At 42.0% G+C, this 72,089-nt stretch overlaps 1 pseudogene; it reads right to left on the bottom strand.

The window, feature by feature from the left end:
* Window positions 1-38,878: 38,878 nt before the first annotated feature.
* Window positions 38,879-51,181, bottom strand: LOC123624865 (annotated as a pseudogene).
* Between the last annotated feature and the right edge of the window lie 20,908 nt (window positions 51,182-72,089).

Below are 72,089 nucleotides of genomic sequence, written 5' to 3'. Positions count from 1 at the left end.
AACAGCAAGATAAAATAATGACCTTTTTTTGGTGTGTGTAGGCTCATGAAAATCCCAAGAAATGTTTGAAAATATATTTTAAGGAATAGTATCATCTTGAAATAGACGACTATTGTAAAGAAAAATAGTCATTGGGTGTATAAAAGTAAGATTTAAAAGAAATAACGTATTTCTTTTTATTCACATCTGTCATAAGAAGAAAAACCCCAGGTCTTGGTGTCCGGCTCCTGATTGCATGCTAAAGAATACAAGGTAAAAATAAATGAAAATAACTACCTCAAAATGCTAAATTGAACTCTGTGGCTTGGCATCACACTTTGAGCTTATGTTTAAAAACTTATTTTTAAAAGAAAAGTAATTCAGAGGCGGGAGAAACCACTGAAGGCAGCAGGGCTTCTGCCAAGTTTGGTTCCTGACCGTCTCACTGCCTGGCAACCAGACGTCCCCGAACTGCAAGTGCCAAGCAGCAGCCCTGGGCGGCCTGTGAGCATGCGCACAGCAGACACGCGTGCTCCGAGTGTTACTCCTTGCGCGCAGGGGACAGGTTGTTTGTGTACGTGCTGTAAATTAGGCTTCTGAGCCCCAGACGCGGCAGGCGGAGGGTCCCGCAGCCATGCAGCTCAGGGACAGGGCTGCTCTTGCTGCAGCAGGTCCCTTGCAGGAGCCGGGGACTCAAGCGCACAGCGGGGCTCAGGCAGCCCCAGGAGCAGAAGCAGCTGAGGACGCACTCAGTGTCCGCTCCCAAATGTGCAGCTCAGATAAGCCGCCCGCTTTCCCGGCCCGGGTTGGTGAGGTGGGAAGGTCGGGGGTGCCGGAGCAGAGGACGGAGGAGCGGAGGGAGGCCCGAACGCTAACTCCGCCTGCCCTCGTTGACGTCTCTGCCAGCCTCGAACAACACGCCAGGCACAGAGCAGGTGTCAATAGATGTCAGTTATCACAGTGTTATCTTGAAGCCCCTGTTCCTTCCTTTGCAAAATGAGAGTTTCTTCAAGATCCCTCCCAGTTATGGAATTTGAAAACAACTTGCGTTCAACTGAAGCCCTGTATACAACAGGCTGGAGTTCGACTAACTTGAACCTTCCCCCATAAGCCGTCGACTGGCGGAAACACACACTGACGACCCCCCAGGGGCAGCAGGAGGGCCCTGGCCACTGAGAACAACGTGCATGTGTCTGTCCGGATGAGGTGCTCTGTGGATGTGGGAGTCAGGATGAATTGGGAGACAATCTTCAGTCTATTTAGAAATGGAATTAATTATTTAGACAGAGAATAGAGGAAAAAAACAGTGAATACAAGAGAAGAGGAGAGACAGCAAAAGAAGAATGCAGAACCCAAACGCCAGCAAGACTACATAAGAAACAGCACTTAATCTAATAGAAAGGCAGACTGGCATGAGAGTCTTCCATTCGTGATAAAATGCACCGATCATCTTGTTCAGGTCGAGCAATGTCAAAACTTAATACGCTCCCAGCACCAACTTACTGCCACTTCTTTAATGAGAATTTTTGAAAAAGAAATGTGCTTGAATGCTGCCAGCAAATGAGCACGACTGTACAGTGTTAACTACAAGTATAAAAATGCACCATTGGGCTCCTTGCTATAGAAGTTGATCTACACCTGTGGTTTGGAAGTGGGGGACATTTGGTGACGTCTGGAGATATTTTCAGTTGTCCCAGCTGGGGTTGGGATGCTGTTGGCGCCTAGTGGGCAGAGGCCAGGGATGTTGCCAAATAAACATTCTACAATGCACGGGACAGTTCCCGCCACCCTCGTCCTCCCCACCCCCAACCAACACACACAAAAGAATTATTCAGCCTCAAATGTCCATAGCACTGAGGCTGAGAAATCCTTGTCTAGACGAGGGCAGACAAATGAAAGATGCAGCATTGTAATCCTGGTGGGTTTTTTTTTTAGACTTTTCACTACTATCAGAAGCAAAATTTTTATGCTGCCAGAGGTCCTTGATGCCGAGAGCTCCCTGATAAATGTGTTTGCATGTCTGACCCCCACATACGCAGAGGTGGCCCTCTCGAATGTTGGCTGGCTCTCCCAAGGGGCAATAAAAAAAAACCACCAGGTAAACGTATCCCATGAGTGTACAAGCAGAAACAGTTCAGTCTCGGAGATACAGATACCTGATAATTGGTCTCTTTTAAAACCGTTTCCCTAGAGAAGGAGGAGACTAGAGATGTCTGGAATAAGGAAATCAGCAGTCATCCTGCTGTGCGGACAGACGCCCTGAGCCTGCCTGGCAAATGTGTGGGTCCCAGGCTGCACACAAGCCCCTGCTTACCGGAGAGCTGCAGAAGGCGCCATGTGCATACGGAGTTGCCCCCCACAAGAGACCAGGAGAACTGGTGACCCAGGGAGGCAAGGCTTAGATAAAAAAGATTAGTTAGCAGTGGGAGGATGGAAAGTTCTAGATAAACCTGATGTTATTTTCAGATGCCGCCCCCAGGAGTTTGAGGCACGTGGTTAGACTTTGGTTCAGAAAGAATCCACGGTCCCCAGAGATTCTGCCACTGCCCCAGGTTCTTTCTTGGAATGACCTGGTTCGCCAGGTGTTCTTGTGTTTCCTTTCTCTGCCTGCCTTCGCCACCTCAGGTGGCAGGGACACAGCAGTCCCCGCCAGCAGGTCAGAGGCTCCCAAATGCTCACCTGCTGCAGAGGTGGCGGCTGGATGTGGACCGAGTCTGGAACCTGAGCAGGAAGGCGCGCTCAGGAGCGCCACCTGCTGGATGGAGGGGAAAGGGCAGGAAAGCAGTCCCCCCCTGGTCCTTTCTCAGCTGCACCTTCTGCTCAGACTGTGTCCTAAGATGGATGTTTCACTGGGGCTGAGATTCAACAGGGCTGGTTCTACTTTGATTTTTAAGATTATTCTAGATCATCTGTAAAGAAAAGGTGGTCCAGAATGACCAGTGACCTAAAACAGGAATAGAAATGAGCACCTGTCTCTGAGGCCAGGCTAGCAGACTCGTGGGCTGCCTGGAGGCTGGAGGAGGGGACGTTCTGAGAATTCCCAGTGCATCCAGGAAGGCTGGTGGCGGAAGTGGCTGCCTGCCTGGAAGTGGGGCGCGGGGTGCGTGAGTTTCACTCTTCGGCCCCTGGGTTCCTGCCTGCCCCGTGTAATGCAAACCCAGCTAGGCTGTACCATATGTATTTTGTATCACAGACTTTCTGTCCAAAAAGATTGGAATCTATGATCAACATGAACCAATTTAGAGGTTGGAAGGTTAGGATTCTGTTCACCTATACTAAAGTTTCCCTGTTTGCAATCAAGACTCTAATTTAAAAATCCTACATTTAGCAAATTTGTAACCATGGCAGAGCTTGAAGCCTCGCCATTTGCAGGCCTAATTCCTACCCAGTGAAGAAAATAAAGTCATAAGTAGATGCTTGGCATTGAAGTCCCTATTTACATTTCCCCCCCTGGGGTAGAAGAGTCAGGCTTTCAGCTACTTCTATTAAATTAGCCATTATTAGAATCATTACCTAGTGAGTTCCCTGAGTACACACAAAGCACTCTGCTAGGCAAAGTACTTCCCAACAAAAGCCTCAGATGTCCCTCAATGCCCCTGAGGTAGGCATTGTGCCCATTTTGTTTTAGTTGAAGAGCCTGAGGAACATCACAGAAGCTAAATGACATTGTCAGCAAATGGTTGAGCTCTTTGTCACTGTAGTGTCTTGTCTGCCGGACACGGAGTCAGACTTCAGGACTAAAAAAGGAATTTCTGCAGGATCGACTTAACTCACTGCAGTCCTAAATGAGTCCTCGGTGGTGCCATTTGGTGGTGGACCAAGTTGGAATCTCCTTCTCAGAATTTCCTGAGCGCACTGTGCTAGAAATTCTCCCCTCGCAAGATGGCAGCCACGGGGACCAGGAGGGCGCCAGTGCACCCTGCACGCGGGCAGAGTGGAGAGGAGGGGACGAGAATGACAGGCTGAGGTCCGGGCATGGGTTTCTCTCTTCTGGCAATTGATGAGACTGTACGGGTGTTCTGGTTCATATATTCAACCCCTCGTTAATAAATATTAAGATAGTAAATGTCCCTTTAATAACTGTTAACAACTCATCAAGTTTGTAAATTAAATCTCATGCCTGTAACAAATTAAACTAAAATAATTAAGTGCAGTGAAGAGAACAGTAGATGGACGGGAAGTGTGTTCCAAAACCTAAGTTTTGGGGTTTTTTTTCCCCCAAAAGAGCATCCGGCCAGAATGAACTCCAAATATGAAGAAATACCACAAATAATGCATTTTCTGTTCTTACTTCCATGCCTTGTTGAAAACACCATTCACTGTTCTTCCAGTAAGTTCCTTCCTTCAACAATCAGGCCACTGTCCCAGAGACTTGGCAAGAGCTTTTGACATAAGCAATAGCAAAAGCAATGTTTTAACAGCTCTGTTAATACAGCAACAGAGGTTCATTGTTATCAAATAGACACGTATGGCAAAGCTATTGCCGCTTCCCCGGGCCCACCTGCTCCGCTTGGCCGGCCAGCAGGACCATGGCCCCGCGAGGCCAAGCCTCAGCCTTTCCTCCAGAGGGCAGGACCCCCAGAGCACAGAGACTGTGAGTCTGCCCTGTGTAATGGTCACGAGAAGCCGTGACTGGGGGCAACTGGCTTAATATTTTGAAAGCCTCATTGCTTAGCACTTTGCCTGGCACACACTCAATAAATAGCACTGTTGTTTTATCTTTAATTTTTTTTTACAATTTTAGTTATTATATGCACAATTTCATATATCTTAAATATATAGTTTGATAAATTTCAAATAGTTTGCAAATACCACCCAGCTCAAAATATAGACCATTTCTAACACCCTAGAGGGCTTCATCGTGCCCCTTCCTCATTATAACTGCCTTCCTCCCACGAAAACAATTTTCCCATGGCCACACATACATTTTGTCTATCATCATACATATATTTGACTATTCATGAACTTTCTGGAAATTTCGCTGTATAGTATATACTCTTTTTTGTCCGGCTTCTCTCACTGAGCAGCACGTCTTGGTAATGATGCATTGTGTTATCAGCAGATTGTTCTGTTTTCCTCGACAGCATTCTGTTGTGTGGCTACACCACAATTTATTTATCCTTCTCACTGTTAATGTACATTTGGGTTATTTCTATTCAAGGCCATCATGAACAAAGCTGCTAAGAACCTCCTTGTGCCTGTCTTTATTTTTTATAGAGTTGGAGTATGAAGCCTGTTTCCCTCATTACTGGTAGAACAACTGCTCCAAAACCATTTTTCTCTTCTGCGTTTCTCATCTCTCACATCAGTGACTGTATTCAAACACTGACTGTAGCAATGTCTAATTTGTTCCACTATTTCTGAATCTCTCCTTATATCACACTATTTAGCTTCTGAAGAGAGGAAGCACCATAGGAAGCTGGAGAACTCCATCAAGATATTTGTGATGAATTTTTTTTAAACTATAGATATGAAAATATTTATTTGACTTAAAAATTCCACAACAATGATCTGTTCTTTCTTTCAAAAATTTAATTCTTTAGACTAAAGCCTAAAGGAAAAAATGTATTCTGGGAGGAGAAGAAAGATTAGTCTGATACGAATCTTGCTCGCGAAAGCAAAGGTGTCCGTATTCAGTGATAACGTCACAGGAAAGAATGGGCCAACGGCAGTGGGAGTGCTTCGGACAGAAGCCCACAGAAGCCCACAGCACGGAGTCTCCTTTCGCAAATACATCCTCTTACTGCAGCACGAAACCCTCTCCAGATACCACATCACTAGCAACGAAGCAGTGTGGAATTCAAGCCCATTAAAACTTACTAAGAGCCTAGGAAGATACTATGTGCAAAGCAGTATGTTTCACCTTTTAAAGAACGCTAGGATGGAAAGTGCTCCCCAAATACAGGTTAATTCGATAAGGAGGAATCTCTTCCAGCTTCCAAATAAGGGTTTTCTATTTGTTTTGTCTTTCATGTCAGGTGAAAACCTCATTTACCTGAAGTCCTTTTGGAGGCTACAGAGGAAGGACATTTAGCTTTCTCTAAGTCACAGGGGAAACTGAGGCACAATGAAATTGAATGCATTTAATCTAAAAGCTTTAAATAAAGCACACGATTTGTTAAAAAACACATAAGGAAGCTCTACCAGAAGTTAAGAAAAGCTTAGCTGAAGTTGTCTCCTCTCATCTCAGACATAAGTGTTGCCTTAGCAACTGACGATGCCGCAGCACACGGGGCAGACAAAGTGAGAGCAGACACTCAGTCCCTGGTTATAGGATGCTTCATGAAACTTGTATGCTTCTGTATGTACATGCTCAGGTACTTTCCAGAGACTTTCTACTATAAAGGCAGGTGGCTTAGGTACAGTGCAGAAATGCCATCTGTGCTCGCTTCTCCACGCCCTTTACAAACCAGGCAGGGAGTGGACTTGATGGTAGCTGTCCCTTTGCCCGACATTCCAGAGGTCTGGAAATTGTGGAATAAATGTGTTCTGAAATATAAATATTTATGTTTCGAGTTTTGATATTTTTAACAAATTTACTGTAAGTATGAAAGTAAATAGTGAAAAAATATCCAGTCATTCTCACAAGTTAAACTGAAGAGTGTAATTCCAAAGACTCAGGCAATAAAATCCCTCTTTGTGGCCGGCTCTTTGCTGCACCCCGTGTTTCGGGGGCCCGTGCCTGTGCGGACCACCCCCCCTCACACTGTCCACGGGATTTCCACTGACCCCGAATAGCTCACTGAAGGATGCTTGTCACAAAAGGGAATCTGTCTTGAAAATCCCAGTGTGAGACAGCTCACATAGAGAAAGTTCTAGAAACCCAAATATTTGACCCTCTGCTGTAATTATTTCAGAGAATAGACCTTAATTAGGAAAGTCATTTGGCAATAGCATGTGTGAGTTTGTCTGGAGCCAAGCGACGTTTCACCAATAGAAATGCCTTTCACCTTGAGCTTTTGCAAATGAAGAGACTGTCACAGCGTGGGCATCGCTGCAAAGCTGTGCAAGGGTCCAGAAAGGCAGGAAGGTCCCGACGCACCTGGGCTCAGCCTGCCTTGTGTGTGGGGCGGGCTGTCTGTCCCTCGCGGCGTCCGCGCCCTGGCCCAGGCTGTGCAGTCTGCACGGGGCTGCGAGCACCTCCCTCACCATGGATGGGCCTGCAGCTCTCAAACAGCTTTTCACTGGGGGGTTCAGTTGTGGTCCCAGCGAAATGAAAGTGCCCCTCACAAAAGGGAAGCTTGAGCAGGTGGACCTGCTTCACTGGAACAGCTGGTTAAAAGTAGCTCTCAGGAGGAGGGAGGAAAAAGTGAAAGAATATTTAATAGTATGGAATGAAAAGAATAGTATAAAAAGAAGAGACTTAAACTAAAGGCCCCGTGTATTTGAAACTGGAGGAAGGGTGCTCGGGGTGAGTTTCTCCCCCTCACGACTTGGCTGAACATCAACCTCTCAGTGGTTTCAAAAAGGTTTACGACCTCCCAGCGCTTTGGGAGGCCGAGGCAGATGGATCACTTGAGGCCAGGAGTTCCAGACTAGCCTGGGCAACATCGTGAGACTCCATCTCTACAAAAATAGAAAAATGAGCTAGGTGTGGTGGCTCCAACCTGTTGTCCCTGCTACTCGGGAGGCTGAAGCAGGAGGATCGCTTGAGCCCAGGAGTTTGAGGTTGCTGTGGGCTCTAATGAGGCCACTGCACTCTAGCCCTGGTGACACGGAGAGACTGTCTCAAAAAAAAAGAAGAAATTTATGAGGCTGAGAGTCTCCTGTGCGCTGCGTGTGCTGTGACACCTGCCGCGCCAGAAGCAGTGTGACACATGGTCATGATCGCACTCGATCCACCCAACCATCCTGCCAGACGGATATTAATAGCCCGTTTTTTGGATTAGGACATTCGGCCTGATGGGACAGGCTGGTCCACCCAGTGTGGTGCTGGTGGCCGGTAGGTGGCACGTTCTCCCTCATCACAGCACAGCAACAACGGACACACCCGAAGGCCAGGGCCAGTCTGGTCCGTAGCGATGGCAAAAGTGACTCCAGGTAGGCATCCTCCAGCGTCAGCCACCGTCATCCCCCAGGAGGAGGTGACAAGGGAGGCTTGGTCCTCACCCCACTGTCATCAAGCTTTTGTGGTCCATGCGGAAGATAAAAGAGCAAGTTGCTGACATTGGATGCCCTGAAATTAACAGTGAAATAAAAGAGCTCCAAGCAGCTGCAGCCAAGCCTTCTCCTGGGCCCCTTCCTCCACACTGGCTATGCCCCTGGATGGAACCAAGGACTAAAGCCTGTGTCACCACACCCTCTGGGAAGGTCCCAACCCACCTGCCGAGGCAGGTCCCTCCCACTGTTCCCCATGGGAATAAGCGCATTCAGGGGGTGCAGTTTTAGACCCAGCACAGCCCCTGCCGCCTGCTCCAGCAGGCTGTTGATCAGCAGATCTACCTGAGTCACAAAACAGCTGGCGTTTGTGTCATACTTTAGTTTACAGAGGATTTTTATTCCTTACCCCATTATATCCTCAAAGCTGTTATGAGAATTAATATCCTGATTTTATAATTGAGAAAGCCAAGAGGTTAAATGACTAGCCTTGTAGAACCTACACAACAAACGTCAAGGTCAAGTCAGGAATCCAAGTATGTTGGGTTTGTTCAATTATTATTAAATTTTGCAAATATGAGAGTAGAGAGAATAGATCATCCTCTCTTGTGCCCATCACCCAGCTTTAATAATTGTTCATCTCTTTTCAGATTCGCTTCAGCTATTTTTGTGTTGCTGAAGTAGTTTTAGAGACATCCTATCATTCCAGCCCAAACTGCTTCGTGTGTATCTCTAAAAACATAAGGATACCTGTGTCTCCTGACTTCAGACCTGGCCCTCTGCTCACCGCTTCGTAACGTCCCCTGCAGCCCATTTGCCTCCTCTGCACCTTCTGGGCAGGGCGGAAGCTCTGGGCTAGATGAGTTCTAAGGCCCTTCCCATTCAGAAATTTCTGGGTTCTGGTTCTTGCAACCAAACCAACATTCACTACAATGGCTTTTGTGTAATGTCCTCTCCTCACCTTTTGAAGTTGTTCTCTCTCTTGCTCTTTTTGTTGTGTTGTGTTTTGTTTTGTTTTGTGACAGGGTCTCACTCCACCCAGGTGGAGTGCAATGGTGCAATCATAGCTCATTGCAGCCTCCAACTCCTAGACTCAAGTGATCCTCCTGCCTCAGCCTCCCAAAATGCTGGATTGCAGGCGTGAGCCACCACACCTGCCCTCTCTCCTGTTCTTGACTCTAAGACTTTATAGCTTATCAGCAGGTGAGCTGACAAAGCCAAGTTGGGGTTATGGACAAGATCATAGCTGGGCTGCCCCATATAAACAGACTGGGCACATCCTTCAGGTATCAGCAAACAGAGGCCGTAGAACAGCTTTGAAACGAATGGACGAGAAAAGTTACAAACACACCAGCAGAGTGGTTATCTAGAGAAGAAAAGAGCTTGATTAGTCTTTATTGCATTTACTGTATGGTTTATTTTGATGTTCTGGAAGCACTCTAAGTTTTGCAGTATTTACCTGCGGTCCCCCACCCTGGCCTGCAGACCATTGCCGCACAGCTCCACCCCCTACACCCCATCCGTGGAAAAATTGTCTTTCATGACACGTAGGGACCCGGGAGCCGCACAGCAGGAGGGGACAGGTGGGCGAGCGAGCGAAGTTTCCTCTGTGCTGACAGCCGCTCCCCATCGCTCGCATCACCGCCTGAGCTCCGCTGCTCCCACCCACACAAAGAACTGAGAATTAACTAAAGTTGCTGATTAGGAAAATGGAATTCCAGCAGTGTGGGCAGGCCAAATTAAAGACCCTAGGTCTGTAGAAATTGGGAGAGCAGATGGGATAAGTTTCGCTTCCACACAACTTGGCTGAACATCCACCCTGCAAGTGGCTCTCAAAAGGCTCACTAGGCGAAGACTTTTCCACATACTGTGACACCTACCATGTCATAAATAACGTGGTATGTTGTCATGACCACACTCAAGTCACCCAACCCTCCCAGGAGACAGCCCCTATTTTGTGGACGAGAACATTCAGCCCCAGAGGTCCAGGTGGGTGGCGTGCCAGGAGGCCCTGGGTACATCTCAGGGATGGGCAAACTCGAGCGTGGGTGCAGAGTGTTGTCACCACGTGCAAGAAGGTGGCCAAGCCTGACTCCAACCTCACAGTTCCCGAGGCAAGTCCCCTGTCTACAGGGCCACCTCCACGCCTCTGGCCATCCTCATTGCTTTTGGCAGCAGCGGCTGAGATGCCTCGTGCTGCGTGTGGGGGCGCACTGGGTGCTGCCCCTGGGGTGCTGCCCTTGGGGACTCTGATTGGGAGTCCACACTCTGGGGCAGGGGCGGGTCACCGAGAGCCTGGCCAAGCACCTTGGCCAGCTGGGATGGAAATCCTGAGCCTGGTCCAGCCGACCCACTTCACACCACACTGAGAATCTGCACCAGACGCGGTCTTGGAGAACCCATCCCGGGAGCAGTTTATTGATCTGGCAGATGATTAAAAGACAGCAGAGATGAGCTCCAGTGTTGCTTTGGTTTTTCCAGCCTGAGAGTGGATCTGACATCTCCCTGGGGGCTCATTTGGCCGTCTGCTGCTGCCGAAGAAGCAGATGACTTCTCGGTGCAGTCAGAGGTCACAGGAACGTCCTGGTCCACATCTTCTGGCTCGAGTCTGTTCTCAGCAAGACACCCTGGGGAGTGACACGTTCACCCTGGATCTGCGGTGCCAGCGCCTTGTTCCAGGTCATGCTTTCGCCAACAGGAGCCCACAGCATCCACCCCACAGGCCCCGCCTTTATGGGATGAGGGGAACGACCATGGCAAAGATCGGAACGTTTTGCAGCTGCTCCAAGAGAACAGGGGGAAACGGCCTTGTACACATTGCGAAAAGAACCGCCCATTTTCAACAGTGGGAAGCAGGGGTGGGATTTGGGCTGGTGCATGTGAAGTCACCTGGAGTTGTCATTTGAAACAGACATCTCCGCTGCCAACCCTTAGATGACCTAAGCTGTACAACAGATGACTCGGACTTGTCACCAAGTAGCTATGCGATGGTTTTAGGAGAAATTACAGCAGGTGAAACGCTCAGGCGGAAGAATATTTACAACCTGTTCCTAATGTGAGCGTCTTCACAGCGGTGGGTTCGCGGGCAAGAGTACATATTCAAAGGCTACTGTCATTGCTCGTGTTGGCAGTGAAATTTCACCGGATTGCGTTTCAGCGGGACACCTACAGCAACGAAGCGTGCTTCAGTCTGCTTAGAGAGGGAACGACTTTCCACTGGAACAAATTACATGCTGCCCAGGCCAGCAGTAGGAGAAGCTGAACAGAAAATGAATCTGACAATTAACTTCTTCAACACAAGCTTCCCACTGCTCCTGTTCTGCAGTTTCTGACACTGCTGGTGGGATACATAGTGGACACAAGCACACACAAGTCACAGCACACCAGCCCTGTGTTACCAAAGCCAGCTGATTCTGCTTTAAAAACCTTGAATAAAAAAAAGCAGAAGACCAAATCCCCCTTCTTTCCCTAAAATTCTCTGCAAAACTTGCCTAAGTTAAAAATGCTTTGTCCCAGAAAAGCTCCGATTCACACGGGTAGACTGGCTGCCTCGAAGGGAACTTGCCTAGACATTTTTATGGGCACCAGAGGGTAGATAAAACACGCTCCCTTTACCTTCCCTGCCCCCAACTTCCCTGACCCCTGCAGCACTGGTTTTTGTCAAAGATAGTTGTAGTTACAGCTCATTAATCATCCATCACCCAGACAGACTCTGACAAAAACGCTGATAGCATCTGGGGCCCCGGGAGCGGCAGAGTCAGGGCGAGGGGTTGGGGGTGGTTAAAGAGGGTGCACACACACAGCACACGCATGTGCTCAGAGGAGGATGCGCGCCATTTACAGAGTGACTGTAATTTCTGAGCCCGACGTTGGGTCATCTGCTGCGGTATGCAAGTGTAATATTATTTTATCCAGGAAAAGTATGTATATATCAAAGAAAAAATAAGTAGATAATAAATTGGAATCCAAAGCTATTCAGATCAGAAATTTCAACAAATAAATACTTGCTTCTCTCCTGCAGAGATAGACTGATATTAAAATCATGTTAGGATAAGGCCCGACAACAGCTTTTAAAGCAAAAAGTCTTAATTTGTTCACAAATATCTGGAAGTAGCAAGGAAGGCAAAATTTATTGCATGTTTAGAGGTGAAAATTTGGAGGCTGCAGAGATGAGGTGCCCACCTCGTGTCACCTGGGGAAGTCTCATTCGGTGACACCCTATTTGATACAAATTCCATTAGCTACCCTGTCAAAGACCTTCGTTTCCTTCCTCAGACACTGACTTTAATGGCCCTAATGTCAAATTCTGGCACATGGCAGACTATTTCCTTGGCCAGGTCTCTCTTTGAGGGGTGCAGAGGGCAGGGGAGGAGGGGCTCAGGCGGCAGAGCTGGGTGTGAGGACGGCCAGTGTGTTTGTTCAATGTGCCAGATCCCCGACTCGGAGGGCAGGGCTGCTGCCTGACGTTAGCTGAGGCCTTGCGGACTCTCTGAGTCAGACTAGGAGGGCCCATGTGAGTCAGGGAAATTTTTCAATTTCCAATTAAAGAAAAGATTTCGGGGGCAAATGTAGCTCAACTGCTCCCCTGCCCCCCAACCCTCTCTGTCAGCCAGGGTGATCACCCGCTGTGAACGGTGTGTCTTGCAGGTGGACCGCAGGCTTGAGGAGGGCTCCCCCACCATGTGGCCCACTCGGCCTCAGTCAACATCACCAAAACCTTGTTGTAAGGCAAGTCACAGTGGTGTGTGCAGTTCAAGCTCACAGAAGCTCATCTGTAAACGTTGACAGAAGCTCTTAGGCAGAATATTAAGACAGCCAAAACTGCCTATGGAGATGCACAAGTGAAATATTGGAGAACAGATACACCCCTTTAGGACCGGGAGGTATTAATTCAAATCACACGACTCTACATCCACCACCCTGGCCCACGGGCCCGCCTTCCCATGCCTGAACTCCAAAGAAGCTCAAAGAAGAGGAAAGTTGAAATGAAAGTTTTTGAATGAAGAGGCTTACACTGACGGGGTGCAGCGGCTCCAGCCTGTAGTCCCAGCACTTTGGGAGGCTGAGGCAGGAGGATCCCTTGTGCCCAGAAGTTCGAGGCTGCGGTAAGATCTGATCTGATTGTGCCCCTGCACTCCAGCCTGGGCGACAGAGAGAAACTTTCTCTCAAAAAAAAATTTTTTTTAAGATAAATAAAATGGAAATTAAAAAAAAAATTTTAAGGTTTTTTTAAAAGCCTACAGAAAGGCTTAAGTGGACGGGTGGGTTTTTTGCAGAGCATTTCAGACAAGTACCTTTCATTAGTGTTAATGGGAGCTGTCCTGCCTCAGGCCAGCTGCTGAGCAACTTGCATAAATACCCCTAAAGGTATGAAACAAAGTCCTCTCTCCTTACATTAAAAAAAGAAAAACGAAAAATTCAACAGCAGGGGCCAGACATGCCACAAGGCTCTCTCCATAAATAAGAGGTTTTATTTAAGAGATAAGGGAACGTTAGGGACCTGTAATAGTCCCTTCTTGCGAGATAAATGCTATGGCATTTGTAGAAAGTAAAACTCTCAGAGAAGCCAAGACTGTTCTTGTCAAAACAAGGAGATTATTTTCTAGCGATTAAGTTCAGGCTCTTTGACCTTGCTGCCATTAGGCGAAAAGAGATAATAAAAGAGGGTGCGAGAGATTGAACGAGGTAGCTAATGGGTGAGGAGCATGGGAAAGACATTTATTAATAAATATTTCTGGAGAACTCTGCTCCAACCAGATGCTTTTAGGAAAAAGAAAAGATGCAGTCTTCATTGCTTCCAACTGTATTGCAAAAACAGAACAAGATGATTTGCAATCACGTTTTGTTTTTATTTGTGATCTGGAGGTGGTGGCATTATGGGTGACCCCAACTCCCTGGGCTGCACTCTCAGGTTTCTGGAGCCGCAGACATGGCGTGTGGGGCAAGGAACACATTGTGGTCCCGTGCTCAGATGTGCTGGCAGGAGGGGTCCCGGCTTGCCTTGTAAAAGTAGCTCCGGAGCAAATCATTAGCACATCTAACCTCAATATTTTGAAATCCAGAAACAACATTGAGTCATGCTGGTCGTACTATAAAGTTTTATTGCAGTTTTAAAAACAGAGTCAAAAACAAACTGGGACCATGTGAATTATCTCTTTACATGTGTCAAGCCCAGGAATTTGGCCCATGGATCAAAATGATAGACTGGGACAGAGAAGCCACTGGGAGGGGGTGTCGTTAGAGGAAAACCGCCGCAGCCCCTGGGAACAAATGGACCTGAACCAGTGGGTGCCCCATTGTCCTAACCACACACTTGGCACAGTGGCTGATCTTTGCAAAACTGGGGCTATACATGCCCTTCGTCCTGTACTAAAAATAGAAATTATTTAAAGTGACAGAAGCCAGAGGGAAGAGGTATCGATCGACCACTGCTGACATCAGTGTGTGTCCTCCAGGGTCTGCGTTGTCCCGGCCACTTCTCTGTGAGCCGGTGAAGCCTGGGATCTTAGTGTTTTCAAGAGAAAAATGAATGAATTAATTAATCCTCTTCTGGGGAAAATGCAGGATTCGTTGGTGATATGGAAACTATCCGTCAGCTTTTCCCAGGTGCTTTCATGAGTCTCTAGGTCAGCTTCTTCTGGAAACAGTTCACCAGTTTCATCTCAAGTGTCAACTTTGTAAAAATACTCGGTAGAGGAGAGCCCAGGAGTGGCTCCTTAGCCCACGACACACAGGCTGTGAGAACAGACGGCTTTCCAGGGCTCCCGGGCTGCTCAGGGGTGACTTTACTAATTCAAACTAACACTTCGAATGACAAGGAACATTAAACACATGAGAAAATCCAATAAAGTGTTTTAGAAGACAAACAAGTAGACTTGCGGGAGGCTCGCGGTGCCAGGTGCTAAAATAGACTGCAGAGCTACAGTAATTAAACGAACGTGGCATCAACGCCAGAATGGACAGAGAACTCAATGCACCAGAGTAGCATGTCAAGAAACAGACCCCAAAATTCCACAGTAGGTGATAAAGGCGGCAAGTCTATTTCATGGGGAACAGATAGCTTATTACTACGTTGTGCAAAGATAATTGGTTAACTCTTTAGAAAACACAAAGTTAGAAATTTACCTCATGGCTTACACCAAAAGAAATTCCAGATGGATTAAAAAGATAAGTGTTTAAAATAAAACCATAAAGGAAGAAAATGTAGCTGCCAGTTGACGTCATTGTTTTATGAGACAGGAAGGCCTGTCTAGGCGTGGCACAAGACACAGAAGCCACACTAGGAAAAAAAGGCCAAGGGATGTAAAATAAAACTTCCGTAAACACACACAGAAAGCAATAGGTGAAGGAACAGATAAAGAAATAAGCGTTTCATAACAGAAGGCAAACACATGACCTATGAAACCATGGAAGCCGCACTAATAATCAAAGAAATGAAAATTAAAACCCTGAGTTATTATTTGCTTCTCATCAAATTGACAAGCATTTAAAAATAATGCTAATGCCCAGATTGGACAGTGTTGGAAAGCAGACCCTCATACACAGTTGGTGAGAATATAAAATGTGGTCAACATTTTATATTTGTTCTACTGTATTTATTCAACTGCACTCTTTTCTGAGACAGTTTCCTAATGATCATGCCTCTCTAGTATAAAGCTCATGGTGCTGGCATTAATGGTCCAGAAGTCCAGACTAAAAGGACAATCCAGTGACATTAAAGCCATTTCCTTGGTGACGGACAGGAGCACTGTCATAGTCCTGTGTCAGTTGTGTGTCGTGGTGGGCAGGGCAGATACTGCTGGCTGGCTGCCCCAACTGCCATTTGTGAACCTTTTCCTCCGAGGTCATTTGGACTGTAAAAGTTCAAAATGCCCAATAGTCACTTTCCTCATCTGCAGACGTAGTTGCCCACGTGATGTGAATGTATATACAGAGGTTGTAAAAAGAGGTTTGCTACAGCTGCTTGGACAGTCTCTGCATTTGTCACTGGAAGCCACTTATTTGTTTCTTCCCATCTTGGATGAAGATGTGAAACCTGGAGCAGTGACAGCCATTTTGTAACTGTGAGACAAGGGTAAGAGGATAACAGAGACTTTATCCCCAAAACAGAGAACCTGCAGCAGCTCCCAATCTCTTTGTTGTGTAAGAAAAACTAACCCCCATTTATCTAAGGTAATATAGGTTCTCTATACCCTGGTTCTCTATACCCTGACAGAAAATGCATCCCTGAGTGACAAGGTAACAACGTTTCAAAAAACATTACACAAAGACATAATATACAGCAAATTCTTTCATGCATGAAATAAAAGTGGGGGAAGAATATGCATTCAGAAGATGTTGGGCAGAGTAACATTTTTATTTTATTTTTTTTTAAATGTGTGCTATTTGCTATAAGATGCTTAAATTCTAGCAATATCATTAACTCAAACAGCCATGCCTGAACATTCTGAATAATTTTTTACCAAACATCTAAAAGCTCTTAAAATGGAAAATTTTGGTATTAAACTAACAAAAAATAATAGAAGTGTTAATATAAAATGTACATTCAATAATGTTCATTTTAATATCATATTGTCAGAATAAAAATGGAGGAATTCAAAACTCGATGTCTAATGATAGAAGATTGGTTAAATGACAATGGTAAATTTATGAAATGAAGTCATAGGTACCCATTATCAAGCATGCTGTAGAAGAATACTTATTGGTATAAGAAAATTGTCAGCACATAATTAAGTGAAAAAAGCAAACTACAAGAAGGAATACACAGTCTGTGATTCTTTCTGTTACTGAAGACAAAGTTCACACTAATCTTGTTTATCATGACAGCCCCAGGGCCTAGTACAGAGCCTGCCACACACCAGTGTTTTTGCAAATATTTGTTAAATGAATTCATATGGGAAAGAAGTGTCCTAAACTGTCACTACTGCTTGTTTTTCTTTTGTCTTTTTGCTTTGAACATATACATATCCTTTTTCATACTTTCCATTGATTTAGCATTAAGCGTATATGACTTTTCAAATTTGGCTAAACTTAAAAGACAACTAATGAAATAAACACTTCTTTTCTCCAATGCCAGTCCTCACCGCTGTCTCCAGAAGGAGCATGTGTAGACTTGACTTCCTGCGGGCCATACTTGACGTGCGGTGTTCAGGGATGTGGCCCTGAGCTGGCCCTGGCCTGTGCGGACAGATTGCTCAGGGCCACACTGCAGGGCCTGAGTGCCGTCTCTGGCCTTCCCCACTGCCGACTCAGCCTGGCCCACCCCGGGATCTGCCAGCCATTTCCTCACTGCTGCTAGCTCCCCACTGAGAAGCCCCCAGGATCCCAACCTTTATTTTTTATTTTATTTTTTTGGTAGAGATGCTGTCTTGCTATGTTGCCCAGGCTGGCTGGACTCTAACTCCTGACCTCAAGCGATCCTCCTGCCTCAGCCTCCCGAGTAGCTGGGACTATAGGCACACGCCACCACACTGGCTACAATCCCAAACTTTTGTTCCCCGTCCTGTTCTCTCCACCCTCTCCACCAGTAACCCCAAAGGACTTGTTTTGCACCCCATAATCTAAGTTCTCCCATAATCTATTCTGTGCTTGACAGAGTGACAAGCAGCTATCATGAGCAGGTGGTTTGTTTGTTTGTTTGTTTTAATGCCTCCCCAGGGTAGTATTATGTAATATTTTCAGCAGAAAATATGCCTGATACATCCGAAATTTATGTAAAATGACAGAAATTTGAGGTTGAAGTTCCCCCATGGAGAGGCAAGATGGATTCACGTTCTAAGGTGTCGGGTGGGCCTCAAGCATGCAGGGTGGCCGGGTGGGTCCCCGCAGGGCGGAGTTGGGCTGGAGCGGCCTGTGGTGACCCGCTCTCCCCACTGGACCCCGTTGCTACCATTGCTCCTTCTGAGGGAGCTCTTGTGAAGTCGCTGGTGCAGAGAAATGTCGCTTCCCTCCTGAGGGAGCCCTAAGACCCGGGGGACAATTTGTCTTCTCTTCCTCTAGAAGACAAGTTCAGACATGGCCGGGAAAACCTGCCGTGGCAAGTCTGTCCTCCCTCCTCCTGCTGACCGGCTTCCTGTCTCTCTGCCTGTTCCCCAGACACCTTCCCACCTGACACCCCAGTTCTCACTCTGAGCATTAACCTCCCGCTGGGGGGGGGGCTGCCTCATGAGAGCCCTGTTCTTGCCATCAACAGCGTTTTTAAAAATCCTCCCCCTCCCCCCGCCCGGCCCCCACTCCCCTGCCAGCTGCTGCGAGAGTCCCGCTCTGTCATCCTGGAGACCTCGCACCTTAGAGCGGAAGGAGATAAAGAAAATTTTCAGAAATGAAGGGAAAGATTAAAGTGGCAAGAAGAAGAAGAATACAGGGGAGTCAGCGGAGGGGACGGGTGGCTTCTGGAATTCTGCCAGGCCCTCAGCTGACAGGTGGTAGGTGCGCTCTCAGGATTTCCTAAGAACGGCCCCGAGTCCCCGAGAGACACCCGCACTGCACCTTCCCCAGGTCCTCGAGAGACGCCCACACTGCACCTTCCCGGAGTCTCTCAGCTTCGCAGCGTCCTTTACTGCAGGAGTTGTCCAGAGCTTAGAAGGGACAGAGATCTCAAGCTGGTAGCAACTGACTGCACAGAAAAGGGAGAGAAATGAAAGGGAGGGAGAGAGGGAAAGAGAGAGAGGGAGGCAGGGAGGGAGGGAAGTCGTTTGCTTTTCTTTTCCCGTTTCTCACATGCTGGCCCAGACCCCCAGCCTCACAGCCTGGTGGCTCCATCTCCCCCAGTCTAACCCGGTGCAAATTCCCCCACCACATCTGCTCCTCCTGTCCCCACTCCTGCTCCGGCTACCTGCCCACGTGATGCCTGTCCACGGCGCTCCTGTGGGGACAGCAGCTCCTGCCCACACTCCCTGGTCTTCTCTCTGCACCACGCCACCCCCAGGGAAGGGGTCCCGTGAGCTGCACCCTAAAAACAGGCTCAGGAAAGGTGGGGCCCCCTCCGAGAATCAGAGGCACACCCGTTCCTCCAGCAGCCATCGAGGGAGCAGCTGCTATTAGGGACACTGTGTCGTGTGCTGGCGTATGGAGATGACAAGGCATGACCCGCACCCTCAGGAAGCTGACAGGTCAGTGTGCCCTGTTCTCCAGTCACACCTCTCCGGGGACACCAGCCCTTCTCATGGAGGGTGACACAGAGGTGCTACGCGAGGACCAGACTGCACTCTCAGCTCTGCCCCTTCCTCAGGCCAAGGCTTCATGAAGTTACTCGAGCGGATGGGGCGGAGTTGCCACAAAGGAAGACTAAACCTGTGTCTCCTCCTCTTACCTAGTTTTTGAAAACACCTGCTAGAAACTCAGATTTTGAAATGCCACCTTTTTCCTACCCCCGTAGCCGCACATTTTGTTCCCGCTGACACCCCCTTCCCTCCGAGGCTGTTACACACTCTGTTCATTTCAGCAGCTGTGAAAACCAAGTTCTTGTATTGTTTCCATTTTTACTGGGTCTGATCAAGTTCAGGAAAAAAAAAGTGTGAATTGTTTCTTGGCTTTTTTTGCTTTTTTGCTGATCTAGACAGTAAAAAATTTTATTTCAAATTTTATTTCAAAAATAAAAATTCTGCGGCAGCTTAGTGTTCTCTGCAAGTGTGCCGGGCTGTCCCAGGCCAGCTCTCATACGTGAAGTGCAGGGCGGCTTAGAGAATCGCAGGGAGATTCTGTCAGCTTGAGCGAGCACCTGCTCTGAGCCGGCCCTTGTGTGCACACGAGCACCATCGTGGCAATGGGTCAACATATTTACACAGGTTGCACAAGAGTGTGAAGCACGACCCCCCCGCCACACACACACAGTTTACGTTAAATTATATGTCTAGGAATGTACAAGAGTCAATGTGTGTGTCTGTCTATACCGATAACCTAGACAAAGACAAAGAAAGTGGTCAACGGTTTGCACCGAGTCACTGCGGGACTCCCAGGGCTCTGCAGGAGGCAAAGCCGGCAGACCAGGGCAGGGGGCATCTCCATTTCTCTGCATGACCTCGGGGTGAAAGGAAGCTGCTTGCCCGTGCCATACGCTGAAACGTCAGGAAATGTAAAGGTGAACGTTTTGCGCTCGGCTGTGAACAGCATCTGTGACTTTGCCACCCTGAGACAGGGAGTGGTTAAGCTGCGAGGTACACGCTGGATCTTCCTGGACATGACGAACATGGAATTTATATTCACTTGAAAAATATCCCACTTGTGAACAGGAGAACACAGAGAAACTGGATGAAGGCACAAAGCGGCAAATCTCAACAGATTAAGGAAAGCAAGGGCAGTGTGGAGCGAGCGCAAGTGGTCTACTGAGAATGGGCTCTTGCTCCACCTCTAACACAGCCCGGCAGGCTCAGTCAGTCGCTTTGCCAAGTGAACTGTTTTTTTCTGCTCCACTGTTGACCTGGCAGTTTACACAGTGTAGTTTTATTGGAAAAACATGTGCAAAGTGTCTCCAAAGCAGCAACGAAGATGAGACTGTTTGCTCCACTTTCTTTTTGTTTTGTTTTTTTGCTCCCCTTTCTGTAAAGCAACTGACAGTGGGGAGACAGTTAACTGCTGAAATGGCAGGCTGTGCGGGCCCCAATCATCAGTTTTGAAAGCAGCAAACTGGAGTCGTGTATTGTTGCAATCAGCCCAGTACAGAACCTAGCCTGACTCACCCTTGTGTGTGTGTGTGTGTGTGTGTGTGTGTGTGTGTGTGTGTGTGTGTGTTTGCCTTGTTTCTGTTCCCTAGACCCGAGACCCATCTTCATTTCTGTACTTGTTTTGTTTATATTTCCAAAATGCAAATTGTGACTTTCTGTCTGGGAACACTACAAAGTCCTTCCTCACAAATGAAGAACGGAAATTGTTTTTAAAAAAAAATAAAAAGAATGTGCTCTCTTTGATTCTAAGGGATGCTAATTGCTTCTGTTGGCTTAAGTGGAGCCGTGACAGATACCTCAAGTTACTTCCTGATAAAGGGCTGGAGAGCCCCGGGGCCTCCAACCAATTAACCAGATAAGAAGGGCAAGGCATAATCAGAAGCCTGTCCCGCAACTTAAAAAAAACCAACCAATCAAAAGCCAGTCCTGCGGCTTGAAAACCAACCAATCAGCCACTTTTGAAGGAGCAAATGAATTAAGGGAAGGAGGGGGGATGGCATGCCCCGGTGCACGTACTCTGCTAAAAAGTATAAAAGACATGCGCTCCCGCTGTGCGGGGTCCCTGCCCATGGAAAGAGACCACTGCGTTGGTGCTCGGGGCTTGGACCCTAGCTCGAGCTAGTCAATAAAACTCCTTTGCCTTTTTGCAGCCTCAGTGACTCTGTCTTTCTGTTCCCGGGGCTGAGGGGTACCGGCTCTAACAACAAACACTGAGGCAACAGGAAACTCAGAGATTTCCCACAAAAGAGGCTTTCAACTCATATTAAATACAATGATATTCATAACAGGTTCCAAGAAAATAAAAGACTCTCTTTTTTTTCTTGTTTGCAAAGTGAAGTAGGAGACTCTGAGGTTCACCTATAAACATGGGAGAAGCAGGGCCTTAGGGAGTCTCTTCACTGACTTTTTAAAAAATGCCTTACAAAGTCTCTTGAATTTTAACAGAATTTTCTAGAAATTTCTATAGGATCTATGCAGTCATAGTATCTTTGATTACATCAAAATGATGATTCCATGGACAACCTCCATTTTCCCTCAGAAAAGGTTAAAGACCATTTTTTAACGGGGCTTCCTTGTTAATCAGTCTTCATAGAAAGCTGTACGGGAGTTACATCAAGAGAGGCTATGTAGTAGGAATAGCTGGAAACTTCCCACACTGGCCATCTTTCTTTCTCCACACTCCCCACAAATCTCTGGCCAGCACGTTTGTCAGCTTAGACCTGGCTGGACATAAAAATTCTAATTTTGTTGCAGAAACCACAGATGTCACCCTGTGGCACCGAGAGTTGACACCATTTTTCTCTCAGTCTAGGACAGTTCCTCTGTGCCCAAGAGCATCTTCGAGCTTAAAGGCAGGACCCACTGCACTTGCTGTACACACTGCCACCAAATGCTACATGCACCCAGCTCGCTTTTCAGGTGAGCTTAACACAATAGTTTGGCTGACTTCCAATCAAGACTAGGAAAAAATTGGTTTAGAAGCTGGATCTTTAAGAAATGTCGCCAACAGCTCTACCAGTGGCATATTTTTTTTTTCTTTCCGTGTAGGAAGAAACGTGAGATCTTTTGTAATCAAAATCTGTCCACACCGCTCCAGCGTGGGGTCTGTAATTCACAATGCTGGTCTTCACTATAAGGTAAAATCACAGAAGACTCCTTTGAAAATGCAGGTAGTTGATTTGAGAGGGGCCAAGTTCAATGAACCATTATTAAACTTGAGCACAAAGAACAGAGGGCAGTCTTGGAGGAAAGGACAGAGAGCCATCAAGCGTTAATACTGTGTAGCAAAGGCAAAGATTCGAAGAACCTGGCTCGGCTAATGCCTGGGAGCCCAGACAGGATGCTTGGGGCTGCAAGAGCATCATTAGGATGCTGAATGCTTGCAGATGGGGGGGTACAATAAGGCTGTCGCTAGAGGAAAAGGAGGGTGGTGAGACAGCCAGAAAGCCGTTTACCAGACAACTCTACCTGGTGCCCAATCTACATCGTCCAGATAAGGACATTGCCTTTGAGAGTCTTACAAATCATGACTGTTTATCTCCAGACGTGGGGACATCTGGCCTGGGAGGATGACTATGATCCCAGCATTTACCACAAATACAGAGGCCGGTTCTCTCGGCCTCCACTCGACAGCGTGAAAGAGCAACGGAAACTAACAACGTCCATCCGTCAACCCCTCGTTCACATTGTGCTTCAAGACAATAAGTGGCTCTAGAAATGTATATTGCTGTAAAACATTTTGAAAACAAAATCTGAGATAAAATGACTTTAGCAAAACAATATTCCTGGCAATATGTCAACATCTACCCATTTCAAAGAAAATATTGACATGAGAGCCTCCAACATTAACAAAATTAATTATGCCACCCGAATGAGAATAAGGAAATGGCACAGGACCGAGCCCCTTTGTGGGGGGACGCTGCAGTGGGGTGTCGGGGAATCTGGGTTTCTCCCTGGAATGATGGAATCTGTGAGGAAGGCGTGTTCAGCTCAGCACATTTATCATTCAGTTGGTGAAATAGTTCCTTGAGAAATGAGATGACAAGTGCATTTTTGTTTTCATAAAGTCCACTCTGGTCTTCTTCAGTTGGTGTTTATTTTGCCCTGAGAACATTTTCCACAGGCTGCAACACACACCTCAGCATCTTACTTATAATACCCTGGGACGGCGGAGCACATGGCGGGAGAATAATTTCAGCTTCCTGGGAAATGCAGATGTGAACCAGGATCTGCCCAGTTAGAAGTGCTTTGACAGCCGTCTGATGTGGGGCTTCTCGGGGCAGGTCCCCAGAGGGCTGAGGGGACTCGCTGGGAGTGTGTGTGTGTCCCTGTGTGAAGACGCATCGCGCTACGGCCGTGGTTTTTCATCAGGTCCAGAGACAAGTCCAAAAAGGTCAAGAATCATCGACGTAAAGTAAAATAAAAGTGCAAGAGTCAGCTGGAAACCAAAGTGTATTTTGTAAAAGAACAAATGTCATGGAATTGAATACTGGTGGCAGAAGAGGGGCTTGCCGACTCCAGTGGTTTACCGGGGACCCAGAACCCGGCTGGGCCTCATCCCCTTGGGTGGAGGCAATCTCTGAGCATCTTTTATGCCTTGAAGTCCTCAAAGCCAAGGTTGACTTTTAGGATTTTATAAATATATGGCAGGACCAAAGGTCCTGACCTGCTCTGTCCAGAAACTGAGATAAAAGAATCTAGGAATCGAGAACAGAGTGTGAAACAGACTTAGCATGAAAACTCCCAGGCTTCCCAAGGGCTCAGACCAGCGTTGCTTCCTACGTAGAGTCCAGAATCATGATGACGGAAGAGACTATAACACAAGCAAAACACACCCTTGGTAGTCGTGCTGGGCTGCACGTCTGCAAGAGGATTTCATCCGGCCCGGAGGTACTGACATTAGTGTCTTTGAACATGCATGTGGTCAAAAGCCAAGACCGATGATAGCACAGGTCACGACCTTGCCACGCACCTACACACGTCCAAAGCCCAGCTAGAAGAGAGACAGCGTAGCAGCCAGGCTTCTCCAGAGAAACAGAACAAACAGGATGTGTACATATAGACAGAATTCTTATCACAAGCCGGCTCACGTGGTCACAGAGGCGACAAGTCCCAAGATCAGCAGTCACAAGCTGGAGACCCAGGAGAGCGGACGGTTCCAGTCTGAGTCTAAAGCCCTGAGAACCAGGAGAACTGGTGGTGTAAGTTCCAGCTCATGCACCAAACAAAGCTGACGTTCCCATTTGAGTTTAAAGGCAGGAAAAGGCCTTGGATCAAGGCAGCCGGCGGGAGGCATTCCCTATTACGGCCTCTTTGTTCTGTTCAGATCTTTGACTGACGGGGCGACCGGAGGGAGGGCACCTGCTTCACTCAGGTGCGAACCTCATCCAGAAACACCCTCTCCTACAAACTAGGAATATGTCTGAACGACTGTCTGGATCCCTCATGGCCCGGTCAAGTTGACACATAAAATGAACCATGACGAAGGGTCTGATCCTTTTTAAGGGATACACCAGCTCCTATGCATCGAATGTCTGTTGTCTTCTTCAAAACTGCCAGTTCAGTGGTCTTTATGGATCTAGTAGCAGTACCTGGCCTTCACGGAGCGATTACTGCACGCCGGAAAGCGCTTGGGCACATCACAGAGATTGACTCACTTAATGCTCGCCACAACCTTGTAAAGGAGGTTTTGTTATTTTCCGCATCTTACAGATGAGGAAACTGAGGCACAGAGAGTCCAAGAGATTGTGCAAGAGGTAAGGGAAGAAGCTGAGGTTCAAATCCAGGCAGTCGCGGCCCCAGAGTTACCTCTCACCCTGTCTCATGCATTTCCTCCTTTAACACTTTCACAGCTCAAAATGCCTTTGTAATGTCTGTTTCAGAGATATACTCAGTGCCAGCATGTACTACTTTGAAATTGACTTCCTCTGAAGGCATATGTTTTTTAATACCAAATGTAATTCAATATCTTATCTACCTGTTAACATAGCTGATAAACTCAGATGATCACTCCTAACTTGGTGAGGGGTGCCTATAACATAACCAGGTAAACCTGCAAGTGCCCTTCATGTGCTAAAAATAATAGCAAGAGAGTTTGGTCAGTTTGTTTAATGTTATGGCATTAGGATGTGGGGCCATTGTGGGGTGATTAGGTCGTGAGGGTGGAGCCTTCATGAATGGAATTAGTGCCCGTATAAAAGAGGCCCCAGGGAGCTCCCTCCTCCCTCCCACCATGTGATGACACAGCCAGAAGGTGCCATCCATGAACAGAGAGCAGGTCCTTACCAGACACTGAGTTTGCTAGTGCCTTGATCTTGGCACCAAAATACACACTACCCAGTTCATTTTGTTGTAGCAGCTCAAATGAACTAAGACAGTCAGTGATTCAATGATACATGCAACTGGTATGAAAATCTTCCATCCTAACTGAACATGAAAGTAGAAAATCTAACAGTAGTGATTCCTGGAATCTCCAACAAAGGGCATGCTGTGATTTCACATGTTAATCCCCTGCCTGCATTCCACACACAGAGCATTAACAGGTTAAATTGAATTAATTTTAAAATCATAATCACACAGAAAAAATCAAGATGAATGACTCCATGGGCCATGAACAGAACAGAATGCACAGCAGTAAGTGGGAACCGAAGCCTTCATCCTGGGCTTCAAGATTGAAACATGCATGAAACCAGGGTCACAGGCAGCCTCCCCAGTTTGAATGGGACTTTCCTGCTGGGCTGTGACAGCATGAGCAGCTGCTGCCTGATGTGGCGGGAGGAGGAGGCAGCTGTGCAGTTTGCAGACGGGGAAGCCCTGGCTGGCTCAGGAACCGGAGCTCTGACCTCCCCACAGGACGCACCAGCAGAATAACTGGCTCTGAACTGGGGTCCCTGGCGGGATGGAGGCAATAGTAAAATATCCACATAGAAGTATTATTAACATGAGAAAAGCAAGAGGAAACAAACATGTATACATACACACACACACACACACACACACACGCGCGCACACACACACACACACACACACACATGTCCTTCTCAAGGTGAGCTTGAAAACTAAAGCGAGAACAAGACATTATGAAACAAACAAACAAACATGAATACAGAATAGGGAACATTATATAACACAAGCACAACAAGTAAAACAAAAATATAACAACTGAAATCTAAAACTATTAATAAACAGAAGGGAGAATAAATACCAGATCTGTCGTTACCACGGAATTAAAGAGCCACGCTGCACAGCATAATCCAGAATGAAACACAGACAGGCAAAGAAATGTGCACCGTGGAAGAGAAGCCAGGCAACACGGAGAGCAGACGCAGATCCTCCCCGTAGACTCGACCACAGCTCCAAACGTAAAGAGTGTGCAGAATGGTGAAATGCTAGTGGTTTAGCATTTTTATAAATTAAAGGGAAAAAAAGAGTCCTCATATATGTAGTGCTGCCAAATGTGAACAGGATAAAATAAATAAATAAAACCACACCTAGACATTTTTCAGTAAAACTGTAGAATATCCAGGAAAAAGAGATAATCTTTAGAAGTTAAAAGGAAGAAATGACACTACCTACACACAAGTAACCGTAGGAGTAATGTATTGGTTTTCTATGTGATGTACAAAATTGCCACAAACTTAGCGACTTAAACCAAGACACATTTCTTATCTCACCGTTTCTGTGAGTCAGGAGTTGGGGCACGGCCTAGCTGGGTTCTCTGCAAGGCTGCAGTTGAGGTGTCGGCTGGGCTGGGTTCTCATCTGAAGGGTCAGTTGGGGAAGAATCCGCCACTTCCAAGCCCACTCGGGTTGTTGGTGGAACTCATTTCCTTGGCATTGTAGGGCTTGTGGCTGTTTGCTTCTTCAAAGCAGCAAGGAGAGCAAGACTTGAGGGCCAGTCTGAGAGCAGGCAGACTCACATAGCATAACATGACCACAAGAGTGACATCTTGTCACCCTTTCCAGACTCCACTGGGTGGCAGCAAATCACAGGTCCAACCCACACTCAAAGGGACGTGATTATTTAAGTGTGACCGCCAGAGGGTGAGATCATGGAGCCCACCTGGAAATCTGTCTGCCACACACCACAGTGAACATCTCACCAGCCACAGATGCCAGAAAACAGTAGAGGAATCACCTCAAAGCGTTGGAGAAAATAACTGTCAGTCTGTACCAGGAGGAAATCATTCAAACTGAGAGCCCAGTAGAGTCATTGATTTCAAACACATAAAACTTAGAAAGTTAGGCTGGGCGCGGTGGCTCACGCCTGTAATCCTAGCACTCTGGGAGGCCGAGGAGGGTGGATCGCTCAAGGTCAGGAGTTCGAGACCAGCCTGAGCAAGAGCGAGACCCCATCTCTACTAAAAAAATAGAAAGAAATTATCTGGCCAACTAAAATATATATAGCAAAAATTAGCCGGGCATGGTGGCGCATGCCTGTAGTCCCAGCTACTCGGGAGGCTGAGGCAGTAGGATCGCTTAAGCCCAGGAGTTTGAGGTTGCTGTGAGCTAGGCTGACGCCACGGCACTCACTCTAGCCCGGGCAAAAAAGCAAGACGCTGTCTCAAAAAAAAAAAAAAAAAAAAACTTAGAAAGTTAATTACCCACAGACCTTTCCTGAATTTTTAAGGAATATATACTTTAGCAAGAAAGATACTGGTAACATATGTTGACATGGCTAATTACTGAGAGTAAAATGGTAAAGTATTGATTATATTTTGTCTTTAAGGGAATAGACTTGAAATCCCAAACAGCAGTAACATGAAGGTGGAGAGATTGGATGGAAAGTGGGTAAACATGCTAACCTAGGAACCGAGCCTGTGTTGTTTAGGAGACAGGCAGGGGCCCTGGGTAATGTTAGATATCATTAGGAAAATGTAACATTAAATATATACATGAACATCCAATTTTACTGAAAAGTGAAGGAATACAAGTTATACTATTCAAACCAGAATAAGGGGAAAAAAGCAGATTCAAAATAAGAACTACCAAAATGTCAAAAAGCTTTAGCAATTCAATTGATGTCAAGAAAGTAGAAAAAAATAAGTTAAAGAAATAGTAGAGGAAAGGTGACAGTTAAACCCTCCATGTGCCAATGAACACAGTAAATGTAAAATGGTCACATGTACCTATTAATGTGCTGCTTGTAAAACTCACCGTTAACACAACTGAAGAAAGTTTGAAAATAAAAGAATTTTTAAAATTTGTGGATGTCAAAGCTTCCTATTAGTAATTCTCTGACTTCTGGCGGAGGCTCTGAAGGGTGTGACAAAGTGCGGATTCCTGAGCACAGCCCAGCAGTGTGGACCCAGAAAGTCTGGTTTCCAAGCCGATGATCCATGTACCTAACAGCCTATCCAGTCATTACTGACGAAGGGATCTGAGTATGAGGCTCTAGAACATCAGATCCTGCACACCCCAGCCTGGCCACCATCAGCTAATCTTCCTTCTCTCAGCTCAGCGTCCCGATCCCCTGGAAAACCACATTTTCCCGCTTACCGAGAGGAGACAGACGCTGACTTGTCCAGCTTATGTCCTCCCAGGCCCCAAAGCTACCAGAGGTGGGGGGGGCGCGGGGTCCAGGGTGCTCCTCTGTAAGCATTGTTTGTGCAGCAGCAAAGATGAAAGTCAGACAAAATAATCCAAAAAGTGCTGAAATACCAAGGCTAAGTCTTTAGGGGTTTATTAGACTCGACTTTCCTCAAAGTCTTCAGCTGAAGTCCATTAAGCAAATTAAAACGCAGGAGAAAAATAAACAGAGATTGATGTAGATAGCGTTTTATGAGGGAAGGGAAGCAGTTAGTTCTGACAAAGCTCTTAAATACCCAGCCCTAAAGGTCTCCAGATACTGTTCTCTCCAAGATACCCTGCTGGCAGTCATAAAAGAAAGCTAATAGAATTTTTTCCCCACAAATACAAAAGCTGGTACAAAATAAAATAAAAATATAGTCTGCATTGTTTCTCAGTACCATCCTGACACCAAGTCATTTGTCCTTTTGTCTCCAAGCAGGGAATTAAGTAATAAATCCAATACTGTGGCGTCTAGAGTATGCGCCACATAGTGCTTGGACCTCAGTGAAACCAAAACACATTAATGTATATTTCCCCAAAGTAGAAAGCTGTATGTTAGAGAATCACTTCAAATGCATACTTTTGGGGGATTAGTAGTGGTGTTTGAAAACCACGATGTTTTACAATATTCCAAATCCTTAATAATGCAAGTCAGTGAAGGATTTACTGCACATCTATGATATACAAAGTACCACGCTTGGGCCTATGACACATGCAAAGAAGATGAACACAAGATTTATATGCAAATCGGTCAGGCACGGTGGCTCACACCTGTAATCCTAGCATTCTGGGAGGCCAAGCAGGAGGATCACTTGAGAGGTCGGGAGTTCGAGACCAGCCTGACCAAGAGTAAGACCCCGTCTCTTCTAAAAATGGAAACATTAGCTGCTGGAGTCCCAGCTACTCGGGAGGCTGAGGCAGGAGGGTCGCTTGAGCCAGAAGTCTGAGGTTGCAGTGAGCTATGACAGCGGCCCCCAACCTTTTAGGTACCAGGGACCACTTTCATGGAAGGCAATTTTTCCATGGACAGAGGGCAGGGGGAGGTGGGGGAACCTCAGGCTGTGATGTGAGCTATGGGGAGTGGCTGGAAATACAGATGAAGCTTTGCTCGCTCACCAACCACTCACCTCCTGCTGTGCAGCCGGGTTCCTACGTTTCATGAAAGTCAATTTTTCCACGGACTTGGGGAAGGCGGATCTCAGGGGGTGATGCAGAGACCAGTTCCTACCAGGCCACAGACCAGTACCGGGCCATGACCCGGGGGTCGGGGACTGCAGAGCTATGGAGCTGTGATGGTCCCACCGCACTGTAGTGGGACGGCAGAGCAAGACTCGGTCTCAAAAAAAAAGATTTAAATGCAAATCATTTTCTTGCCTATGACTTTGTGAATTTATTTTATGCATTTAAAAATAAAGTCACCACTTGGACTTTGTCTCCAAGGCAAGGAATATTCTCTCAGGGCAATGAGTCTCTGAGCTCTATGCATATTTTCCTAAGGGGCAGGGGTGAAGCCAGCATTAGATTTTCCATTTCACGTTCTGTGGCAGATCGGAGGCCCTGTTCTCTTCCTCACCTTGCCCTGAGGTTATGGAAACAGCCTGGAGCCAGCCTCTGGTGGGCAGACTTGCAGGCATGGGCCGGTTCCTGCCGGGGAGACTGGGCTGCAGAAGGCCGGCGAGGTGAGGCCTAAATACAAATTCAGTCTTTGGATTTTCTAAGGCAAGTAAATTCACCATTTCAACACATTTCTTACATTTTAAAAGGCTCAAGCTTTCCAAATACTGCAAAATTCTGGGCTTCCAAATATTCCCAGCCTTCACACTGAACATGCATGTGCATAATCACAGACATTATGTATTTCCAAGCAAATAAAGGGGGAGAAGATGAACTTGAGTCATCTAAACCCATTAAAAGTGAGAACTATTGTTTTGCAGAAATGTCACAGTATTTTTTAAAGGAAAGAAAATCAAGTTGTACTAATTTTTTAATAGACAAAAGCAAATTTCCGTCTTTCCTGTGCAATTAGTTACAAAGGAATCTCAAAAACTTTCACCCTCAGCCCAAGTCTGTATTTCTAAAAAGAGTCCATAATAATCTCAAAGCTAATTTCTAATCTCTCGACACCAAAAGCCAAATTAAATTTGATTATCCTTTCTAGCGGGGCACAGGAAAGGCATAACTGGTTGAAATCCACAGAAATCCCTAACTTCATTTTTGCAAATCATTTTAATATCTTTTCCCTTGGAATCTTTCACAAGAGCTGCCTCATAGAATAAAATGGGCCCAACTGCCTCCTTTTTTGCCTGCCTTTTCCCACTGGGTAGTGAAGATATTCGTGGCCAGGAAAATGCATCGGTTGTGCAAAATACAGAGACAAGAGGCTCAAATACTCCACCAACCACGTTGCCAGTCAAAGGAAAAATCTAAGGGATTTTCCCCAAAAGCCCCAAATGAAATTAGAAACAGTAACCCCCGGGAGTGCCCACGCTTTTTAGCATTTGTGGAATGCTCGCTTGAGCTAATATCAAATATTGCGGCCACATCTGGGTTAGCGGGCGGAATTTCCATTCGAACTTGGATTCTTGACTTTTCTCACGCAACCTCATTAGTGGCACAAACTCTGCCTCGAAAACCCAGCTTTACAACTAGCATTATCTTTTTTTCAAAAATGGTACGATGTGTAAGGCAAACTGTAAAGTCCCACACCATGGACACCACGTATACGTGTAACTACACAGTAAGGAGCTAGAGAGGTCGTTGTGCCTTATAGAAGTGGGCAGTGATCCTTTGCTCTCTGAACGGAGGAAAAATTGGGGCCGATGCTCTGAGCATTCAGGGCTTTGGGAGGGGCAAGGGGCTTGGACTAAAGTAGATGGAGCAATTTTTTTTCCAGAGATTGTGAATAAAATGACAACTTCTAAGGGGGATGGACCGTCCTTACTCCAGATGGGCCCCTGTGAGCCGAAGGGCACTTTCCTACTGCAGTGGACCTTTGAGTGACACAGATTTGAGCGGGCCCCTTATATTTGGATTTTTTACAACAAAAGTCACACCAGGGGTGCCTGCCCCCTCCTGCCTCCTTCCACCTCCTCCTCCTCTCCCGCCTCGGCTGCCTGCCCTCCAAACGGCAAGACCCACCCCTCCTCCTCCTCCTCCTGCTAAGCCCACTCAACGTGAAGATGATGAGGATGAAGACCTTCAAGATGATCCACTTCCACTTCATGAATAGGAAATATATTTGCTCTTCTTATGATTTTCCTGGTGATATGTTCTTTTCTCTAGCTTACTTTATTGTGAGAATACAGTACAGAATACATGTAACATACACAGTCTGTCTTCATGTTCATCCATGGCTTATGTTACTGGTAAGGCCTCCAGTTAGCAGAGAGCAGCAGTTAAGTCTCGGAGGAGTCAGAAGCGATGGGTAGATTCTCAGGGGCGGGGATTGACTCACCTAACTGCCACATTGTCCAAAGATCAGCTATAATTTGCAAACAGAGGGTTGGGCAGCAGCAGTAATTGGCTGCTTTTGTTCAGGATTGTACTAGATGGTTGCCGTATTCACGGAAGAACAGGATGCCTGGGGCTTCCATCTTGCAGTGGTGTGGGCTGGTTTGCAGAGAGCTGCCCATCTGGATTCAGTGGCAGTTTGCTGTCATTCCTTTGTTGATGGACACCCACAGGCACAGCCTACTGACTCAGTGATTATTAATCTTTGACCAGGTGCCAGACACCAGGAGCCTCTTTCTTAGCGATTACTGAATGCTCACTTTGGCTCTGGACTTTGTGCTCCAAGTTAAAATCCAATGAGGTAACTCTGGGCGAAAACGAAGGTAACAGACTACAATATTTTGGAGGATTTTCTCCGGTTTAAAAAAAAGGAAATCTCATTTTTATTGGTTTTATTATTTGTTTATAAATAGTTGTCTTTAATTTATAAACTTCAAGAATCCAGATTCGTTACTGTGATTTCTTCTCCTGATTCTAAATTATACACCCGAAAGGTCACCAGACCACTCCGTCCTTGCCATTGGAGCCTGCCAGCATTGAGCATGGAGATAAACGTACACTGGAATTTTAAACACATGCTTACAAATTGCTGCAAACCTCAGATACAATAAATACATGACAGCAAGGATTAAGATCCTTAGAATTATGCTCGTGAAACTTCTTTCCCACTTGGAAATGGCAACACAAGGATTCCAGCAGAGACGAAGCCCTCCTTTGGGAGGACAAGCCCAAGGCTAGTTTGGTTGGTACCTCCTGTCCCTATCATCTGGCTGAACGTAACAACCATTCTGCCATCGATGGAGCCAGCAGTTGTGAGCCTGCTAGGTTTCTGATTTTCTTATTCTGGGAGTGCACAGTTGGATTAAATGATGGAAAAAGTCATGCCACACAGACATTTTCCTTTCGAGAAGTTACAGAAAGTTCAGCCACAGTGCAAGTTCTTTCTGCATTTATCTTGGACTAAAAAAAAAAAAAATTGGAAATGGCTATAACATGACATGCTGACATATGAGAATAAAAATGGGAAAGGTTTGTAAAGAGGTTGGCAAAGAGAAGAGGTCTAACAATGGGTGGGCATTTGTGGCGGAAACAAGTAGCACAAATGCAATGGGCAAGACTGAATGTGCACACACACACACACACACACACTCACACAGGCTCACACACTCACACTCACATACAGATTCCCCCAGGGCTAGAGCACCAATAACTGTGGAAATTCCTGGGGTAGCACAAAGGCTAGTGAATCTGTGTTTCATGGAGTAGTGAATGCCACCTTACTGTACTAACGCTGCCTAAAGCATTTTGGAGTGGCTGGGACCCTGGAGAACTCCCATGCATTTGGAAAATGTCAAGAATGTCAAGGAATAGAAACAATAAAAAGGACCCAGTACAAGACCAGTGTGGCATGAAAGACGCGTGAAGGATTCGTGTCATGTCCATTCACCCATCTCCAGGCTGGGCAGAAAACAGCCCGAGGGAGACCCCTCCAACCTTAGCTTAGCGGGCTCCAAAGTAACAATTCTTAACATTTTGGAAGTCTCAGGCTCTTCAAGAATTTGGTGAAATGTAGAGCGTGTCCTGGAAAAACGCACATGGACACTCCACTTGCATATGATTACAGGAGGTTTCTCAGATCACTTGATGCCTTGGATAAGAGCTCCTACCCTTATGAGAAAACATCCCTAGACCTCATTGAAGAATGAATCTTTATGTGGAATGGCCTCACATTTCTTTTTCAAAATTCCTCAAACCAGCCTAATGCTCTTGCCTAAGACTTCCTTTTTTGTGACCGTGGTAATAACAACAGTCACAGTAGTGATGTCTACTAATGATCATAATAGCCAAGATATGTTGCGCCCTTTCACGTGCCAGGTACTGTTCCAAGGGCTTTCATGTATTTTTCTACTTGGTCTTCATAGCTACCCTAATGAAGAAGGCACTGTTGTTACCCCATTTTACAGACAAGACAAATGGGGACACAGAGAAGTTAAAGTAACAATGAGCAGTTGGCAGAGCATAAGTTTATACCCTGGCAATCTGATTCCAGAGCTTGCATTCTTAACCTTCTAGATCCTTCTACTCATAAAAATGTTTCTTTCCTATACATGGCAATGGAAACTGTAAAAATACACAAACACAATCAAAAACTATGAGTCAAAAAATTTTAAAGAAAATTGGTTTATCCTTTTTTCATGTTGTTTCAGAAGAAGCACGCTAGGTGGTGACCTGGAGTTTTGGCCAAAGTGGACGTCCTTTGGTGAGGTGCGAGTCCAGTGGCCAGCCGCCACCCATGAAACTCACAATTGGAACACTGCAAAAATCTAGGAAAGAATGTAGCATTGACAAAATAGTGAATACGATACCAAGATAGTTCGGTGGGTCTCAAATGACCAATGGAGAAACCCAACTTATATGGTTCACTTTTAGAAACATCTAGAGGGTAAAGACTAATTTTTTGCTGTGATATATAGAGTTGGTACCTCTTCTGTGTTTGTATTTTTCAAATAAGCTTAGGTGACAGTTGTAACATCTACTGTACAAGCTTAAAATAGTGAAGGTGGTAGAAGAATATCTAGTGGGGTAGTGGGGTGGGCCAAGGGTTACGACACAGAAATGAGGTTTAATAAGACCTATAAAACCTATAAATCCTCCTTTGCTGTGTGAATCCTAGTGGTACTGTATCAGTCACACCAGCAAACTACCCAGCCCACTTGACTTAGAGATGCCTCACTTGCGGGCACCCCTGAATCTTAGGGCATGTGCCACGGTCCTTGCTGTCCCCTAGAGTGGTCTCAGATTTAGGTATCGGTCACACAAATGGCATAATAGCTCCCCCACTGGTCTATCACAGTGTCAGAAATCTGATTACTAGGAGATCATTGATTTGGGTTAAGGCAGTGTCTTGTTTTTAAACAGACCTTTAGTCTCTGAAAAACACAGTTTGAAAACTGTGGACGTGGCTGAAGGCATTGCATTTTCAAGATGTCTCAATGAATATTGCATTTCTCTCAGAAAAGGTTACATACTGGGTCAACCTCACTGATTAATTCCCCATTGTGAACTGTTTTGTCCAGCTGAGCCCAAGGAAATGGGCCACCCACAGTGTCCATGCTAAGACAAGACAGGGAAAGGGCTCACTATGTCTGATTTTCTCACACTTTGGTGGATATCGTGATCACCTGGGGAGCATGTCAAAACTCAGATTCCTACCTCCCTACACAACCCTGATTCTGATTTGGTAGATCTAGACTGAAGTCAACAAAACTTCATTTGAACACATTTTTCAGGTGAGGTTTCCAAATGGGTGGTGAGGACCACACTTTGAAAAGCACTGGTAGAATCATGGCAGATCCATTTATAGGCAGTGTCCTGAACAGGTGAGTCCACAGAGACAGAACACAGACCCGTGTTCACCAGGGCTGGGGAGGGGGAAATGGGAGTGATTGCTTAACGGGAACAGGGTGTCCTTTCGGGGAGATGAGATGAAAACCTGCTGAAACTGGAGGGTACTGACAATGCAAAATGCTGGAAATGTATTTGATAACTCTGGATTGTAAACTTTAAAATGGTTCAAATAGTAAATTTTATGTTATGTGTGTATTACCACAATAATAAAAAACACTGCACACATTTAAAGCCACTGCTGCCATCACCAGGAAGATGACCAAGTCTGAATGAGTATCACTTTCATTCACACCATCATAAAGTCAAAAAATTGTAAGTTGAATCAACATAAGGCGGGGACCATCTGTATGTAAACATTTGTGGATGTGGGCCCAGTACAGAGGAAATTTATAGCATTAAATGCGTCCTTAGAAGAGAATAAAGGTTTAAAATCAACGACTTAAGCTACTACTTTCAAAAGCTAAAGTATGAGAAAACTAAACCCAAAGTAGGCAGCAAACAGGAAGGAATAAATAGCAAATATCAATGAATTAGTGAAGAGAAATAATAGAGAAAACCAAAAAAGCCAAAAATTGTTTCTTTTAAAAATTTAATAAAATTTATAAGTTTTTGTTTTATAGATCAAGAAATAAAAGAGATATAAATTACCAGTATCAAAAATCCTACAGGGGCCAGGTGCAGTGGCTCATGCTTGTAACTCTAGCACTGTGGGAGGCCGATGTGGGAGGATCACTTGATGTCAGGAGTTCAAGACGAGCCTGAGCAAGAGCAAGAGTGAGACCCCATCTCTAAAAAAAATAGAAAAATTAGCTGGGTGTGGTGGTGTGTGCCCCTGTAGTCCCAGCTACTCAGGAGGCTGAGGCAGGAGGATCACTTGAGCCCAGGAGTTTGAGGTTGCAGTGAGCTATGATGTTGCCACTGCACTCTAGCCCAGGCAACAGAGCAAGACCCTGTCTCAAAAAAGAAAAAAAAAAAGAAAATTCTACAGGCACATCACTAGAGATATTAAAATGATAGTGTGGAAATAATCAATTGACCACTTAGATCATATGGATAATTCTGTACAAGACAAAACATACCAAAACTGACCAAAGGAGAAATAGAACATCTGAATGATCTTGTATTCATTAAAGAAAGTGAATTTGAAGTTTAAAAATATATACATAACCTTTTCAGAAAAACTGCAGGCCCAGATGACTTCACTGGAGAATTCTGCTAAACATCTAGGGGAAAAATGATGAAGAAGTAATATCAACCCTACATCACCTATTTCAGAAAATAGACAAGAACACTTACCAGCTCATTTCCTGAGGGCAGAATAACCCTGATCATAGGAGCAGGTATCACTGACAAAATATCAACAAGTCAAAGACAGTAATATATGAAAAGAACAATACACCGTGACCAAATATGGGTCATCCTAGAAATGCAATGTTGGTGTAATAGTAAAAGAAATCATTCAACACAAATCATCACATTAACAGATTAAAAGAAAAAATGATGTGGTAGTTTTGATAGATGGATGAAAAGTATTTGACATAATTCAATACCCATTCATGGTATAAAATGTGAGCAAACTGGGGGCAGAAAGGAGCTTCCTTAATCTGATAGAAGACCTCTGTGAAAAACTTCCTGATCATCGTCATACGTAATGATGAAATAGTGGATATGTTCCCTATTAAGTTGGGAACAGGCAATGATGTATGCTCTCACCTTTTTTAAAAACAATATTTTGTTGAATGTTTTAGCCAGTGTATTAAGGCAAGTATGAGAAAATTAAGAAATAAAGATTATAAAGAAAAATAAAATGTTCTTTTAAGCCATTACATAATTGTGTAGATAAAAAATACTAAAGAAACTATACAGAAATCTACAGGAACCAATAAATGAACATAACAGGGTTAGACAATGTAATGTATACGAAAATTAATTGTATTTTTATGTACTAGTAAAAAAATTGAAAAGAAATTTAAAATTAATATTATTTACAATGTCATAAAAATTAAAATACTTAGGAGTAAATAAATCTACTGAAAACCACAAGATATCCCTGAGAAAAATTACAGGAGACCTCCATAAATGGAGAAATAAATCATGGTCATGGACTGAAAGACCTAATATTGCTAAGATTTGTATGTTCCTCAAATTGATCTATAGATTCATCATAACCCAGTGAAGACCACTGAAGGCATTTTTGAGAAATTGACAAGTGATTCTAAAATTAACATGTAAATGCAAAGAACCTAGAATAGCCAGAACAATTTGGAAAAGAAGAAAAATATTGGACAACTCACACAACCTAATTTCAAGAATTAATATAAAGCTTCAGTAATCAAGGCAGTATGGTATTGGCCTTAATGTAGACAGAGACAGATCAATGGCACAGAGATAGAGCCAAACATAAATTGCCAATTGATTTTTTGACATAGGTAACAAGTTAATACTATGCTGAAGTATAGTCTTTTCACAAATGATGCTGGGACAACTGGGTAGCTATTACGGGAAGGAAATCTTTATTCATACCTCCCCACAAATACAGGTCTATGGATCATAGACCTAAATGTAAAAAATTAAAACTACTACTTTTGAGAAGAAAACATAGATGGTTTCTTTGTAACCTTGGAGTAGTAAAAATATTTCGTAGAACGTAGCACAAACCATAAAAAATCATAAATTGGCTTTATAAACTTTAAAACTATCTGTTCATCAAAATATACTATTAAGGAAATGCATAGAAAGCCTCTGGGAGAATAAATAGTAAGTTGCATTTTCACGTAATAATGCACGTAGGAAGTACAATGAAAATAATATTCCATTTATAGTATGAATAATATATAAAATAGTTGAATCCTAGGCATAAACTTCTAATGATGAAATAAAAGGAAAAAAAAACTGGAAAGGTTTACTGTATACTTGATTGTAGAGACTATAATAAAGATGACAACACTTCCCAATTTTGTAAAGATATTTTAATATAAGACTAATTTTTCTCAGGATATTTTAAATAACATTTTAAAATGAGATTTCCAAGTCAAGAAAACATGCCTTTGTTTTAAGTTTGTTGACTATTCTTAATAGTGCATTTTTTTTTTATCAGATTGGATTGGGGCAATCAGGAATTCTATAACTGATCTTTGATTTGTTAGTGGATAGTCAAACAAACTTTCAAAAAAGGGTTAAGAATACTGGAATAAAAATTAGGCCATGAGCAGCCCCAAATAGCATAACAAGAAACATAATCTTAAAAAATGTCCCGAAGATGTATGCTTTAGCTGCAGATAGAACACATACCCCTATTATTGTTGAAACTGCACTTTGTAACATAGGGTAGCCCAGCTCATATAATGCCTCAATTGATTTTCCATTTACTGAGGGCTGAGAACTGGAAACAAATGCATAGGAAATGTGTGCAGAAAAATCAGAAGAAAACCCTATACAAATGACGAGATTAATCATGGATATGGAATCAAGACTGACATTCCAGAATGCCATGAAACCCATTACTCCCACAATCACAGAAGCAATAGCAAGAGTTACCCACAAGGAACACACTGGATGAGGAATTAACAATAAGGCCAACAACGAACATAGCTGCTGATGCAACCATGACATTTCGAACAGTATTTCCTAATACTGTGGCAAACTGATCAAAATATAGGAATGCCGGGTTATACATTAGTAGGGGAATTTCACACTTTTCGGCTATGCTTTGTAATTGGAATAACATTGTCTTCTTACTGATTGAGGAAGAAACATGCACAGTCTGAATGAAGCCCCGGGAAGAAATGATTTCATTTGATGATGAAATATTAATATCATGAATAAAAGCTGGAAAATAGTTTTTAAAACCAGAAATACTGTTCATAAAAGCATTCTTATCATTAGGATCTTGTCCGCTACGTTTCATATATTGCACATACGCTTGTAACCAAAACTCCGTAAGATCTGCATCTACATAGTCATTTTTTTCAAAATCTTTTATACATTTTTCCAATTTTTGCCTAACTTCTTCATCCCAGTAGTCAATACTTTTAGTAGTGACAACCATAACCTTGGGACCATAGTCTGAAAAATACTCTTCTTCTATATTAAAATATGGTGTAATGTAGGAATCGTCACTTGCCAGATTTCGAAGGTCTAAACCTTCCTGCACTCGGAAACACCCGTATATACTACTGACAAGGTACAAAATGTATATCATCACTACAAAAAACTTGGACCGAGTATTTGTGAGAAAAGGACCAAAATAGTCTCTAAAGAATATATTCATTGGATGGACATCAGTTCCCTGTTCATCTACAACAGAACCAAATGGGAAACAGAACTTTTTTTAATAAGGAACCTTTTTGGTCAGGAGTCTCTGGCTTTTTCAACCGGCGTAGGCAGACTACTTCTCTTTTACCATCCAGGGCCATAAATGCTCCAAAACAAGTGATGTTATAAATATAATAAAAGAACAGGGTTGTTCCTGTATAGATGCAAAAGTATTGTACGGACCTGAAAGAGCTCATAACCCCTGTATAGAAGGCCAGGATGTTGGTGACGGAGGTGATTGTAATGGACACTGCCACCTTTGAATAGACGTTGGACATCCGCCGTCCTATGCTTTCCATGAGGCTGGTCTTCTGCCAGGCAGAAATCATGATAAACATGTCATCAACTCCAACACCTGTGAAAAAGAAATAGAATCTTCATACATATTAATATCCATTAACAATTAAACAGATTGATTCAAACCATTTTCTTTTTCTATCTCTTAAGATCTTATTTATTTTGCCCAATCTCTGCTTAGATACTACCTTCTCTGTGATGCTTTCTCTGGTTGCCTCTGAATTCACAAAAGAATTCATCACTCCTTCCTCTGTGATAAGTCCTTGCTTTGTACATACTCCTGTTAATTCGCACATAGCACAGTGTACTCCTAGTCTTCACTTAGGGTGCCTTTAATGATGAAATCAGGAAACCTGGCTGACTGGGTGTTAGCTAAAGCAGCATTAACAATGTATCATTTGTTCCACTAGATTGGTGAGAGATCATTTTCTCTCATAAGACATTTCATGCTAATGTACAGACACATCCAGCCAACATTCTCTCACTTAAAATATAAGCTGGATTTCTGTGTTCCACAGTTAGCATCTGGCTATCTATGCGGTACACATAGTTTATGGACACACACATAGGCACATGCACAAATGTAGTTTTTCTGCTAGTCTGTTTTTGATACCTAGGATGCTATTATTCAAACTTCACTTGCCCAGGTTAAGGCGCTATCTCATTACAATTCAACCACTCCTAAGATCAGAAGTATGTACCAAAGTAAATCTTAAGAATTCTTTACATATCAGTGCCTACTAGGTAATTAATTCCTTTGCTCAATGACATTTCAGATTGCTGTGGAATAGAGAGAACGAGAAAAGATTTGAGGACTTTCAAGTCTTCACTGAAGACTAGGAAAGGAGTATTACAAAGAAAGGGGACTAAAAAGAACAATATGAGCATGTTGCAGATAAATTTCACCTCCCTCATACTTTCTACTAGAGTTGACACTATTTCCATTCATATATGCCTTTGTTTCCATGTATACTGATACAAAATTGGTACTTGGAAAATGAAATGTTGATCTTAATTTCAATTTTTTCCCCACAGATTACAAGCTTAAGTTAGGAGAATACTGGAAATTGCAACCTTGCCTCTAGTTCGGGTGTTCTATGGATATGATCAAGGGAGAAGGATCCAAATTGGTACAAGTCCACATAGCCTGTCATAGACTACACAGACTGTGTATTGTGGCACCCGTCTGCTGCCAACTGTGAGGATTCCAGTTGTGTTCAGCATGAAAAAGGGAAGAATCAGAAGCGCTAAGAGGCCAAGAATAAACTCATTGATATTTTTTTGGTATTTAAAAACTAATGTTAATATTTATAGAACTTTGTTCAGAAATTGTCCTTACACATTCCTTGCTTAAAGTTGCTGAAATCACATACACACATACATACACACGTGTGTACATATGTGCACGTGCACATACTCCTGTGTATACATGAGCTATACAAAAATGGCTTATATTAAATCAGTTATATATACCTTAACTCCATTTATGGCTGTGGGTCACTAATGATTAAGTGTGAATGTGTATGAGGAAAATGTGCCCTGAAAAGCTAGAATAAGCTGATGTCCAGTACACAGCTCACCTACTGTTGCCTCCAGAAAACCAAATACTATTTCTTCCAAGGTGTTTACTTTCTAAAATAGAAACACCTTTATTTCCTGAGGCTTACTGTAAAGTATATTCTGAAATTACCAAAAATACAAAGAAAAATTGAAAACAACTCTAATTCTACCCTTCAGGGATAATCCCTGCTAACATTTTAATATATATCCATCCAGAATTTGTTCTATGCAAATATACACATATAACTGTCTATTTCAAACATCTTATTTTATAACCAGAAATTTTCATTTAATATTAAATATCTCCCTCTTTTAAAAGATTGAATATAATTCTCATGTTTTAATATGCTGTGTTTGATTTGACCAATCCCATATAGATATGGGATTAGGTTGTTTTTAATATTTTCCTATTCTAAATCACACCGAAATGAACATACTTATGCTACTTTTGAGGACTTGTCCAATTATTAGGACAAATTCCTGAAAATGGAATTGGTGGGTCAAAGGTATTCCCTTTTTAAGTCTTGATTTGTTCCAAACTTGGATGAAAAAAAGTGTGTACCAATTCCCATGTTCCCCCAGCAGACCATGAGCGTTCATGTGCACACAACCTTCCCAAAATCTTCAATCTTGCTAGTATTGATTAATCAAAAAAAAAAAGGTATCTCACTTTTGATTTAATTTATATCCCTTGATTAATTGAAAGGTCAATTTTTTTTCTTATATTGCCATGTACCACATAATAATGTTTCGGTCAATAACAGACCACATATATGTTGGTAGTCCCATATAATGCAGCTGAAAAATTCCTATCGCCTATTGATGTCATAGCCTTCATAACATCATAGCACAACTGATTACTCATGTGTTTGTGGTGATGCTGGCCTAAACATACATGTTTCTCTGCCAGTTATATAAAAGTATAGCACATACAATTATGTACAGTATACAATACTTGGTCATAAACAACTGTTACTGGTTTATGTATTTACTATACTATACTTTTGATCATTGAGAGTATATTCCTTCTACTTATGGAAAAAAGGTTAGCCATAAAACAGCCTCAGGCGGTTCCTTCAGGAAGCATTCCAGAAGAGGCATCATTATCACAGGAGATGACAGCTCCACATGTCACTGCCCCTGAAGCCGTACCAGTTGGACAAGATATGGATAATACTGATGATTCTGACCCTGGGGAGGCCTAGGCTAATGTGTGTGTTTGGGTCTTAGTTTTTCACAAAAAAGTTTTAAAAGTTTAAAAAAACCCATTAAAAATAGAGAAAAGCTTATAGATTAAGGATATAAAGAAAATATTTTTGTACAGCTATCCAGTGTGTGTTTTAAGCTAAGTGTTATTATAAAAGAGTCAAAAAGTTTAAAAAAATTTAAAAGTTTAAAAAGTTATAGTAAGCTAAGGTTAATTTCTTAAGAAAGAAAAATATATTTTTTAAAAATAAATTTAATGTCATCTAAGTATAGAGAGTTTATAAAGTCTACAGTAGTGTACAGTATGGTCCTAGGCCTTCACATTCACTCACCACTCACTCACTGACTCACCCAGAGCAACTTCCAGTCCTGCACACTTCATTCATGTTGTACAGTATACAGGTGTGCTATGTTTTTTATTCTTTATACTGTTATTTTACTGCGCCTTTTCTGTGTTTAGATACAAAAATACTTACCATTGTGTTACAGTTGCCTACAGCATTCAGTATAGTAACATGCTGTACAGGTTTGTAGCCTGGGAGCAATAGGCTGTACCATATAGCCTAGGTGTGTAGTAGGTTATATTATACTGTCCAGGTTTGTGTAAGACACTCTATGATGTTTGCACAAAGACGAAGTTGCCTAATTATGCGTTTCTCAGAACCCTTGACATTAAGTGATGCATGACTATATTTTCAGTGACTTGTATTTCGTTTTTTACATGAACTGCTATTTACATCCACTGTTTTTCCATTTGGGCTACTAGATCTTTCCACTTCTAAAGATACACAGTTAAATTTGATTTTCCAGTTTCCAGACAGCTCATTTTGGATCTGTAGAGCTACAATTCTTTCCCTTATCTTCCCCACACCCCCACATGCACAATGTTTTACTCACCTAGAATAAGAAATGGCAAATTTGCAACTGTGATCACAAATGGCACCCCGATGTGCAACAGCAGGTCAAAGCCACTCACCACTGCCAAGAAAGCAGAAATCACTCCAAAGACTGCAACCCATATTTTGTTTCATACACAGTCCAACCTGTAAATTTGGAGGGAAAAATCATGGAATTTTTGGTGGTAGCATCTCTACTGAAATTCCATCCATTGATAGCATTCTTGCCTTGGACACCTATTCAAAAACCTCTGGGGCAATAATTTCCACACTTGTCTGCTGGAGACCTTTAATTCCCAGGTACTATCCCAGACCAACTGGGAAAAAAAAAAAAAAAGGAACAGAAAAGTTGAGAATCTACCGAACTCTCCTAGGTAATTCTTATGCAACTAGCCAAGCACTAATTCGCCGACTACCATTTCAGAACCACAAAGAATTACTAAAACACTGCAGATGGTTAGTCGCACTCTGATCTTCAGAAGGGTGTGAATGGAATATAACAGGTAATGGAGGGCAGACTCTACCAGAGAAAGAACAGATCCAGTTATTTTTTTACTCCCCCTGAACTGCAACTAGCCGTAAACATAATACTAAAGAGTGCCTCTATCTCAAAACTAGTTCAATGCATGTTGTGGTTAACAAAGACTGCGAAAGTCTTCTTTTAAATAATTTTCAGGATTCTTTTTTACTGGTGAAGTGGGCTCTGTGGAAAAATTGCTACTAATTTGGAAAAGGAAAAAAGGAAATGTGCTACAGTTTGAATGACCCAATGACCTATGACTGTTTCCTTGTCAGACCAACAGAAATGGGAATATCTACAAAACATTTTAAAATATGATTCAGTGTTTTGCCTCTCCAACAACCGTGACATTACATTTTAAAATATTGGCAACAACCTCTAGTTTTAGATTTTACTTATTAGAAATTGCTTCAAACAAATGACTGGACACCTTAGTAGAGAAGAGAAACCAACTTTGGAATTGGAGTCTAGGAAAGACAACTGAAGAACTGGAGCCACTGATTTCAAAACAGCAGAAACACGACTAAAGACCTGCAGGCAACATATTTGAATAGATAAAATTTCTTATTATTAATAAAATTGTGGCTGAATTTCACTTTTTTTGAACCCACTAGTTCTATTTATTAAATCCAGGGCCCCAAATCAACACACAAACACATATTAATTCCAGGGAAAAAGTAAATTGCTTTGTTATAATATAATTTTATTGTAACACTTTCTTAAAACAACAGTACTGGTTCATAGGAGTTCAACATAAGAAAGTAACAACGATGAAATCTGAAGCCAGAATGATTAGTGAAGATAAAAATATGACATGTTCATTCCAATTCTTTCTTTGCAGTTTTTGGTTTTTTTAGGTGTGAATTTTTCAGGGGATGGGGGAGTGAAGCACAGTATCGATTGTAGTAACTTTACTTTGACTAGCTGCTATGTTGACTTTCTTTAAATGACCTTTCTTTTAATGCTCAATGGACAATGGAAGGAAAGACTTGAAAGTAGAGCACTGTAGGAATTTGATGAACACGCTTGCAGATACCCAGTCCTCAGAAAGGACCTTGGTTTAAACAGTTCAGCAGAACAACTAAGGGGAGTCTTAGAACTTTAGCTTTTCTGGGACATTTTAATCCTGACTGGAGGACTTGGTCTTACCTAAGAATAAGCACAAAAGTCACAAGGCCTGCCTGAGTTTTCATGGAGCAGAGGAAGAATTTGCTCTGCCTACAAAACTTAAAGGGAACAAAGAGAGACAAAAATACAGTTGCTTTATGTTTAAACCTTATGCGTCCTGGTGTTCAATATGTTGGTTACATAAGCATAAAACAGTCTTCAAAGACAAATATAAATAATTTTCTAGTTGCCTTTAATATAAGATTTTTCTGCATTATTATCTGCAATCACTTGTAAAGATAAGCAAGAACTGACTATAAATTTGTATCTTCAAAATCAACTAGTAGAGAAGTTTTGTCAAACCAATTGTTGGTACCTTGTAGATTCCATACTAATTTTAAAGATGCTTTATCCTACTCACTTTAATAAGACTGCATTTTGTTTTATTTTTTTCTGCTTTTTTTTTTTTGTTTCTTTATTTTCTATGGGATGTGGTCTTCCTATCCAGACTAACAAAAGTATGAGGTAGTTTATTGACTCTAAAGAGATTCCCATTGTGCTCAAGTCCCTTTACCTCTTCTTTTTCTTCCTTAAATCTAGATAGGTTAAATTATATCATTTGTTACTAAATCTACCTACACATGAGAATTAGCTAGAGAAATTTTTCAAATATAGATTCCTAGATTTAACCCCAAGGTATTTTGATTCAGTAGGGCAGGGCCTGAGAATATAAGGTTTAGGGCTCTCTGGGTGACTCTAATGTAGAATAATAATCTGTGGGATTCCTTCTACATCCAAGTTTTATTGTTTGTTGATATCTTTCGTATTTTAGTTTTCTGATCTCAAGAACTCAAACTATCCCTAATACCTAGATAACAATTGTTAAATGCTTAGCAAAGTAAACCTCACATCAGAATGATGGAGACATCCAATTAAATTAGAGCTTAATTTTTTTATATATTAAAAGTACTATTTTAAATTCATAGTAGAAATAGGACTGTTTCTTAGTTCTAACAACTTATATGCCTTCAAAATAGAACAATCAATCATAATTGATGCAATATGTAAGGTTAAAAAAGATATGCCAAATCAAACAAAACTGGCCACAGTTTATTTTTACTATTCCATTTGATTATACACTATTACTGATGGGTAAAATTTTTTCAGTCACCAGGTTTATAAAATAACGGTTTAGCACTGGATGTCAGCAAAATGGCAGAGTTTTGCAAGCTCTTGTCCTCTCACAGAAACATCAAAAAACAAGTAGAAAACATCAGAACCAATTTTATGAACTCTGGAAAACAATGAAAAGTTACAGCAACCAAGTGAGTAATGAATCCAAAAAAAGGCACTCCAAGACAGGTTTTGTAGTAATTTTACGTGCCCTTCCTCCCTCCCTCCCTGGTGCGCTGGCAGTCTTGTTATAGACCTGTTGAGATTTTCTATCTCATCTTAAGCCAGTTTAGGTCATTGGTGTGTTTGTAGGAATTTGTGCATTTCATCTAGGTTATCCAATTTGTTGGCATATAGTTATTCATAGTATTTTCTTATAATCTTTTCTATTTCTAGTAGTAGAATAGTCAGTAGTAATATCTCCACTTTCATATCCGATTAGTCATTTGTGTCTTCTATGTTTTTTTCCTTTGTCATCATAGATAAAATTTTGTCAATTTTGTTGATTGTTTTAAAGAACCAACTTTTGGTATTATTGTCTATGTTATTTTTATATTTTATATTTTGTCTATCTCTGTTCTAATCTTTAATGTTTCCTTCCTTCTTGCAATGGTCTGAACGTTGGTGTCCTCCCAAGATTCCTGTGTTGAAACGTAACCCCCAGTGTGACAGTATTAAGAGCTGCCAAACATCATAACCAACCAGAATTAACCACCTTCAGATAGATGCCTGGGGCAAAAGATTACAACCCAAATGTACAAAAGACTATCTAAGGCAAAAGATGGGGAGCGCTTCTCTGGCAATTTAAGACACTGAAAAGCAACCATGTATGCTGGGGAATTTGGAAAGTCACAGGAAACAGTAACTAACACTAATCCTTCTCAAACTCTTCCAAAAAATTGAAGAGGAGAGAACACTTCCTAACTAATTTTATGAGACCATCGTTACACCAATACCAATATCAAAGACATCACAAGAAAACTATAAACTAATATCTCTTATGAATATAGATGCAAACGTCCTCAACAAATACCAGCAAACCCAATCCAATAGCATATTAAAAGGATTGTATACCATAGCCAAGTGGCATTTATCCCCGAAACACAACAGGGAAAATCCTGTGTTTCAACAGGGGAAAATCAATCAATACCACACTAACAGAACAAAGGACAACAAATAACCACATGACCATTTCAATAGATGCTGAAAAGACACTTGACAAAATCCAATGCTCTTTCATGATAAAAAAAAAACACTCAAAAACTAGAGATACAAGGGAAATTCCTCAAAATGACAAGGGCATTTATGAAAATCATGAAATCATCATCATACTCGAGTGAAAGACAGAAAGCTTTTCCCTTAAGATCAGAAACAAGACAAAGATGCCTACTTTAACCAGTGATATTCAACATTATACTGAAAGTTCCAGCCAGAGCAATTAGATAAGAAATAGAAACAAAAGGCATTTAAATTTTAAAGGAAGAAATATATCACTATCCCTTTTCACAGATTACATGGTCCTATATATGAAAATTCCAAAAAACCCACAAGAAAACTACCAGATTTAATAAACAAATTCAGCAAAGCTACAGGATGCAAGACCAACACACAAAAATCAGTTGTGTTTCTATAGGTGTGCAGTGAACAACCCAAAAAGGAAATTAAGAAAGCAATTCCATTTAAATAGCTCTAAAAGAATAAAATATCTAGTAATAAATTTAACCAACCTGGTGAAAGACTTGCACACTGAAAACTACCCAACATTGATAAAAGAAACTAAAGAAGACCTAAATAAATAGAAAGATGCTTAGTTCATGGGTAGAAAGACTCAATATTGCTAAAATGCCCAGTCCTACTCAAAACACTCCACAGATTTGACACAATCCCTGTCAAAATTCCAACAACCATTTCTTCCCCCCAGAAATAGAGACGCCAACCCTTAAATTCACATGGCATTGCAAGGAGTCCTGGATGACCAAAACAACTTTGAGAAAGAAAAACAAAGTTGGAAGACTCAGTATTATGCAGCCATAAAAAGGAATGAAGTTCTGATACATGTTACAAGGCCTTGAAAACATTACGCTAAGTGAAATAAGCCAGTCACAAAAAGACAAATGTATTACTCTACTTATATGAAATCTTTAGACTAGGCAGATTCATGGAGAAGTAGATTAAAGGTTAACTGGGACTGGAGGGGAGAGGGCCTTGGGGAGTTATTGTGACATGGTTACAGAGTTTCTGTTTGGGGTGACGGAAAATATTTAGAAACTCTTGTGATGGCTGTACAGCAGCGTGGATGTAATTAATGCCACCGAATTGTATACTTCAGAATGGCTATAATGACATATTTTGTGTTATATATTATATATATTTTATAAAGTATGAGATTAAAAAACCAATCAAATCATTTTACCTGTAGCATGATGCGATTGAAAACAGTATGATTAGAATGTATGCCAAGTGAAACAAAGGAATCACTGTCTTAGAAGTTGCCACAAATTCCAGTTGTCTAGAAAGTGATGTAAAGTGGACCACCTGCCACAAAAATATACTCAGGTAAATAACTTATAATTCCAGTAGTCATGTGTGAATTACAAAACACATTGAAACACTTTATCTTATTGAAACATGTTAAAATTCAGGAGATCAAAATACATGGATTATGACTTTAGAATAGAGAAGATAATGTAAATATGCTTCTTCCCACAAACGTATGGTGTACTTTCCAAAGTTTCTTTCAAAATCCAAAGTTTAAAACTCCTGAATATATAGAATCTGAATTTTATACAAAACTATGAAATCTTGTCCTCATTAATAAACTGTAGAAAGGGTAGCTTTCTCTAAATTTTTATTACGTTGGTATCTTTTACTGTTTTAATTGCATAAATATCATTTCAAGACGGCCTGGTCTTCAAAGGCTCTTAACAGAAGCCATCTCACCTCTGCCAGGCATGTTTATAAGTATTAGTTGAGTCGTAGACCCAACAATTACTCAACATCTAGTATGTTCCTCACACTAAGCTAGGTGCGCTCTCTACAGCTCACTGGAAAAATGCTGAGCTAGTTACCTTCCTAACCATGGCACTTTTACTTAAAAGGTGTTTTTCGTCCCAATGAACTCCAAACAAGTTTTAGGGGACTCTCCCAAACCAGTGAAGACTAACTAAAAGTAAGAATTTCAAAGTACTGGAATTTGATTAGAAATCCAAACTCCCAAATTAAATGTGAAGCTCAATGTCCGTACCGCACAGATCTACCTGGTGGATATAGGATGTGTGTTATGGACTAGAATGTTACCAGGGATTTATGATTTGTGGCATCCTTTGGTGCTAATTTAAGAAAGTTGGATTAAGTACCAAATACAGTAGAGAACACCCAGCTTTGAGGCAAGGACCCTATCACATAGTCAGGGAGTGCCATTGTTAGTGTTGTCGGAGCAAGTCTTCCTCATCCCTCCCATCTCCGGGCCTCCCTGTAAACTCTAACCGCCAGGTACCTTGATTTTCTTCAAGTTCAGACGGTTCTTAGTGTTGCTGAATTGGTTCAGGAAACAAGTCAGCCACTGCCTGCTCTGCAGCTTGTCCTCCAGTCGCTCGGTCTTCAGGTAGTACAGCAGCCGCAGGGCTTTGGTCCCCAGGAGCAACCGGTTCCTTCCCATCCTCTTCCCCAGGGTGTTTCCTCCGAAGAAGCCGGTCAGGTAGATGGGGTGGCCTTCGTGGTGGAAGATGGGGAAGGTTACGTTTCTCAGGTCGAGCCTCCTGTTCTTCTGCCAGGTGTACAGGAGCAGGTTGGGGGGCACGCAGAGGTCCTGGTACTTGGCGCACACCTGCGTGTACGGGATCTGGGTGCCGTTAACCTGTCCCACAGACAGAGACTGCACCGCGTCGTCCAGTCTACCCACTTCCGTAAAGGTGTCTTCCTCCAGCAGCGAGTGGGCCATGCCGACCACCAGGATGGAGGCGAAACTGGCCTCGGCGCTCCTCCTGGCGGCGGCGAAGTGGTAGGAGTCGTTGGTGGTGAAGTGAGCCTGCACGGAGCACCGCTCGGCCTTGGCGGGGCCCCTGATCGGGGTGTACTGCTCCTCGAGGTCTTCCTTTTCGTCCCGGGCAGGTAGAGCAGGCCGCTGCCGAGCGCCACCGTCAGCAGCACGGGCACCAGCAGGAAGAGCCAGGGGTGCTCGCCCACCGCCCAGCCCAGCCGCCAGAAGGCGCGGGACAGCGGCGCCGGCCCGTGGCCCGGGGCGTCTGGATTTCCGGCTCCCCCCGGGACAGGTCTCTCGTCCCCGACTCCCGCGACGGCTCGTCCTGCAGCGTCGGCTGGTTCTCCAGCTTGATCCACGGTCGTTGCTCCGAGGCCTGCCCCGAAGGCGAGCTCTCTGGCCATTCCTGTCCCTGAGCCGACGGCTCCCGGGACGCGGGGCTTGCCGCCTCCAGCGCCTCCGATTCGTGCTCGGGGTCAGGCCCCACCGCCACCTCCCGCCCGCTCTCTTCGGCGCCACCTGGGAGCGACTGAGCCTCATTTCTGGGAAGCACAGGTGACCTTCTCACTGGTGCCAGTGGGAGGAAAAGTAACTGCTGGCCGGAGCTGCCATCGCCACGCACCCCACGATTTCCTGGAGAAATTCTAAAGAAGTCTGTTTGAGCCGGGGCTGCTCGCTCCGGCCCGAGGCATCATTGGGGAGCACGTGGTTTGACCTGTCGCCTGACAGGTTAGTTAGCCTGAAATTTGTGGCTTGTCTGACCTCTCAGGAGTTCAGGAAATAAATACAAGAAACGCTTCTTTGAGGCCATCAAATGTGAGAGTCTGGCCTACAGGACTCAAAACTTATTGAGAGAATGAATTTGGCCGGGTCCCAGGCACACACACAAATGGCGCCAATCACATGTGACCTTCAGTGGCAGTCTTTACCTTTCCTGGGTTCACCCAGTAGCAGTTTCAGGTAAGGCTTTTGTGAACCTGACACACTTGACTTCGTTATTATTTTCATTCTCTGGCTACACACATGGCATGGACATACATTCTCTTGTAAAAAGAAGTAAATAGAATGGAAAAAACCTCTTACCTTTTTATCTAATTTCTCTTCTCAAAGTGTGCAAAAGTGGATATTTATCCCTACAAACCCTTTTCTATGCATTTATACACATATCAAAGATACATGCAAATGTATCTTTCATAAATCTTGTTGCACGGTTACACAGATTACATTTTTCATCTCCTGTGGCAGAGTATCTCACCATGTCAGTGTGTGTAAATTTATCTTATGCTTTTAACTGCCCTCTACTCTCCCAATGTATGGATGAAACATAAATTTAGCCAGAGTCCTACTGAGGAACCCTTGGGTTGTTTAGAGTCATTTGTTCTTATAAACAGGGCTCAGTGAATGAATGTCTTTTGTTAATCCATATACAGGAACCATGTCTGAGATATTTGTTTTAGACTTGGGCTTAAGCAATCCTTCTGCCTCAGCCTCCCAAGTGGCTGGGACCACAAGTATGCGCCACCACGCCCAGCTAATTTTTTCTATATATTTTTAGTTGTCCAGCTAATTTCTTTCTGTCTTTTTAGTAGAGAAGGCGTCTCGCTCTTGCTGAGGCTGGTCTTGAACTCCAGACCTCAAGCGATCCTCTGGCCTCGGCCTCCCAGAGTGCTAGGATTACAGGCGTGAGCCACCACGCCCAGCCAGAAAATTGAATTTGACTAAAATTATTAGAATCCTTGAAGATAAAATATACTAATGTATATATTATCATTTTATATTATAGTATATGTATATACTTATGCCAGTATATGCACATCCTAAAGTATATCTTACAATGTACATACATTATAATACACTAAATACTATCTTAAAATAATCGAGAAAATATTCTAAATATGCCCACACATCTTCCCTCATTTGTTGTTTAACATGAACAAGAAACAAAAAATTAGCATCCAAGCATTAGCTGGTGCCAAACGAAAGAATAAAAAGAGAATTAGATTGGGAATGAAAATTCTAGTTGAACTATGCACTATGATGCAATGGTATAACTTTTAACTTCCTGTGGAGCTCAGCCTCCTGTATTAAGTGTGCTTATGGATGCAGATGTGTTGGGGTTGAGGAGTGTTGGCAGAAAATAATCTCTGTATTTTACAGCTCAAAATATTATAATTGCTAGAAACGTATAAAACTTTTCCACTTAAATGTGTTCAAAATATATCTAAAATGAGACATTTTTATTTCCTTAAGATCTCACTTCATTTCCTTAACATTTGTATTTATAAAAGAGTAATTTTGCCATTTGCCTGGAATCTTAGGTTAAAAACAACAGAACTCTTTGATTCTTCCCTATATTCTAAGTAGGGTAGGGTAGATAGTACCATAGGTATTGTAAGGCCAATTCTTTCCTTGAAATGATTCTTACTCCTCTGCTTAATAAAGTTAAAACTTTTAAAAAAATATATCATTCCTATGTAAATATTATAAATTTTAGTGTCTATACTGTTAAAACAAATTAATTGGGAGACCATTAGGCTAATATGACTCTGATGTCCTGGGTATGAGTAAACCAAAATTAAACTCAGAGTAACTTAACCAATGAGAAACCAACCGCCTACTAACCTAACTAGGGAAGTTACTAATCAGAAACCATCAATTAACATCTAACCAATCAAATATTTTCTCTGTCTGGCTTCCTTGAACTTTCCCTAATGTCCCCTCTGGTATGGAGCTGCCTGATTCATGAATCACTGTCTGCTCAAATAAAGTCTAAAGCATTTTAATGTGCCCAAGTTTATCTTTTAACATCACTAATAAAATGTAACAACTCTTAGATCACTTGGTTTTGAAGCTGAAAAACAAGCACACAAACACATACTAATATACACTTGTCCCTTGGTGTCCATGAGGGATTGGTTCCAGGACGCTTGTGGATAGCAAAATCCAAGGATGCTCAAATCCCTTATATAAAATGGCAGAGTATTTGCATATAACCTAGGTATATCCTCCTGCATATTTTAAATCATCTCTAAATTATTTCTAACACCTAATACAATGTAAATGCTATGAAAAAGCTGTTATACTATATTTTTTACTTATATTATTTCATATTGCTATATTTGTCATTTTTAAATTTTTTTCCAAATATTTTTGATCCAAGGTTGGCTGAATCCACAGACAGGGAACCCAGAGCTCCAGAGGGCCGACTATACATGCAAAGTCCTTTGCAAATTATGAATCAGGCTATAAAGGCGTTAATTGTTATTACTGTGCATCAGAAATAAACTTCTCTGCTACATATTCAAGCCTTCCCTACTCTAGCTTACTCTAAAACATGTGCTCACTTATAAAGATCTTCTTTTCCTTCTCCTTTATGAATATGTTCTGATATTAATAGTTTCTCTATGCTGGGATCTCATCCATAGCTTACACTGTTTCCAAAAATCAAACCAGACTTACCTTAGGATATTTTTTCCATATTTTTAATTCCTACTAAACTTATGTGTACCATACATTTCATAGTATAAAATGCATTAACACAGTAAATATTATTTAAATGAAACCTAGCTATATCAAATACAAACACCAAAACACTAAAATTTACATCACACAATAAGAAAATATGATGGGCTATTAATCTTGGAGTGTGGAAACCTTAAGCATAAAACCTAGTAGCTGGCCGGGTGCGGTGGCTCACACCTGTAATCCTAGCACTCTGGGAGGCCGAGGCGGAGGATCACTTGAGGTCAGGAGTTCAAGACCAGCTTCAACAAGAGCAAGACTCCGTCTCTACTAAACATAGAAAGACATTAGCTGGACAACTGAAAATATATAGAAAGAAATTAGCTGGACAACTAAAAATATATAGAAAAAATTAGCCGGGCATGGTGGCACATGCCTGTAGTCCCAGCTACTGGGGAGGCTGAGGCAGAAAGATTGCTTAAACCCAGGAGTTTGAGGTTGCTGTGAGCTAGGCTGACGCCAGGGCACTCTAGCCCAGGCAACAGAGCTAGACTCTGTCTCAAGAAAAAAAAAAAAAAAAATCTAGTAGCTGTAAGAAAAATATTAATATATTTACGTGTAATTTTTAAAATTCTGCATGTATTTTTTAAAATACCAAAACATCAAAGCCAAACAGCAATATGAGAAATACTATCTGTCAATATGTGAAGGGCTAATTTTCTTAAAAGAAGAAAGGACTCTTACAATCAGTGAGAGAAAACAAACTCCTAAATAGAAAAGTGGGCAAAGGATAAGAAAACAATTCTAAAGCTGTAAGTAGTGTCTCCCTATACTTAAAATACCAAATTTTAAATAAAGCTAAACTTTTCCTTCTAATAATTTTGGCCCTGGCATTTGCTCATAACTGAAATTCCTATCTACGTGCATCTCTACAATCCTCTAGAAATATTTAAGCCAACAATGATACTTTACATAAATCATAAAACTAAGGAAATAAAACAGCAATAAGACTACTGGGGAAAAAATAATTGTGTGTTTTTGTGTCATGTGTATTTGTAAATCACAAAACATAGACAAATATGCCACATATTAGCTTCTAAAATATATTGTTCTCACAGACCACCTACTCTCCTACCCCTAGCCAAAAATATATTTTAAAATAGCCTACACAACAGTGTGAAGGAACTTAATGTCAGAAAACTATACATTTAAAAATAGTTAAATAGTATATTTTATTAAATGTTATATTTTATCACAATAAAAATTTTTAAAACTCCCCCCCCAAAAAAAGATCCTTTGTCTAATGTATCCATATTATGGTTAGAAAGCAAATTACCAAAATTCACATCCATATACTTTCAGCATATATTATGTTCTGTGTATACTTCTCACTTATACATATATGATGAAATAGATAAATTTTCTCAACTAAAACTTCCCTGTAAAATTTTGATTCATCTTATACTCAGCTAAGTACTACATCTTAAACTGTTACACACAATTATTAGGGGAAGGATGATATAATGAAGGATGTTCACTTCTAAGGTAATGAAAGAATTTTTAAAATGATTTTGTATTGCTTCAATAGGAAGAAAAATCAAGATGAGGCAAAAGGCGGAGACGTGAGCAAGTGAGTGTGTATGTGTGTTTGTGTATAGAGGTACACGTATATGCATGCACAAAATATTTTTTAACCCCAGGATGGGTAGTAACAGAAAAGACACTTTTCCCAGACTCTCAAAACTCAAATCCCATAGATCAATCCAGTCTAAAATATCTTAAATTAACATTGAATTTAAACTTTTATACAACCCTAGCCATACCCCTGGATAAAATACAAGAAACAAACTAGTAGTCTCTGCTATATTTCCAAAGTCTTTCAACTTTATATATAGCTTCCAAGCATGAAAGTGAAGGGGAGATTCCAATAGTCTCAGAGAAGAGTTGAATAAAGGTCAGTGTTGTTGGCTATCCTCCTCTCTTGACCAGGAAGCCCAGAAAATCCAGAATCCAACAAATACAGCAAAAGTATCAGTCAGATCAATCTGCTAGGAAAAGCTTCATGACTCCAGCTTACTCCTTTAAGATTATTATAAAATATTCTGAAGACCAGAAACAAAATTAAATAATGGTCCTCTTGGAAAGGGATAACCACATTTAAAAGGAACAGTTTATCCTGAACACAGATGGCTAAAGAATTTAGGTCATTCCAGATGCTTGCAAAATGGCCCATGAATACCAAAAAATTTACAGAATACAGGTATCCTTCAAGATGAGCTAATTCCGCCATGCTTAGAAATGGACATGGGCAATTCAATCTCTCTCCTAAAAGGGAAATTTTTTTTTTAATTGGGGGAGAGGGTATTTACACAGAAGGAAATTACATACAATTTTCATTTTATAAGTTGCAATTCCATCCATACACACACACAGGTATCAAAATACATGTACATATTTAGAAATAAAAGGATAAGGATATTTATAAATTATTTTCTAGACCAATTCTGGAAAGCACATAGATTATTATTTTTAAATACTTATTCAGTAACGAAAGTGAGACAATGGCATTCACAACACGAACTTACAAATAACAGTCTAGGATTTAAACGGTTTATTTAATGAGTAACTATTTCAAGTTTTAATAACTTTTTTTTTTTTTTTGAGATATAGTCTCGCTCCGTTGCCCAGGCTAGAGTGCCATGGTGTCAGCCTAGCTCACAGCAACCTCAAACTCCTGGGCTCAAGCAATCCTCTTGTCTCAGCCTCCCGAGTAGCTGGGACTACAGGTGTGCAACACCATGCCTGGTTAATTTTTTTTTTATTTTTAGTTGTCCAGCTAATTTCTTTCTATTTTTAGTAGAGACGGGGTCTCGCTCTTGCTGAGGCTGCTCTCGAACTCCGGACTTCAAGCAATTCACGGGTCTCAAGCCTCCCAGAGTGCTAGGATTACAGGCGTGAGCCACCACGCCCAGCCAATAACTTTCTGAATATAGCCTATTCTGTAGGTAAAAGTCTGCCCCAAGCTTAGTAAATACACAACTAATATTAAACATTTTATGAAAATTATTATGCTAGTTACTAGCTAAAGAGAATCTATTAAGAAAATTATCACATTTCCTATCTAAAATATTTATTGGATATGCAAATTAGCTCATTAATGTAATATAAAATGTTTACCTTGACACCATGGCCCACATCATCCAGAACTGTGTAGTCAATAGGTTTCCGAATATACTTTACAGGGCGTTCCATATTTGCGGGTGCTATTATTTTGTGAGTTCTTGATGTATTCTTATTTGTTGTCAAAATACCAATCTCTCTTCGAGCCACTTTCTCTTTATGAATATCCACAGTCTGTATTTTAAATTTGAACAAAACAAGAAATTATTTGACATAGTAAATCATATATATGAGGTCCACATATTTTGGACCATAGGACTGTACTAAATGTCTATTTTCTAGTGAATACCTTATCTTTCTCTTTAAAATTAAGCAAATTATACAAAGCTAAAAGCAGGAAATATTTAAAGGTGATTAAAAGCACCAAATAATTTAATGGATTTGATTCTAAAACAATTCTCAGGAAAACAGGTGTTTTTTTTCCCCTAAAGACTTGGTATGTGTAGAAAGGGAAAGGAGTCCTGTTCCAAGTAGCTTACACTTTATTTAATGGGGATGTAGACAAAGAAAAATCAGTAATTATAACACAATGAGGTCACTGCTGGAATGACACATGCACAGTTTATTTGAAATTACTATAAAGGTGCTGAGCAAGACGCCTAACTAGGTTGAAAAGAGTTCACTTAAAGGATTTACAGAGTAAGTAGGTTTTAAAGGATGAATAGGAGTACAAGAGGCAGATATGGAAATTATCAAAGGCAGAAAGAACAATGTGCTACAGACAAAAGTATAGAATTATAAATTGTCAACTGTCAATAAGCAGTCTAGAAACTTGTTTGGTGCAGCCTACCTACCTACTACCAGCCTACAAGGCTTTTTGTAAAAATATTTTTTATTTACTTGCCAACATTTAAAAACTGGATGGTAGTCAGCACATGAGAAATAATTACACAACTGTTCAACAACTTAAAACTCTGTCCTAACAGTAATGCAGAACCGATGACAAATTTAAATTAAGTGACATGATCATATAAGCATTTTAAGAAGACCCCTCTAGCAGTTGTGTTGAAGATAGAAAGAACAAAACTACATGCAGTGAAACAAGTTAGGAGGCAATTACGGTAGTCCAGGGGAGAAAAGGCCAGGATCTAAACTGAACTGAAGCAGGAAAAAGAAAGGAAAAAAGGTGCTGTCAGAAAGAACATCTTAATATTATGATTGAAACGGATCTATTAAAATTCTGTCTTATTTCACCAGGATTTTTAGATTGATTAGGAAAGAACCTGTAATCAAAAATACTGTCACAGCTGGGCACTGTGGCTCACACTTGTAATCCTAGCACTTTGGGAGCCCGAGGCAGGATGATCACTTGAGGCCAGGAGTTTGAGGTTGCAGTGAGCTATGATGATGCCACTGAACTCTAGACAGGGCGACAAAGCAAGACTCTTTCTCAAAAATTTAAAAATGCTATCACAACCCCAAAACAAGCTGGAAAGAGACACCTCTCTATATGCTTGTCTAGCATTTCTGTACATTCTGAGAAAAGATGCACTAACTCCCTTTGTTCTGGATGTTTATATAAACAACCTTAGAAAATATAGCATCTCCCTGGAAAGCAAAGGGCAGGCTGTTTACTGCCCAGTATAATAAAGATAACATAACCTTCCAGGACAAAGGTCAAAAAGGTTTTCTGCCCACTATAAAAGATCTGGTCCCCTAAGTTGGGAGTCTCTTTCCTCTAATACACCGAAGTGTGTGTGTGCAGGCATCACCTGGCTCTCTCTGCAGTACCCTGTGGAAACTGGGGCTCTGTTATCTGGCACAAATGCTGACACTCTGGGTACTGCTATTGCCATGAGTAATCAAATCCTTTGTCTCTGACCCAGGAGTCTCATGTTTTCCAACAGAATGCATGAAATTGCACTAGGCAAACTTGTTAGCTTGCAAGGGTAACTCAGGCCCTTCACAATTTTTGACAGTTTTGGCAATAATAGAATGCTGACAGAGACAACACTTTTTATAAAGGTAAGGAAAGGCCAGTTAACCGGAACTGAGAAAAGTCTGAGAATTGTTAGTGAACATGTTAACCCAATTGTATGGTCAACCAGGCAATGAATAGTCCTCCACTTTATTGCCTGTTAAGGAGCCTAAATTGAAGAGGAAGTTTCAGGCAGAGTACCAGGAAGGAGGCAGATTAAAGGACAACAGCCTGAATGATGCCTTGGTTATTGCCAACTCTCCTCCAGATGGGAGGACTTCCTCACCAAGCTGACAGTCAGCCTCACCAGGTGTGCCCCATGAACAACAAGTGCTGAGGTTTGCCTGGCAGAGGGAGAGGGGTTCTGTTCCCTTTTGGGCAAGAATTACAGAGATGCATCTACACTGAACGGGAAAAGACGAAAATCTGAAGCCATTGTGGGTAGAACCAGGCAAATCTTTGGAACTTGGGCTAGTTTGCTTGGATGATGATGGGCATGTAATTAATTACATTGTCTGGGCATGTAATGCTTGTTAAAAAAGAATGGCAACAGCTGGCTGTCCTAGTGCTCAGCTCCTCCTGCAGTCTGTCTTGTCAACATTTAATCTTTCTGAGGCCCAGTGGGGTGGCTCATGCCTGTAATCCTAACACTCTGGGAGGCTGAGGCGGGGTGAGGGGCAGGGAGGATCCCTTGAGGTCATGAGTTCAAGACCAGCAAAAGCAAGAACCTGTCTCTACTAAAAATAGAAAAAATTAGCTGGGTATTGTGGCATGTGCCTGTAGTCCTTGCTACTTGGGAGACTGAGGCAGGAGGATTGCTTGAACCCAGGAGTTTGAGGTTGCAGTGAGCTATGATGATGTCACTGCACTCTAGCTAGACAGAACAACACCCTGTCTCAAAAAAAAAAAAAAATCAGTCCTTTCTAGATGACAGTAAAGGGCACCAGCATTTTTTAGTAATAGGTCCTGTCTGCTACAAGAGACCTTCAGCTCTCTTGGGGAAATTTCCCTAAGACAAACTCCCTTCAACACCAACCAGTCTATAGTACTGGGTTGAGTTTCAAATGCAGATGAAGGTAACTCACTGGAGAATCAGAAACTATAAAAGCTCAAAGGATCTAGATAATTCTTGCTGTCAACTCTGCTACCTTAGAAGTCTCCCCTAGCCCTAGTACTGAAATCCAGAAAGAATTTAAGAGACGTTATCTTGACAAAGGAGCAGCAAATAGCCCACCTTCAAATGGACTCCTAAAAACAATGATGCCACCCTGCAGATTAAGCCGAAGTCAGCCAGTGGGTACAAAACCCATTGTTCCCACCAGAAAGCAATGTAGCTGTAGCTGTTGAATCAAGGTGTTCCCATACAGAAATGGATGCCCATAATGATAACCTTGCCACAGAAAACAGGGTTTGGGATGGACCAAAAACACTATGGGTTTATTTGGCTGATGAGCATGCATCTACACCACCACTCAAAACTGAAAGTACATGCTCATTCTTTACTGGTGCACAACTGCTCTCTCCCAACCCCCTCCTCACCCACCATACCTCAACATCAGTTCCTTAAAGAGAAAGATTAGGGGTAGAGCCAAGTTCTCCAAGTTGCCAAGGAAGACTGAAGACCAAAGACACCTGGGTATGCTAGATAACTTGGGGGGTGGGGACTGACTCAAAATTTTATGGCTCTGTTGGATACAAGAGCCCAAGTCACCTTCATACCAGTCTTGTGGAGGGAAAACTTACCTGCTTTCAACTGCTAAGGTCTGGGTAGGGTTCACAGTAGAGAGGGAAGCTAATGTGTCCTTTGGGTGAGGCTCTCTGACCCAATGTACTACTTACTGTTGTGGCTTCTGTTGTGCCACTGATGAGTGTGTAATTAGTATTGGTATTTTACATGCTTGTACTGTGAATGCTCATAAACTCCAGAGGAGATTATACCCATTGGCATAAGCCCATATAGAAAAGCACTAGTGGCTTTAGGGCCCCACAATCCTATGACCCCTTTGAGTACAAGTCTCTTTGCACAGACAATTTCACTGACTGAAGCCTCTGGCAAGACAAGCAGCCTCGTCTGGAGGTGCCTGCTGGGTTTGGATTCAATGCCTCCCTGACACAGCTAACAGATACGCATCTTTTGAAAAGATTCCCATTTGAGGAGGGGTCAACACAAATGCAATGAGTAACAAGGTGGAAAGGGCCCAACAAGCCTCTCTCACAACATGCTATATTCAAGAATGTAGCCAGCCTGGCCCCTTGGGCAGCTCAGCTCTACATGAAAGAGTAGCAGCTATGCCTTCCAGGAAGTTTGATCTTCCATGCTGCCACTTAAACCAAAGCCACTGGCTCAACGTGGCCCTTGATTCACTGAGGTTCGCTAAATGCCTGGGGGGCCTGGTTCACTGATGATTCAACTAAGCTGATACTCTGTGGTGTCCAGTGGGCTACTGTGCTGTTCAACCTCAGTGCCTGCTACCCAGAACTGAAAATGGGTGTGGTTGCTTTGTTCTGTGGGCAGAACTCAAGGACATTCTCATAGGTCAGGCCAATACTCCCCTTGAAAACCTTTTTATATTTTCACTGACACTCAGACTGTTACCCATGGCCTGCCCAGCTGTTTGGTCTGCCACATGGAAAACTACGGAATGGTATACTAAAAGACTGTCCATAAACTGTGGAAGTTAATTGTAGTTGCTGATCCAATCATCTGGATCGCTAATATTGATGCCGCATGGGAAGGACGTGATAAGAACAACTGGAATCAAGCTACTGATCAAGCCTGCACTGCTCAGTCTGCCACCACTGCTGCTGGATCCATCATCATACCAGACACAGTGACACATCTACCATCATGAACAGATGACAAAGTAAAGGACTCTGTGTTCCTGATGCAGAGGCTACCACCTCATCCCAGACTTGTGAGTCCTGGAAAAAAAAAACCATTTGTCTCCTGGTGAGAGGGACGATATCACATACTACTGGTAGATTGGTTCCACCAGACCTTTGACACTCCTCTTCAGGCTATAAGTGGTGCCTCATTGTTGATGACACTTTTTCTGGGTCTGGTATTGCTATCCCGGTCCAGTCAGCTGATTCCAGCCTTGCCGCTGTGGCCCTTGACACTAATCTATGTCATGTTTTTGACTTTGCACACCATTTGTAATCTGACAATAGTGTGCTTTTTATCACAAAGTCACTCAACAATGGGCTGTTAGTCAAGGTCACTTCCTAACATCCACAAGCATCTTGTGTTGCTAAGTGCTGGAACAGCCCCCTTAAAATCAACTCAAAAAAACTCAACAACAAAAAACTCAATTCAAAAATGGGCAAAGGACTTGGAGTAGACATTCTCCAAAAAAAAATATGCAAATGGCTGATAAACACATGAAAAGATGCTCAACATCACTTACCATTAGGGAAATGCAAATTAAAACTACAAGAAGATACAACCTCACATCCATTAAGATGGTTACCATTAAAAAACACACACACACACACAGAAACTAACAAGTGTTTGGTGAGGATATGGAGAAACTGGAGCCCTCATGCACTGTTGGTGTGAATGTAAAATGGTGCAGCCACTGTGGAAAACAGTATGGTGGTTCATCCAAAAATTAAAAATAAAATTACCAGATAATCCAACAATTCCAATTCTAGGCATATACCCCAAAGAACTGAAAGCAGGGTCTCCCTGGAGCATTTTTCACAATAGCCAAAGAAGTTAGTAAACCAATTGTCCATCGACAGATGAAAGGATAATATGTGATGTATAAATGCAATAGAATATTACTCAGCCTTAAAAAGGAGGAAATTCTGATACATGCTACAACATGGATGAAACTTGAGGACATTATGCAGAGTGAAATAAGCCAGTCACAAAAGGACAAATATTACATGATTCCACTTATATGAGGTACCTAAAGCAGTCAAATTCATAGAGACAAAAAGTAAAGACAGTGGTTGCCCCCTACGGGCTGCAGGGGTGGGGCGACAGGCAATGGTGACCTCTTTTTTAATGGGTATAGAGTTTTAGTTCTGCAAGATGAAAAGAGTTCTGGAGATTGGTTGCCCAGCATTGTGACTGTACTTAAAACTACTGAACTATACAATTAAAAATGGTAAAGATGGTAATGTTATATTATATGTAATTTACTATTTTAAAAAATTTAATCAACTCAAAAGATTTCTGAGTTTACCTCCCTCACCTCCTCCTTATTCAGACACATTAATAAAACAGTTTGGTCACTGAATGTGGCTGTCAACAGGAAGAAGAGATCATCTCCACTTGGCCACTTGGGATTCTGCCCTGACCATTCCTGAGCATGTTTCTTTCTTTCCCCTAACGGAAACCCCAGGCTGGCCTAATTGGTATGCTTGCACTCTGGGTGGCAGCCCAGCCAAAAGAGGGCTTTGGGAATTCCAACTTAATTCAGGTTCAGCCACCTAGCTTTTCTTGTTGGATTTCCATGGACTTACACAATAAAGATAATGATCTCTTGGTTAAGTATAATGTTCACCAAGTCCCCCTATGGTGGCCCATGAGGACTAAAGTGGGAGATACAAGAGGGTCTCTTATTTAATAAAAATGCCCCTGTACCTCTTGCACTTAACCTGTCCAGACAAAAGGTCAGGGTCGGAGTCAGGGATGACTGGAAAAAAGGTAAAGTTAGCTACTGGAATGGCACATACTGATTTTTGTAGCAGTGGAAAGGATACAACAACCCTGGCAACCTGTGAGAGAAACACCTTAGACTTTGGGAGATAAGGAAAAAGGAGGGCCATTAGTGATCTCTGTCTCTCAGAATCACCCCTCACAGAGGAAAATTTCCTGGTGCAGCTCCTGCACATTATGCAAAACCTAAAATTTAACTGCTGGGTCTGTCCACACCCTGTCAGACAGCTCTGATCTCAACTTGATCACCACTCTCCTTAACCTCACAGAAAAGTCTCCCAGAAGCAGCAAAAGATGGTTCAAGCCCCTGCATCTCCCATACGAAACACCTGTCAATACCTCAAGGTGTCTTTTCTACCCCCATTCCTGTAGCTATCATTCAGTCATTCCAAGGGACAGGTGAATGCCATCTGGCTGATGGCACAGATGAGACAGACAGATTGGACTGATTGCCTTCAGGTAGTTTCTCCAAAAACAAGTACTGGACAATTATTCATACTGAACTGGGAACCCTAAGGTCTACCAGCCATCAGGGAGGCCACACTGAAGAAAATACCAGCCTATGCCCCCTGATGTAGGTAGATCCCACCTAAAGGGATGCATGGAAACAACTGTAAACAACACATTCTTATAGAGGTGCAAGCCTTGGGAGTACTTCTTGTATGGAAGTCAGGCAATGCTTCCCTCTGGAAAATGTGGCGACCTGCATATCAAGGCACTAATCCCTTGGGATTTATCCAATTTTAAAAAGTTGTTTGAAATTTGTTCCTGACTTTAGCTAATCAAAGCAATCAATGACATCACCTTGGTCCTAGAGGCATTCAGGTCAGTCTCAACTCACTGGCCAGGAATGCTACGGATAATAAAATAGCCCTACATTTCCGCCTGGCAGGCCAAGGCAAAATCTGTGCAATACATGCAATACATCCTGCAATATCTAGATCAATGCCTTGGGCCAAGTGGAAAGTCAGTACAGAAACTTAAAGAGAAAGCCACCTGGCTCTCTAAAGTAGACCCTAAAGGTTTACTCTATTTGTTCAACTGGCTGGCTCAGACCCTGGGGGGCACAGCTGAGGTCAATATTGCAGTTTTGGCCTCATCCTGCTACCTTGTTGATAGTAACCTTAATTAAATATCTCATAAAACAAACTGAATGGATCTGGTCCCAGCCTCTGTCAGAAAGATTAATCAGAGTGACCAATGAAGTTGTATAATCATGGGAAATCTTATCAGAAGTCCAGAAAATATATTATAGAAATGAGGGGTGAATGTTAAAAGGCAATTATACTGGCGTCTGTCATGTTTCTGTACTTCTTACCAATGGAGGCATTGATTCCCTTTGTTCCATACTAACTTGTTAAAGTATGTTTGCATAGGGAATAATCTTGAAGGATAAGAAACAGTGTCTTCCTAAGGAGAAAGAGGCAGATTTATTTGCTGTCTAGTATAATAAAGATGTCATCTCCCTCCAGGGCAAAGGTCAGGTAGGCTTACTGCCCAATAGAAAAGTTTGGGTTCCCTAATTGGAGGTTCCTCTCCTGTAATAGACTGTACTGCAACACTGGCATCACTCAGCCCCCCTTCACATTCCTCTATGGAGCTGCGGGCTTGGGAAACTGGCATAAATGCTAACACTCTTGCTTCTGCTATCCTCATGAGTAAGAAAGTCCTATGTCTCTGACCCAGAAGTCTTCTACGAGCAACTATGGGTCTGTGGCAGGCTAACCTGTTAGCTTACATGGAAGACAAAATCTCAGACCCTTCACAGTTCTTGAAACAACTGTTTTTACAGTGAAACAATTCACATCTTCTGACCACCACCCCGCCCCCCAAAATTTTGAGGATTGCTTAATATAGAGTTGTTGATGTTACAAAATATACGGAGCCACATCTTTTTAGAATTCTTCTACACATCTTTTAAACTCCTTCCTTTTCTAATAGGTCCGTCACAAGTTTAATTAGCATAAATTTTAGCCAAATTTTGCTTGACACATAATTAAGTTTAGGAATTCATAATTCTATAGAAGGAAAAATACTGAGATTTCACTGGAAGGTGAAAAAGATGGAACAATACTCACTTTGGTTTGCTTCAATCTCCCCTGAACATTCACTCTGTCTCCTTTGCAAGGTCATCTTATATTAATAGAAGCAGTGCCTCCAGGCTTAGTTGTAGGCACATATCTCTTTATAAGCTCTCTTTGGCAAATTCATCCACATTTGGGCTTAAATTACCACTTATACACACACTAACTTTTCTATATCTATTCAATACCTCTCCTCTGAGCTGTAGATTCATACATAAAACTGACATTCCTCTCAGATATGTCAATGGTACCTCAAAGTGAATTTGCCCAAAATCAAACACATAGTCTACTCAACCCTAATTTCAATGTGCCTACTTCAGTTCTCTATTAAGTTAAATAAGTCAGACATCTAGCATTTCTTTCATATCCAGTATCACTGAATCTTGTCACATATACCTTTAAATGCCACCAGAAATCTGTTTCCTTCTGTTTCCAGCAACTGAATCCTAATCAATCCACTATCATCTCTCACCTTGGCTACTGCAATAGCCTTCTAATTGGTCCACTTGCATCCAATCTGGCCTTTTTCCAATCTGTTCTTTATGGCATAACCATGGTGATCTTTACAAAAAAGTAAACTTGAGAAAACAAAATGAAAAAAATATGTATATTTCACTGCTTAAACCCTATTAAAAGAGCATCCCACACGGTCCCCAGTCTTCAAGGGAAAAATAAATTCAAAATGGCTCAAGTTCTTTCCCTATGTTTCTCAAACATCATGGAGTCCACAACTCTACTTCTTAAAATCATCTTTTGTTCACCTTTCCTACTTCCCTCACACACTGCAGAACTATTCAGCACACTATTTCTAATTACTTGAAAAATTCTACTTTGGGTCTACTCTCCATTCTTAACTCTGAATTGTGAAAGTCCAAATCACAACCCGTCCAGCAATGCACAACCCTCCATATGGCAGGGTGAGCAAGTAAAGTGGGTAGGAGGACGGAACAAAACCTGTTGTAAATCAGAACATTTGTATAACAGCAGTATGCATATGCTCACCAAGTGAGAGTTAGCTTACTAATTCTTTCTCATAATCAATTTCCTTACTTTCACATTTTTTCTTCATTTTAGATAGGGAAAGATGCAGTTTCATATAAAGAAAATTAGTTTTAGTCTTAATATACTAGAGACAAAATCAGAGTTACCCTAGTTGAGAAGGACTAAAAGGCCCAGGAGACCTCCCTATAGCAATCCTTAGAACCACTAGGTTGGGGGTGGGGTGGGGGGGCAGGGGCAAACTTGAAATTAGGAAACCTAGGTTTGAATACTGGCTCTTTCACTTACTAGATATAAATTTTTTATTTTAAAGATGGGGACTCATTCTGTGGCTCTGGCTCAGGCTGGAGTGCAGTGCATCATAGCTCACTGCAGCCTCAAACTCCTGAGCTCAAGCAATCTTCCTTCCTTAGCCTCCCAAATAGCTAGGACTATGAGTGTACACCACCACACCCAGCTAATTTTTTTCACTTTTTTTTTTTTTTGAGACAGAGTCTTTGTTGCCCAGGCTAGAGTGCCATGGCGTTAGCCTAGCTCACAGCAACCTCAACACTCCTAGGCTCAAGGAATGCTACTGTCTCGGCCTCCCGATTAGCTGGGACTACGGGCATGCGCCACCATGCCCGGCTAATTTTTTCTATATATTTTTAGTTGTACAGCTCATTTCTTTCTACTTTTAGTAGAGACGGGTCTCACTCTTGCTCAGGTTGGTCTCGAATTCCTGAGCTCAAACGATCCACCCGTCTTGGCCTCCCAGAGTGCCAGGATTACAGGCGTGGGCCACCATGCCCGGCCTTTTTTCACGTTTTTATTTTGGAGACAGGGTCTCGGGCTGGTCTTGAACTCCTGTCCTCAAGTGATCCTCCTGCCTCAGTCTCCCAAATAGCTGGGATTACAGGTGTGAGGCACCACACCTGCCTAGATGTAAAATTTGATATGTTTTGATTCACTAAGATTCCATTTTGCTTATATAAAATGGCAATAGGATAATATTAGAACCTATAACATTTGTGACATAAAAAAGTAAAAATATATTAAATCTGAATCTTATTTATCAAACTACCCAATCTATAACCCTGCAATTAAGAAAAAGCATTTCTAAAATATTCATATGAAAATATGAAGGTATCATATTATATATTTGAAATATGGTGAATGTGAATTACATTCAAATCTCTAGTTTTGCCACTAGCAATAGGATTTTGAAGGACTTCTCAGAGCAATTCTAATAAGCACTTAGTTCCTGACAGGTTGAAAACTCAATTGATTCCAAGGGTAAGCAAATTGTAGTAAAATTCATTTGAAAAAAGAAAGTGTATCTTATAGGTGTGGATATCAGAAGTACCAACCAGAGAAAAGATAGAAAACCAAAGACAAGTTCTCATAAATGAAGACCATGCTTGATGAGTCAGCACCTGAGGTAAAAGTGACAAAGTCAAAACAGAATATATATGAGACAAATTTAGAAGTGATAGAATGAACATGTACTGGGGGGATAACCTTTTAGAGCATGAGTACATTCCTAAAGGCCTTATATAATTCAAAGTTCACAAAATTCAAGAACTAAGTTTAGCAAAAGATGGTGTTTCTATTTACTGGTTAAACATTGAATAAAAACAAAATAAACCGTTTAGCAATTCCCTTGTCCAGTTTTGAAATTATGCAATGGTTCACAAAATTTTTTAATTTGAAGGAAGTCTTCACATCTTAAAAGCAATTTTCTGAATTTTATTAATATTTTATGTTGCAGTTTCAGCACATAAAATGAAACTGCACTACAATGGGCTGGTTAAAAAGACATAGCTGCAGTAGTCTAATACAAAGCAAATAAGGCCTTTAAATTTAGGTAATGTAAGAGGCATAATCTAGAGCTAATATAATACACTGGAAAACTCTTCTGACAGACTAAATATGATAAGCAAAAAAATATCAAGAGCTGTGAGAAAGAATAATGGCAATAGGGAACATAAGATAATCAGCAGAAATATATGATAAAAATTATTGGAACATTCAGTATAAGATTTTTAAAAACTCTCTCCCCTGTATGTGTACACATTGCACCTCTAGTTATAATTAAGGAAAGAAATAAGAAAACAGTAAAGGCCAGGCACTGTGGCTCACGCCTGTAACTCTAGCACTTTGGGAGGACAAGGTGGGCGAATTACTTGAGGCCAGGAGTTTGGGACCAGCCTGAGCAATACTGCAAGCAAGACCCCATCTCTACAAAAACCAGAAAAATTAGCAGGGCATGGTGGCACACACAAGTAGTTCCAGCTACTTGGGAGGCTGAGCCAGGTGTACTGCTATAGCCCAGGAATTTGACATTACAGTGAGCTATGATGATGTTACTGCGCTCTAGCCCAGGCAACACAGTGAGACCCTGTCTCAAAAAATAAAATAAAATTTAATTGAAGAAAGGAAATAGTGAAACAGAAGTTCAAAATAGAACCCTGAAGTAAAAATCGGGTGGTCTTCAAAGGCAGATACAACACACCCCCACCTACTCATAACCACACACAATCCTTGTTGCCTCACTTCCATCCAATGTAGTATTGATGTCAAATCTTCCCAAACTGATTTACAACTTCAGTGCATCCCAATAAAAATCCCAATAGAGTTTTTCACGGTTTCAAATGTATATGGAAGAGCAAAAAGGAAAGAATGGCTAAGACATGGTTTTAAAAGAAAAATCAGAAGGAAAGAGAGTAACTTGCCATATAGTAAGTTGAGATACGAAGCCATAGTAAATAAGACAGTAGGGTTCTTCAACAGAGTTAAATAACTGGACCAACAGAGAACAAGGTTCTTCAACAGAGTTAAATTAACTGGACCAACACAGGACAAGAGAGAACTCATACAAACTCATGCTCATAAGGCAACTTGGTACCTTACAGTGATAGCACAGTGGGAAAGAATGTATTATTCAAGCAGAACAACTAGTTTGCCATATAGAAACATTGAAAATGGATCCCTACGTCACTCACACCATAAGAAAAAATAACTCCAAATCCATTAAATGTAAGTGTAAATAAATGGCATATTTACACATTAATGAAAATGGACAAACTACTATGAATAAACTGCCTATATGCAATATAGATAAATGTTACAAATTAAAATGCTGAAAAGAAAGTAGCAAACCATGCTAGACTACATACAGCATGAATCCATTTTTATAAAACCCAAACACAAGCATATACAAGCAAAATTAAATAATAACTGTTTAGGGATACATATATATGTGATAAAAAAAATTTTAAAGTAAAAGGGAATGATATACTGGCAGAAGAAACAAACTTAATCATTTTCTAGTTCTTAGTTTTGGTGGTAGATTGATAGATGGTTGTTTTATTATTACATGTTATAACATATATTACTATTATTCTTTTGAATGTATTAAATGTAAGATAATTTTAATGTATTAATATTTAATTGCACACAAAGTACAAAAACTCAGAGAAAAGAATGATTAATATTCCTGGAACAGCATCAAAAGACTCCATAAAAGAAATCTCATTTTAGCCAGCCATATTTAGTAGGTCAAAGAGAGGAAAGAAGAGTGGGGAAAAGAGGAAAATCCAAGCACAGGGAACAGCCTAAACCACAGCAAAGAGAGACGAAAATAAAACACCTACTCAGAGATTAGAGAAAAGCTAAAACAGTATGAATAAAAAAGACTATGGAAATTAGGAGACCAAACCTGAAACCTTCTTCTTAAAGGTTCGAGCAGGCCTTTTATAAATATGAGCAGACAGAGAATTGAATAAATAAAATAAATTGCATGGTAAGCAAAAGTTCTAACGGAAAGACTAAAATATTCCAAAAACAATCCTATTTAGTGAAGAAAATGTTACTTTCTGAAACAGATGTGGAAATAAAAATGATAAATCCCATAAATAGACAAGATTTTTAAATTATCTTTGAAGATACGATTATTTAAAAGTACTATAGCAATATGTTGTTTTTCCTTTCCCTTGTCACTTTGGGGGAAAAACAAAAAACAATACATATGCTTCTTTTAAAGATCTCCCAGAAAAACCCTTCCTAATTATCAAAAGACAGAAAGGCAGGCAGGAAAGAAGTATGACACAGCAACACTACATAAAGTTTCACATATTTTCTACAATATCATATCAGAAGGCGTACTATCCTCACAACTACCACCACAAGGAAGGCATTATGGGTTTCAAGCAAAGAACCTTGTATATAAGTAAAAACATAATAAATGTTGGCTGAAAAAAATAACTACAGAATAAAACTTGAAATACTTTTGCCCTGAATAGAAAAAGGAGAGGGGTAAAAAAAGGGTAGAAAAAGTGTGAGAGAGTCCTGAGACAAGCTTAACAGAGAAAGCCTTCAGCCAAGAAAGAGACAATCTTTGTCTGTTACTGCTTATTTGGACCAGACTCTGGAAATGGCCATATGCCCAAAATTCTGTGTTTATAGAGCTTTGTTCAATAAGCTTGAAACTAGGTCCTAATCAACTTCGAAGTTAACTTGATTCAGAATGACCTGTATATACACATTATTAAATAGATCCATTTAGAAAAGATGAGCTACAAAATCAGACTCTGGTGGAAAAACATAAAACACTTGGATCAGAATGATTTTGAAATATTTTACCCTGGGAAAAACTGAATCTGTCACTAACACTTTGGCCCATGACTAATTTTTTAGTACCACCCAATGACATTTTTCTGTCTTCTCCCCAATGGCTTAAGAATACAAGACAAACTACAGAACACTCCACATGGTAATTACACATACACCTTAAAAAGGAAAATTTTGTGTTTATTTAGTGATAACCATTTTTGATCCAAACTAGGATCTAAGCTAAATATGAACTTGTAGAAGAACAGTTTATCCTCTAAGCATCGGGTCATGAATTTGTACTTACTCTTCAAACTACTGCTCCTTACCTAAAAATTAACATTTGTTTTAATATTTCCTGAGTGTCTCTCCCTTCTTAAAAAGATAATATATTTAAAATTCTCTAGAAA

This window comes from Lemur catta, chromosome 1 (genome assembly GCF_020740605.2).
Source record: "Lemur catta isolate mLemCat1 chromosome 1, mLemCat1.pri, whole genome shotgun sequence".
NCBI lineage: Eukaryota > Metazoa > Chordata > Mammalia > Primates > Lemuridae > Lemur > Lemur catta.
This window is presented reverse-complemented; position numbering and strand designations above follow the sequence as displayed.